This window comes from Macadamia integrifolia, chromosome 2 (assembly GCF_013358625.1).
Source record: "Macadamia integrifolia cultivar HAES 741 chromosome 2, SCU_Mint_v3, whole genome shotgun sequence".
NCBI lineage: Eukaryota > Viridiplantae > Streptophyta > Magnoliopsida > Proteales > Proteaceae > Macadamia > Macadamia integrifolia.
Genome location: NC_056558.1, coordinates 41,448,299 through 41,500,510, shown reverse-complemented (window position 1 = coordinate 41,500,510; position 52,212 = coordinate 41,448,299). Strand labels below are relative to the sequence as shown.

The 52,212-nt window shown below is 39.8% G+C and overlaps 3 protein-coding genes and 1 non-coding gene across 5 annotated transcripts; 2 read left to right on the top strand and 2 right to left on the bottom strand.

Annotated features, from left to right (window-relative positions):
* The first annotated feature begins 10,894 nt into the window (after positions 1–10,894).
* Positions 10,895–11,001, top strand: LOC122072449. The gene has a single exon (XR_006138464.1). It is a non-coding gene; the product is annotated as a small nucleolar RNA R71 (small nucleolar RNA).
* A 3,647-nt stretch (positions 11,002–14,648) lies between these two features.
* On the bottom strand, positions 14,649–46,117 carry LOC122065853 (probable E3 ubiquitin ligase SUD1). Its single transcript, XM_042629693.1, has 9 exons — positions 45,522–46,117; positions 43,583–44,275; positions 40,725–41,504; positions 40,416–40,627; positions 39,908–40,282; positions 32,994–33,151; positions 16,883–17,046; positions 16,647–16,793; positions 14,649–15,840 (listed from the first exon to the last, which is right to left on the bottom strand). The coding sequence occupies exons 1-9, from the start codon at positions 45,843–45,845 to the stop codon at positions 15,325–15,327; spliced, it is 3,369 nt and encodes a 1,122-aa protein (XP_042485627.1). The 5' UTR covers positions 45,846–46,117; the 3' UTR covers positions 14,649–15,324.
* Positions 37,284–38,314, top strand: LOC122065869 (uncharacterized mitochondrial protein AtMg00810-like). The gene has a single exon (XM_042629694.1). The coding sequence runs from the start codon at positions 37,637–37,639 to the stop codon at positions 38,030–38,032; it is 396 nt and encodes a 131-aa protein (XP_042485628.1). The 5' UTR covers positions 37,284–37,636; the 3' UTR covers positions 38,033–38,314.
* Positions 46,118–49,058: 2,941 nt separating the features above from the next.
* Positions 49,059–50,896, bottom strand: LOC122058613 (3-ketoacyl-CoA synthase 12-like). 2 transcript variants are annotated; one of them, XM_042621256.1, is made up of 2 exons: positions 50,674–50,896; positions 49,059–50,512 (listed from the first exon to the last, which is right to left on the bottom strand). In XM_042621256.1, the coding sequence occupies exon 2, from the start codon at positions 50,496–50,498 to the stop codon at positions 49,122–49,124; it is 1,377 nt and encodes a 458-aa protein (XP_042477190.1). In that variant the 5' UTR covers positions 50,499–50,512; positions 50,674–50,896; the 3' UTR covers positions 49,059–49,121. The 2 variants fall into 2 exon arrangements, with proteins under 2 accessions (XP_042477190.1, XP_042477182.1); XM_042621248.1 differs by lacking the exon at positions 50,674–50,896 and having other exon boundaries at positions 49,059–50,611.
* Positions 50,897–52,212: the final 1,316 nt, after the last annotated feature.

The window sequence follows — 52,212 nt, the reverse complement described above, 5'->3', positions numbered from 1 at the left end:
CGGAAAATTTGCCACACTGGCCTCAACACCTTCACAGCTTCACCACCATCAAAACCCTCGAGGAGCTGCTGCCTGAACCGTTGATTTTCGATATATAGAAAGATAACATACTAACTGTTACAAACCTACCATGGATCTAAATCCTATATATTTTTTAAACTTTAACTTAGATCATAATGTTAGGACTTAGGGGTGAAAGTTTAGCCCTCACAACCCGAACCCGCCCTGGAGCGTCTTGAGCCCGAACAGGGCTAGGGCCAAGTTTTCTGACCCTGAAGTTTTGAACCCTCACCCTTGGGTCAGGGTTGGGTTGGGTTAGGTTAGTTCTTAGTGTGTTGCGCAAAAAACCAGGAAATTCAGTATCAAAGGCAATCCGATTGCAACTGTGTACTATGCTTTCTATGGAAAGCATCTCTTCCTCAAAATTTGAACGCCAGACATTGTGTATTAGTGGCTCCATTGATGTGTTCAAACATAATACCCAAACAATAAAAGATGAACTAGAATAATTTTGAAGAACCAGAATAACAACTTGCTTTGGGTTGAACAATACTGAAGAACCAGAACATGAACTCAATTTAGAAGATGATCAAACTAAGAACACTTTTGAAAAACCATGAGATTTTTGCCTAATCTTTGCTTTTCTCCCTTTTCTTTTTTATTTATTTTTATTTATTTATTTTTTCAAAATCTCAGTTTTTTTTAGCCCGTCTAGTTTCCAAAACTCTAGAGAGAGAGGGATATCTAAAATTGAATTAGTTTCTAAAATTCGAAAGGAGAGAGAATGATGTTCACAGATGGTATAATTTTATCCAAATTGAAAATATATAAGTACCAGAAATTCCTAAACTAAGAAAGAAAAGATTGGGTAACCTGTTATGGAAATTTGGTAGGGTTATTATTGTCCTTCAAGAAACAAGGCAGTTGTTCGGAAGTATGGTAATTTGGTAGCCCTTCGGAAAATTTACCCCGCTAGCTTCAACACCTTCACAACTTCAACGCCCTCTAAACCCTTGAGCCGCTGCCTGAACCATTGATTATTGATCTAGAGAAAGATAACAAACTAATTGTTACAAACCTACTGTCCTCTGTTGGATCTAATTCCTACATATTTTTTTTAAACTTTAACTAGACCATGATGCTAGGACTTTGGGGTGAAACTTTGGCCCTGAAAACCCAAACCCGCCTTGGCCTGTCCTGAGCCCAAACAGGGATTGGGCCAAGTTTTTTGACCCTGAGGGTGGGTTACCCCAACCTTGGGTGAAGGTTGGGTTAGTTCTCTGTGTGTTGCATAGAAAATCAGGAAATTCAATATCAAAGGCAATCCCACTGTAATTGTCTACTATGCTTTCTATGGAAAGCATCTCTTCCTCAAAATTTGAACGTCATATATTGCGTATCAGTGGCTCCATTGATTTGTTCAAATAGAATACCTAAACAAGAAAAGGTGAACTTGAACAATTTTGAAGAACAAGAATAACAACTCGCTTCGGGCTGAGCAATATTGAAGAACCAGAACATGAACTCAGTTTGGGAGAAGTGGATCAAACTAAGAACATTTTTGAAAAACTAGAAGATTTTGCCTGATCTCTGCTTTTCTCCCTTTTTTTTTTTCTTTTTTTAGAATCTCAGTTTGTTTCAGCTAGTCTAGTTTCCAAAAATCTAGAGAGAGAGAGGGATATCTGAAATTGAATTAGTTTCCAAAATTTGAAAGGAGAGAGAATGATGTTCACAGATGATTTGATTTTATCCAAGTTGAAAATATATAAGTACCAAAAAGTCCGATAATAAGAAGGAATAGATTGGGTAACCCATTATGGAAATTTGGTAGGGTTATTATTGTCCTTTCAAGAAACGAGACAGTTGTTGGGGACTATGGTAATTTGGTAGCCCTTCAGTGAATTTTCCACATTGGCCTCAACTCCTTCACTGCTTCACCACCCTCTAAACCCTCAAGCCGCCGCCTGAACCATTGATTTTCGATCTAGAGAAAGATAACATACTAATTGTTACAAACCTACCATCCTTCATTGGATCTAATTCCTATATATTTTTTAAACTTTAACCTAGACCCAGATGCTAGGACCTAGGAGTGAAATTTGGCCCTAACAACCCCAACCTGCCTTGACCCGTCCTAAGCCCGAACAGGGCTTGGGCCAAGTTTTTTGACCCTGAGGGTAGGTTGGGATTCAAAAACCCCAACCTTAGGTCAGGGTTGGGCCGGGTTGGGTTAGTTCTCTATGTGTTGCGCATAAAACTAGGAAATTTGGTATCAAAGGCAATCTGATTATAACTGTGTACTATACTTTCTATCAAAAACATTTCTTCCTCAAAATTTGAAAACCAGACATTGCGTATCAGTGGCTCTATTAATGTGTTCAAACTGATTACATATAAGAAATGATGAACTCGAATAATTTTAAGGAACCAGAATAACAACTTGCTTTGGGCTGAAGAACCAAAACATGAACTCAGTTTGGGAGAAGATGATCAAACTAAGAATGCTTTTGAAAAACCAGAAGATTTTTGCCTGATCTCTGCTTTGCTCCCTTTTTTTTTTTTTTTTCAGAATTTCTGTTTGTTTCAGCGAGTCTAGTTTCCAAAAATCTAGAGAGAGGGATAACTGAAATTGATTTAGTTTCTAAAATTTGAAAGGAGAGAGAATGATGTTCACAGACCATTGACAATTTGATTTTATCCAAGTTGAAAATATATAAGTACCAGAAAGTCTGAAACTAAGAAGGAATAGACTGGGTAACCCGTTATGGAAATTTGGTAGGGTTATTATTGTCCTATAAGAAACGAGACAGTTGTTGGGGACTATGGTAATTTGGTAGCCCTTACGCGAATTTTCCATGTTGGCCTCAATGCCTTCACGGCTTCGCTACCCTCCAAACGCACGAGCCGTCGCCTGAACCGTTGATTTTCGATCTAGAAAAAGATAACATACTAACTATTACAAACCTACAGTCCTCCATTGGATCAAATTCCTATATATTTTTTAAACTTTAGCCTAAACCACAATGCTAGGACTTAGGGGTGAAATTTGGCCCTGACAACCTGAACCCGCCCTGGCCTGTCCTAAGCCCAAATAGGGCTTGGGCTGAGTTTTTTGACCCTGAGGATGTGTTAGGGTTCAAAAACCCCGACCCCAAGTCAGGGTTGGGTTAGTTCTCAATGTGTTGTGTAGGAAACCAGGAAATTTAGTATCAAAGCAATCCGATTGTAACTGTGTACTATGCTTAAGCATCTCTTCCTCAAAATTTGAACGTCAAATGTTTGAGATTTTAAATGTAACCGCAAGTGTACGGATCAGTGTAGCTACGGGTCAAACTCAGAGAGATAAACCACTTTATTTTTTTTCCTTTTAATAATGCGTAAGTGAACCTATTAATGGTTGTGAACTAATTCTAACTAACGTCCTAAACATATGTATCTAAAATAACGTCCTAACCATTCGTCATCTAAGAATTTAAAGATGCAAGCCACGCAATTAAAATTAAATAATTAAATAAGTGAAAATAAACAACCCATGTAATTAAAAAAAAATAAAGAAAAAAATGCTGAAATAAAAATAAAGTAAAAGAAAGGGGGGAAAGCTATAGAGAGACTCAAAAGTAGGTTTCTCTACTTAGCGCGAGGGATGCATCATAATATGAGCTTCTTTACTTGACCAGAGAGTCACTCTTACAAGGGTTACTCTACTTGGCTTTAGGGAAAGGGAGACAATTAAAATAAAAGCAATGAATTGATGGTTCTATGGTTAGGAGGGGCAAAGCCAACACATACACTAGCCATAAACCTTGGGGGAAAGGGATAGCAATAATGTAACGACTGAAATTAAAATCCTAAATTAAGAAAGAAAAGGTAGTCAGAAGAGAGAATAAGAGGGGGGAGAGAAGACTATTGAAGGAGCCTACTTACTTGAACTTCAACCCTTGAACTTGAAAGCTTGGGTGATTTGAGATACTACCAGTACTAAAAACCAGATCTGCAGTAAACCAAATCTGAAATTTCTAGTACTAGAGAAAACAAAACTTGAAACAAAAAAAACTGGAACTTGAAAAAAAAGATATTCCACGGCTTGTGATCTTGTCACCTAGATCTAAGCCTAGAACTATAACTTTAAAAATTACAACTCAATTGCATAAATCATAAACATAAAAGGCTGAATAAGAATAAAAGAGTGATTGCATTAATTGACATAAAAAAAAAACTATTACAAAAGTGATTAAAGTAAAAATAGAGAAGAACTAAAACTAAAGAGTGAGAGAGGGAGAGAGAGAAGAAAACTAAGCATAAACTAAGGGGAATAATAATTAGGAGGGGGGAGGAAGGGGCTTTTATAGGGCTTTTGTCTTGCCTCCTTCATTCTACAAGTCTTCTTTAAGAAAAGAAAGAAAATAAAATAAAATAAAATCTTAGTAAAAATCCTCATTATCTGAGATATTATGTGAGGAAAGAGAGAATTCGTTTCCAAAATTAACAAATTCTATTCCTTCCTTGCAATATTAACCAATATCTTACAATCTTGATTAAATCAGAAAAGAATCTCTGCATAGCATCTTCAAGATCTTGTGAGGTGGCAAGGAGAGAGAATAATCTTCTGGATTTTATAGGAGAGAGGATGTGGTACCGATGAGTGGGTCCCACCTTTGGACTAATTCTTGATTCACTTTAAGCACTTTCTCTTGTAAACTTGAAAACTAAAAAAAAAAGAAAAGAAAAATAAAAGTAGTACTATCCAAAGTGGGGCAAAATATACACTTATATCCCTAAGATTTCACACATTATTGTGCTCATCAAATTTCCCCATACTTGACTTTTGCTCGTCCTCGAGCAAGATAAATAACTAAAGAAATGAAAGAAAAAGCCTAACTCACTTTCATAGGAATCACGGTTGCACTTAGCATGTGCAACAAACCTTTAAACCCCTAAGTTACCCTAGTGGACGAGTTGTGTCTCGTGGGTGTTTACAGTGAATATACATCCAAAATTCAGAATAAATAAATCCCAACCTTGGCTAAAGGTAAGACTCATACTGATCTAGAGCAAAGATAATTTTTCTTACAAGGGCCCCCCACACTTGAACTTTTATTACCCTTGATCAATTCCAGGCACTAGCATATTTCTTAATTTGGAACTCACCTCGTCTCTTCCAAAACATCTTTATCTTAAGGCAAAACCACTTGTGAAGAAATAGGGAACCAATGACTAAGGCGTTGGAGTGTTTTTTACCAAAACATATTACTAAGCATTAATGACATTTGCACATTTTTTCTCTTTTTTTTTTGCTTAAACACTATTCTACTCCACTACTTTTGACCTGAATGACATGGTGGAGCAAACACCAAACACCTAAGTTACTATGTAGCTTCGCTTTTTACATATGCCCACAAAGACAGTGATGCTAGAGTTCCTTCAGAAGTTTCCTCCCAAGGAATTTCGATCAAGACACCACGCTTCCTGAGGCGTAATGCCCTATCTAGTTCTAAGGGAATCAACTCTTATTCTTCTTTATACCACATTTCACATTTTATTTATAATTGTGCATTTGTCAACCCATGCCAAATTAAAAAGAAGGTCTCAACTCCAAATCAAAAGTATAGGGAACCCATAGACTTACATATGGTCCAACACCATAAAACAGGGGTCTCTTATTTTTCAAAAGAAAGTCTCATCTCAAGACACAGACTTGTTTCTTTCTTCTCAACAGGGTTTTTATACGTTCAAAATGGGTACCTTAGTCAAAAATTTTATTTTCATACATCAAGCAACCGAATGGTATGATCATTAGCCAAAAGCCAAATTAGGACTTCATCCTTTAACAAGCTAAAAAAAAAACCAAAAGAAAAACAAATAAAACAAAGTGGAAAAAGCAGAAACTGGTTTCCCTCCCCCACACTTAAGTCATGCAATGTCCTCAATGCATGAAAAGAATTAGAAACGAAGACAATGCAAGGGGGTCATACTTGATTAAAAGTTAGTCATCAGTGTAAAGAGGTTCATGGAGATCCATGACCTCTTCACTACAAGTATTAGGAAACTCGAGGAATGGCTTCAAATGCTGACCATTTACCTTCGAAATTACCCCTGTTCTTGGATTCAAAATCTCCACAGCCCCATGGGGATATACATTTTGGACAATAAATGGGCCATCCCATCGGGATCTAAGCTTACAAGGAAAAAAGATGCAATCAAGAGTTGTACAATAAGACCTTATCACCAATTGTAAAATATTTACGTAGAATGTGTTTATCATGGAAAGCTTTAGTCTTTTCCTTGTAAATCCTAGAACTTTCATAGGCTTCATTCTTAAGTTCCTCCAACTCAGATAGTTGGAGCCTACGATGAATTCCTGCATCAGACAAATCAAAGTTGAGCTTCTTGATGGCTTAAAAGGCCTTATGCTCGAACTCAACTAGTAAGTGACAAGCTTTTCCATACACCAAACGATAGGGAGGCTGACCAAGATCGGTCTTGAATGCAGTCCGATGGGCCCACAAGGCATCAATGAGCCTAAGGGACAAATCCTTACGGTTGGAATTAACAGTTTTCTCCAAGATTTGTTTGATCTACCTATTAGACACCTCCACTTGGCCACTAGTTTGAGGGTGATAAAGGGTAGATAACTTATGGGTGATCCCATACTTTTTCATTAGGGCCTCAAAAGGCCGATTATAAAAATGAGTACCCCTATCACTAATTATTGCACGTGGTGCACCAAAGCGAAAAAAACTGTTCTCTTTGAGAAACTGGACCACCACTTTGTGGTCATTAGATTTACAAGGTATGACCTCTATCCATTTAGAAACATAATCAACAGCCAAAAGTATATATAGATTCCCAAAGGAATTAGGGAATGGTCCCATAAAATTGATACCCCAAACATCAAAGATCTCAACCACCAAAATAGGGTTGAGGGGCATCATGTTCCTCTTATTGATACGACCAAAAGACTGGCAGGCAGGATAAGCCTTGCAAAAATCAAAAACATCTCTAAAAAGAGTGGGCCAATAAAATCCGCATTGGAGAACCTTTGCAGTAGTTTTCTTAGGTCCAAAGTGTCCACCACATGCATGATCATGACAAAAAGCGATAATAGAATGTTGCTCATGATCAGGAACACATCGTCGGATAATCTGATCCGGACATATCTTAAACAAATGAGGATCATCCCAGAAAAAATGCTTTACTTGGGAATGAAATCTATACTTATCTTGGGTGGACCAGTGATCCAGAGTCACACCTGAAACTAAGAAATTGACAATGCCAGCAAACCATGATTCACTGGACACTGCAAATAACTATTCATCTAGAAAGTTCTCATTGACTGGAGAATAGACAATCAAGGAATTGGGAAGACGGGATAAATGGTCTGCAACTAGGTTTTCAACTCCTTTTTTATCCCTAATTTCTAAATCAAACTCTTGCAAAAGTAAAACGCACCTAATGAGACAGGCTTTGGCATCCTTCTTCTGAACTAAGTATCTGAGAGCAGAATGATCAGTATACACCACCACATGTGAACCAACTAAGTAAGATTGAAACTTTTCTAATGCAAACACAACCGCTAAAAATTCTTTTTCAGTGGTTGTATAATTGAGTTGTGCATCATTTAAGGTCCTATTAACATAATAAATGACAATGGGCAACTTATTAATCCTTTGACCCAAAACCGCTCCTATGGCAAAATCTGAAGCATCACACATCAGTTTAAAAGGTTCAGTCCAAACAGGTGGTTGCACAATGGGTGCATTGGTCAACTCCTTCTTAAGTTGTTTGAAGGATTCTAGGCACTCTTTAGAAAACTCAAAAGTTTGATCTTTGGCAAGTAATGAAGTGAGAGGTCGAGCTAACTGACTAAAGTTCTTAATAAACCTTCTGTAGAAGCCTGCATGCCCTAAAAAAGATCGGATATCCTTAACATATTGAGGAGGTGATAAATTATCAGTTAAATCTACTTTGGCTCTATTTACCTTAATTCCCTCCTTAGATATTACATGGCCTAAAACAATACCAGATTTAACCATGAAATGACATTTCTCCCAATTCAAAATCAAATTCTTAGATATGCACCTTTTCAAAACTAGAGAAAGATGATGAAGACATTCAGAATAGGAATTTCCATGAATTGAAAAGTCATCCATAAATACTTCTAAGAATTTTTTGACCATGTCAGAAAAGATGCTCATCATGCATCATTGGAACGTAGCAGGGGCATTGCAAAGCCCAAAGGGCATACGCCTGTAAGCAAATGTTCCATATGGGCATGTAAAAGTGGTCTTATGTTGGTCCTCTAAAGCAATTGGGATCTGGTTATAGCCGGAATATCCATCAAGAAAATAATAGTATTCATGTCCAGCTAACCTCTCTAACATCTGGTCAATGAATGGCAATGGGAAGTGGTCCTTCCAGGTTGCCACATTAAGTTTCTTGTAGTCTATGCACACTCTCCACCCAGATTGGACACGGGTTGGAATTAGTTCATTATTGGCATTGGGAACTACAGTCACACTAGACTTCTTAGGCACTATGTGAACTGGGCTTACCCATTGGCTATCAGAAATAGGATAAATTATTCCATGATCCAAGCACTTTAGGATCTCTTTCTTAATAGCTTCCATCATCACTGGGTTAGCTCTTCTTTGGGGTTCCATGGATGGTTTGGAATCCTCCATAAGATGTATAAAATGTTGCACAATAGAAGGGCTTATACCCTTGATATCAGTCATGGTCTAATCTAGGGCTTCCTTATTATCTTTTAATACTTTAAGTAACTTCTCTTCTTGGCTAGAAGTCAAATTTAAAGAAATTATTATAGGAAGAGTCTGGTTAGGCCCTAGGAAAGCATACCTCAAATTAGATGGTAACTCCTTAAGATCTATCTTAGGGGGCTCAACTATGGAAGGTTTGGGAATGGAATTGGAAAGGGGTCCTAAGGGTTCCATAGGTGTGTAAAGACTCAAGACTTCAGAAAAAAAAATTTCACTATCATCAGCCAACTCATCCATACACTCTTGGAATTCTGAATCAAAATTAATATCAAAGTTGGTAACTAAATCATAAGAAAAATCTAGAAAATCCTCAAGCATATTGATCTTTTCTTCCATATGTGGCTGCTTGCCTATCCTAAACATGTTAAACTCAACAGTTTGGTTTTCAAAAGATAATCTTAGGAAACCATTCTGGCAGTTGATTAATGCATTACTGGTAGCCAAGAATGGTCTTTCTAAAATTATTGGGATCTCATCCTTGGTTGAGAAGGGCTTGGTATCTAACACAATGAAATCAATAGGGAAAATAAATTCCCCAACCTTTAGTAAGACATCCTCAACCATCCCTTTAGGAATTTTAACAGACCTATCTGCCAACTGAAGAGTAGTTCTAGTGGCTTTCAATTCTCCCAATCCAAGTTGCTTGTCCACATGGTAAGGTAAAAGATTCACACTTGCGCCAATGTCAATTAAGGAATGCTCAATGTAGGTGTTACCTATGACACAAGATATGGTAGGGCTCCCTGGATCCTTATACTTGGCTGCTATAGGTTGAGTAGTTATGAAATAAATGTTACCTGCCAAGAATACCTTTTTGGGCACACTAGTGATACGTTTATGAGTACACAAATCTTTTAGTACCTTTACATTGGCGGGGATCTGGGATATGGCATCCAAAAGGGGGATGTTCACTTCTACCTTTTTGAAGATTTCTAAAATTTGTCCATGGAAGCAGTCTTCCTTTTGTTTACCAAACGATTAGGAAATGGGACAGGATGAACATAAGGACTGTTAGGGATTTGCCCCTGTTTAGAAGAATCATTTTTTATTTCCTCAACCAAATCATCTTTAGTTTCAGAAAAATCGTTAGGGTCATCAGACGAACCTGAAACAAGAGGCACACTTGTGTCCTCAACTGAAGGAGAGTTAACATGAGTAATAGATGAGGAAGATTTAGGAACGCTCTGTTGGTACTCTCTACCACTCCTCAGGGCATAAACAACATTATATTGGTTAGAGGGCCCTTGTTGGGTCTGACCTTTTACTATATTCAGTGGTGCCTTAGTTGATGTTTGTGAACTAACAGGCTGATAATGCCTAGGGTTAGGCTCTAGTTGACTGGGTAAAGTTTCTTTTTCCCTCTCACGCATAATTGAGACAACTTGAGTGAGCTCTCTCGTAAGATTTTGATGGCTTGTCATGAGGAGGGCCATATTTTTTTTCAAGTCACTATTCTACTTGCCTCTCCAGTGTTGGTAAACCAAAGGGGTTGCTGATAAAATGATAAGAGAGGGGCCCTAGGAAAACTAGCCTGAGGTCCTACATTTAACCTAGGAAAAGTATTTTGAGAAAAATATTATTGTGCAAAGGGAGACCTTTGGAGTCCAGGTTGACATTAATTATGGAAATTTGAAGGCCCTGCTTGGTTGCCCTGATTCTAAGAAAAATTTGGGTGATTTCTCCATCCTGGATTGTAGGTATTACTATATGGATTATTTTGGTATAAGGCATTAACACTATCATTAGAAGTGCCCCTAGAGGTGTTGGGGCATTCTTCTAAGAGATGTCCAGGGGACTGGCACCAAGCACAAATCTTAACCAAATTGACTGATGATGGCTCTCTAGAAATAATAGCCTCAATTCTCTTGATTAGACTATCCAAATAGGCTTCCTTGGCTACTATCCCATCCATAAAATATCCTTTTCCTCTTATGGTTCTTTCACTCTCTTGGGTTGATTCTCACTCACGGGTTTTGTCAGCTAAGTCAAGTAAGAATTCCCATAGATTTCCTTCATCTGTAAAGGATGTGAATCCCTCAAGGCACATAAACTATATCATTTGTTTAGTTGGGTAATCAATACCCTCATAAATTATTTGACATAAATGCCATAAGTCTAGGCCATGGTGAGGGCATTCTTGGAGTAGATCCTTGAGTCTCTCCATAAGTTTGGAAAATGACTCACTAGACTTTTGCCTATAGTGAAGGATATCACTTCTAAGCTTATTGGTCTTGTGAGTTGGGAAAAACTTCTTAAGGAAGACAACATTGAACTGTTCCCATGAGGTTATGAAATTTGTGGATAACCCATACAACCACTTCTTAGCTTTGTCTTTTAATGTAAAAGTGATAAACCTAAGCTTAACAACATTATCAGAAAGCTGTTGAATCTTAATTAGAACACATACCTCTTCAAATTTCCTTAGAAATAGGTATGCATCCTCAGAGGTTAACCCATGGAAGTGGGGCAACATAGTGATGTATTGAGATTTGAGTTCAAAATTATTGCCTTGGGCTTGTGGTAGAACTATGCAGGAAGGTTGGACTGTTCTAGCAGGGTAGAACCTATCTTTCAGAGATTTAGGTGAAGGGTTTTGTTGTTGATCTCTCATATTGAAGGATTTTAAAGAGAGCAAACGTATAGGGTCACTACTTGTTGGATCTCTTCTTTCTAACCGATTCTTAGTATTATGTACCCACCTAACATTTATGCAACAGAAAATTACCCACAACTAGAGTAAGACAAGCACAAAAGAATGGATAGATTTTTTTTTTTATGATTTTTTAATGATTTTTTTGATTTTTTTTGGCTTTTTGAGAGCTTACCGACAGGGATCCAGGGTTGCTCAGGTCAATTCCTGGGGTACTGTTACAGGGCAAAACCTGTCTTTATCATACTCATGGTTTTAAGTATCGGTGCGTATCGTGCCGTATCGGCCGATACGTATCCGTTTCGATAGGCATCGGCACGATACATTCCGATACGCTACGGGGAATTTTGGGCCCCCTTTTACGTATCGTTGTATCGTGCGTATCGTACCGTACCATACCGTATCGGTACCGATACGTACGATACTCTACGATACGAACTTTTGAAAATCTGAAAATTCCCGAGAGTATCGGTACGTATCGGTACCGTATCGGTATGTATCGACCGTATCGTGTAGTATCGAGCCGTATCGTACTGTATCGATACGTATCGACTGAAAATATGAAAATTCCCGTGAATGTACCTTTTATTGTTTGAAACAAACACTTCAAACTCTCACCAATAGTTTTCTATATTTCTCTTCTTTCTTTCCCTTTGATTCACACACCTTTTTGGAGACTCAAATGGTAGATTGAAAGAAACATTGTCGAAGTGAATGGTTCAAAGAAGGAGAAAAACATAGTCCAAGAAGAACCTTGAACTTGAAAGTTGAAAAATTTGAATAGTAAGTTCTTGAATCTTTACTCACTTTTTTCAATTTTAACCTTAGATTTTCAAGTTTTTTTACAAATCTAAGGTTCATCATAGGGGTGTCAACCGGTCGGGTCGGTTCGGTTTCGATCGGGCTTAGTCGGGCTTAAAGACTTTCAAAGGCTACACCGTGTCCGCCCATTTAACTAATCGGGCTTAGTTATTGAGGGCATGGTACACTTTATATTCGGTCGGTCGGCCTCGGGCTATAATCGGGCCACCTTAATCGGGCTTTAGTCGGGCCTTAATTGGGCTACAGACATGTTTAATGTTGAACGGGCTTTAATTGGTTTTTAAACGGACCCTCTTTAAAATGTGCTCTTATATTCCGGCCCACTCATGCAAACCCAAAAAAATGACAATAAATTAATAAATGATACTAAATATAACCATTATTTAAAATATGAACATGTTTTTACTTTTTAGTTTTTACTTTCTAATTTGGGGGGTAAAATAGGTATTCTACAATCATTAAAGGGTCGGGCTAGGCCAGTGCACAATAGGCCGGTCTCGATCGGGTGTTAAACGGTAGGTCTCGGTCGGGCGCCCGACGGTCCAAGTAGCAAAACCAAGACCGACCATTTATAAACTGGCCGGGCTCAAGCCCGACACGTTTAATAAACGGTCCGGGCTCAAGCCCGACACGTTTAATAAACGGTCCTGGCTGGACCGGTCTATAAACGGTCGGTCCCGATCGGTTTAGTCGGTTCGGGCCACGAATTGACACCCCTAGTTCATCATACTTAGAATCACATTTTGTGCATCATTATTACATGAAATCATTGGATTTATAAGGATTTACAAACTTTTTTCAAGAGAAAATGAGGGTTTCAATTTATTTCAAATTTATTAGATCTACTCATGCTCAATGATTAAAAATGTTTAGATTTTTTATATGTTATGTAAAAACAAGTGTTCTACAACTTCCATGGAAAATTTTGATTTTTCTCAAAAAAATATATTTGTCTATCAATACCATACCCCCATCATTTTGAACATTTTCAACTCAATATATTTGTCTATCAATACGATACCCTCTACTTAAGTATTTATGCATTCTACATGTTATATATAACTTTTTTTAACTGTTTTTTTTATGCAAAAGTGTATAAAAATGTGTTCCCTATCCATTTATGTGCGTATCTTTAGCGTATCTTAGTGTATCTCCGATACGATACGATACCCTCCGATACGTATCTTAATTTTGACCGACCGATACAACGACCGATACCGATACTTTAATCCTTGTGTAAAAACAAGTGTTCTACAACTTCCATGGAAAATTTTGATTTTTCTCAAAAAAATATATTTGTCTATCAATACCATACCCTCATCATTTTGAACATTTTCAACTCAATATATTTGTCTATCAATACGATACCCTCCACTTAAGTATTTATGCATTCTACATGTTATATATAACTTTTTTTAACTGTTTTTTTATGCAAAAGTGTATAAAAATGTGTTCCCTATCCATTTATGTGCGTATCTTTAGCGTATCTTAGCGTATCTCCGATACGATACGATACCCTCCGATACGTATCTTAATTTTGACCGACCGATACAACGACCGATACCGATACTTTAATCCTTGGCCCAATATAATTACCATTATACCCCTAAGGTGAAGTTCTCGTTTAACACTACAGTTATGACTAAGGGTTTTTGAAATCTGGGGTTTTACATTGGTAATTAGATTGGATTATATTTTGCAACCAAGTTCCTTGGGTTTAAGAAGAAAAATAAAGATTCCATTTGAACAAATTACCACATTGGGGTTGCTACACAATCATTATTACTAAAGTGCAAAACATTCAATTTGGTTATTGAATTTAGGGAAATTTACATCCACCTCCCCTTGCGTTTGCCTTTATTACGTACCTCCCCCCCTCGAGTTCTGTTTCTATTGGTTTGGGAGATTTTTCAGAGGAAGGGAAAGTGAGATGAAGAGGGGAAATGATCCCTCAATGGTCCCTTGAATTATTACCTAGCAGAAAAGGCACCAAGGCGCATAGATCAAGTAGTTCAAACAATTGGAAATGCCACCGTTGCCATCTTCAATTCCAGTAACGTGGTCGGCCTAATCAGGGCCAGGATTGAGAATCTCACCAGATTGGAGGATAGAAGAGAGCCTTGGTTGCTAAGTTGGGTGGTTTTAAATGAAATAAACAAAACTCTAATGGGGAGAACGTAACAAAGGCAAATGCGAGAAGAGGTGGATGTAAATTTTCCTAGAATTTATCATACCAAAATTAAAAAGTTATTTAAGTTTTATATTTTGCAACTTATTCCTTGGATTTAAGAAGAAAAATAAATATTCCACTTGAAAAGTTTGATTACGCTATTAAGTTATATTTCTCTTTTAACTCGTAAATTCCATTCCCTTCCCTTCCCTTCCCTTGCAACCAGAAAGAGCCATTAAAGATCTCCGATTTTGAACCCAGAAAAGATAAATGAACATGTCAGCATCCTTCACTCCATGGGAGATAGTATGCATAAGGAGTGGAAGTAAATGGTCCAAACTTTCCTCAGAAAAACTTTCCAACTATTGAATCATATTAATCAACAAACATGCTCTATTCATTGTTTCTACCAGTCATCTGAGAAGATCTGCCATTCCACTGGAACTGATTACAACCCATCAGTACCCATAGGCCTGCTTTTGTATAGACAACCTTCTCCAGCAGTCTCCCCCTAATAATCATAGAAAATAATCCTCTGTTTTTCTCATCCCTGTTTTTCCTTGTTTTGCTACCTACAGAACGCGACAAATGGATAATTTTAAGATCAACGCACCGGATGTAATAATCCCCACCCAATCTTGACCGTTGGTCTCCTTATTGTCCACGTGTCGCGTTCTGCAGGTAGCAAAACAAGGAAAAACATGAATGGGAAAAACAGAGGATTTTGACCCAATAATCATGGGGAGTTGTCCAGAAAAACTGAAGCTAGTCAACGAGACCCCTCTCTCTATGCACAACAGAAACTGTGAACCTCTATGACTGAATAAACAGGGCAGCAGCAGACTTCCAAATATTGTCGAAATGCATGTATTTGGCCCTACCTTCCGAATCACCCATTTAAACCACTATGCAACCTGCCTTTGGCCTTGGCGATTGTGCCTTGGTCTCATTCCTACAACAGCATCTTGCTCAGGTCCAATTATTCCAGCATCATATAAAGCTGTATCTTGAGTCCTAGGGACAAAATCAGTCCCATTGACATTCACTGTTCTATCTTCCCCAAAGTCATGAAGTCTACGGCCAATTAAATAGCGGTCATCACGAATGGAATTGTGGAGATTGGTGAACCAGAAATGGAATCTCTTAGCACAGAAGCACAGCAAACTAAAGCTCAGGCAACCTACCCATGCAAACCTGTAGACAGCTGAGTCAACTATCAATGGATACCCAAGGACAGGGAACACCCCTCTTGCTAACACGTAAGGTACACAGAGAGCTGTTAGCAACTTCATCATGATTGGGATAACTATCTCACGCAAAACCCAGATGCCCCGCAGCTGGGAGAAACCATCCTCTCTTACCCTCTCGAACTTTATTCGCCAGCTTTCATCAACCAAGGGTGTCATGTGATCCAGCATAACCTGATCCACCAAAAATAATAAATAAAATGTCAACTTTGTTCTCAATACCATATGATTGAGAATGAGAATGGGAAAATCTCCGTAAGAAAATGCCCCAACCCCCTTTTTTTCTCCTTCCTCGTAACATAGATGGACCCAATTTTAATAGCCTGAAAACATAATGATGAAAGGTGTGAAATCCAAATTTCAGACCAGGTACGTGTTGACCCAGACCAAAATGCAACCCATTTTAACTGGTTAAAGATATCCAAATGGTTTGTTTATCATGTGTTCCACCTTGAGGTCCAAGGTTAAGGTATGATTGGAGCAGAAGATATCCAAATTACTTTAATTGCTAGTTAACCAGGATACCAACGAGAAGAGTCCAAAGTCTGTGTCCAAAAATATATAACAGACATGTACTACAGTTTATAGATACATTAGGAGATCCATTTCTAATAGAATGTCCTAACACTAAACTGATTGACATGAATATTATATAATTATCTCATGGTGGCATGCGTCTGAATGTAATAGCTTTAAAAGTATTAAACTTTTCGGAAATGCAAAGGGTGTCCAACACAGCCAAGTTCCAGAAACAAAATCCAGCATCACCGTTTAGTTTGATAGGGATCTTGATATAAGCCGTAAACAAGTATAATCCCAAGCATGTGCACAATTCAATGTTTAGTTTAAGCTGCTATCTGTACCAGACTTTCTAATTTTTTTATTTTTTTTTTAGTTGGGAGGTGGGGGGAGACAATATATATCCCTACCAGACAATATTAAATGCATATATGGAGACTCTTTTTAAGTAAAACACCTACCAATCTAGTCCAGATCTTGAGAAAAATAAGTCCTAGTGCCCAATCTTGGTAGAGAAGGAAAACCGGGCTTTCATCTACAGGCACACGCATTGGCACGATTACCAAAAGCTCAAAGAGAAGACCAATCAACACTGGGATGACAAGGATCTGAAGAACAATCGCAAACATTAAAAAAGGAATAAGAGAGAAGAACAAATATGATGAATAACATGAAATTACTCAGCTAAATTTCTGACCCATAGTGACAGAAGTGCAGAACTCTTCAGTGCAATTCCACACCACTTGCAGATGTGGTTCAACAGAACCCATGCTCTCTGCGCTTTAACATGCTCAATTGTATACCTGGCTCCAGCTATAATGGTCCAGATGACATAACTTCCAATAATGAACGCGTAAAGATCTACAAAGAAAATTACACATGAGTTTCTTTCCAGCAGAGGCAAACTGCAGTTAAAAGCATCAACTACATGTTTTCATATATATATATATATATATATATTTACACGCTAATTGGATGACTTTGACTAGGGGATCATCTAGTAAATTACTTGGCCCATTTCTCGGCATATACTCCTTTCATGAAGTAGTAAGTTGGAATGATGGCTGTATGGGCCATCAATGTTGGATATGCAGGTAGTAGCTTCATATTATACTCCCCATTTTACATACGCTATTGATCTTTGTTACACACGTCAAACACGTTTCATTTGCCTTGAACTTAACAAAGTAAATAAATTTGATGCAAGACTAAATCACATAGGACCTAATCTCAGGATCTGAAATTCTGGCTGGATAGGGAGAAATTCAAGAACTCACAAACCAGGGGCTCGGATGAGCCTGAAATTTTTTACTTGTAGATGGCCAATGATATCCCCAAATCATCTTCCAAATTTGGTTGGATTCTTCCAAGTGGTTAGGAAACCATTCATTTTCTAGAGAAGAACTCAGATGAGGGTTTCACAGGTTTAGGGGAGAAATCCTGCGGCTGCAGGAGGAAGGCCCAGATGGAGCTGCAAGGCTGGTCGAAGATTCCTCTTGGGGGGCTAGAACAAAACCCTAATGGGGGTAGGAGCATGGCTATCTCAGCCTAGGCCTCTCACCCACAGCTATGGAGACTGGTGTTCAACTCCCTCTCCAAGAAACCTAATTTCTTCTGTATTGAATAGAAGAATCTGGCATGTCTTCGAATTAAGCTGCTGGTGGTCCTTGAGTGCTTCAAAAGACTCGGTCTAATCACTCACTCAAATAGGATAAAACAGATTTTAAGAAAAAAGGAAAGGAGAAGAATGGAGTACGGGAATGGCTATCTCAGCCTAGGCCTCTCACCCACAGCTATCTCAGCTGTTGAACATCCTATCTTAGGAATAAGGAGCAACAATGGCTGCAAAATTCATTCATTCAATAATTCTCAATGTGTTACATCAGCTCCTCTAACATGGGAGAAGGTAAAGCCTTACAATTTAAAAAGAAACCAAAATAGAAACTAACATGTAAATAGAAACCAACACCAAAATAAGAAACTCTCAAATTTTGGACTAACTCTACCACTAAAACTAATACCTCGTAAACTAAGAAACAATATACAAGGAAAGGAAACTAAGTAAAAAAGGGAACTTATTCCCAAAGACTCCCCTAAATGCAACAAAAAAAAAAAAAAAAAAAAAAAAAAAAAAAAAACCAAGTTTAAAAAGAAGCAATATTGGGCCAAATCACTGGTCACATGAGTAGTTCACGTGAACAGTATTTTCTGCTATTTACTTTTGTCTTCTTCTTCATGTTTTGATCTACATCAAAACTCCCCTATTTTCTAGATGCTTTTGTAATGCAAGCCTAGTCCAAAAATTAATCCTATTTCAATATCAACGTGATATGGGCTTTTAATTCTTTGGTTTCATTTGTAATGGGCTGCATTATAAGGCCCAACAGTGGGGGTCTAAAGGGGAGCACAAAAATAAATATTTTTATTAATGGTGGACCATTAGAGATTATGATGCAGTTCAGAAGAACAAGGAAAAGCAAACCATGGTTCGAGGACTCGCCAAGACCTCGGTATTTTCTCGGTTTCGTGAATTATCAAGACAAGATGATAGGAGATGTAGAGAACATACCAGAACACGACCAAGATCTTGATTTTGAACCCAGATCTCAGTTTCATATTCAGTCTCGGTTTGACTCGGTCGAATCAGTCACTTGACTATGGGTATAAAGCATTATTTCGACAAGATTCTTGGTGATTTCGTGAAGTTTCAACTATGTTGTGAAGAACACCCCCTCCCAACTTTCATATATGGTGCTTCTTTTTTGCCAAATCACACCTTAACATCAACACTTGGCGCAAGTGGATTGACACTTCAATATCAACACTTGGAGAGTTGGAGTTGCATTTCTTCTCAAGAACACTTGTAGATAAAAAAAAAAATCTCGTGAACTATTTTTCCAAATAAACATGATGAATACTTAGTTGTTGACTATGTGTAATTTTTATATGTGAAGAAGCAATGGTCCCCGAACTATGAATTGATGGAGGCCAAATTCTTTTTTTTCTCTGTTCTTAAATTATTTTACTTTTACTTGAATTATATGCATTCCAATAATACTAGATATTGTGTGGAATAGCCTAGGATAGACCTCACCTATGCCATAGACTACCAACCTAGGGTCCGAAGTCAAAGTATCATTTTGGGTTTGATTTTCAAAAACCTAATGTTTCAATTGTGTTTAGAAGATATAAAATAGGTTGGATGACAAATTTCAAAGGCCAACTGGCTATATGGCCACTGAAATCCATCCCCGGATCTTCCTGTCAAAAAATATCAGGTTTTGCTGAGATCTCAGTATAACTCGGTTTCAAACCTGACCTGTGTGTCCATTGGGTTATATAGCTATGGGCTAATATTTGAATCCTATACGGGATTAGTGTTAATTCTATTTTAGCAAGTTAAATTTTTTATTTTAGTAGTTTTTCTAGGAAGCTGGACAGGTGTCCTATATTCCAGACCCTAGTTTCTATTTTCCTAAAGTTCCAGAATAGTTCCTATTTTGCAGAAGACTTAAATTGTAAAGGATTCTCCCTACCATAAATAGGGGTTTCCTACTTTGCGTATTTCATCGAAGTTACATATAAAGAGTATGGGATCACACTACTCCAACGATTTTAACAATTTATCAAGCTTATGCATACTGACTTCTGTGAAATTCAGAACTCCTTTGTTGTGAGATGCAATGAAGCACTTGGTGAGATGCCAAGTTGTACCAGTGAGATTCTAGTCAAGTTCTAGGTGGAAGCCTGATGTAGAGGTTAGTTTAGACAAGAACCAACTCTACAGGAGGATCACTACACTGATGTCCAGCAATTAAATCACTTCTTTGAACGATCTTCAACAGAAAATTAAAACTGAAAAATAGAGAAGAAGGGAGCAGGGGATAGGGAAGGGGGATAGAGGACTATCTCAGTCTTGGGCCTCTCACTCATGGCATCTCACCGGTTCACGGCCTCTCACCGTCACTCCATATCGCAGCTCTCAAAGCTACAGCATAAGCCATTCTTTTTTTTTTTTTTTTTTTTTTTTTTTCAATCATTGGGGCTGGTCTTCCTAAGTAACCGATTACATAATTCTAGAACTTTCCCTAATTAAAACAATGACAAAGCAAAGGAATCCTAATCTAATTAACTAACACAAAGAATCATAGAAAAGGAATCTACTAAGCCTATAAAAGAGAAACTAATCTCTAGTCAATAAATAGAAAACGACAGTTCATCATCCTTTGAAGAAGCCTCCCACGCAATGGTCTGAACGTGTCCTTCAATTCAACCTCCACCAGCTGGCCATGGGGCCCACATGATTTGGACATTAGCAAGGGAATCTGGGAAGTATATCTCTATTAAACTGCAGGCCGATACTCTATCCAAATCTGGAAACTAAAATCCTTCCTTAAATCAGAAATATCTACCTTAAAATCAGCAAGTCAAAGACTATATAAATCTGGGAATCGATTCCCTCTGTATGCTAGTCAATATCCTCTTTATTCGGAAATAAGTCATATTTTATGCTTCAGTAAAATATAAATCTGTCCCAAGAACCTGACCACATCTGACCAGGCTATCTCTCACAGCAGTTGAATCCCACAACTGGTCTGGACTGGTTTTGGCCTTGCTTCTGCAATCTACATCAAAGCCTAGTTCATATCTTTCTTCTTATTCCATTAACAGTCAGATTACTCCAATAGTTACATCCTGCATAAATCAGTTTATCTCCCTTTTCTGTTTAGATTTTGACTTGCTATTCTGTTCATTGATTCCTAGTTGCCTTGTTCTCAGTTTCAGAATTCATTCTAGTACAGGAACAACCACCACATCAGTCCATTAAATCCTTAGCAGCAACAGCATTTTGTTTTCTCTTATGGTGACCTGCAGCACTACTTACATGCTCAATTTATATTTTCCTTGTGCTTTCTATTTCTATTCCTTCTTATTTTGTCTCCTGAGTTACTAATTTCATTACCTACTTTCGATTTTTGTTTTTACTTGCTATTCTTCACTTTAGTTGCTGTTTTCTATTGTTTATAATCCTAAGTTTCTAGTTTTTAGCAACTTTCTGATGGGGTAGCCTTAGGTAGAAGAGGGAAAATCGCACAAGAGGGAGAAGGGGAATCACACAACACATGAATTCACTAATTCTAAATAAAATTAACTCTAATCTCAAACATTCCGTTTATGCAAGTATTTAAAAGAAATTAAAATAACTCTCCTACTTAGGCTCTAACACTGAAATTGACTCCTACTTAAGACTCCCAAAAAGATTCCTACTCTCTATCTCCTACGTATCCTACCCAAAGACAAACATGAGAAAATAAAAACATAATATAAAACTAACTACTTCCAACCCTTGTAGGACCAAAAACCCTGGTTGGACCGGTTCTTCTTGGCTCTTAGCTTCCAAAGCCGGTCATACTGGTCCAACCAAGTAAGTGCAGCTATATCTGCATCAACTCTCCTCTTCTGAAAAGAACTCGACTCCTTCTAGTTTGGATGAGATCCAAGAATGTCGTCAGAGTCAATGTGCTTGATGAGAAAAGTTCCAACTATCCTCTTGAGCTTGAGCGGGGGAAGATTTTATGTTTTAAGGAACTTCATCTCAAGGCCACCATGCTGAAAAGAGTATGCATTCTCATATCCACAGTACTTGGCTTTCTTGTCAAACAACCATGGGTGCCCCAAAAGAATGTGACAGACTTTCAGAGGGAAAACATCATACTAAACCTGATCAATCAGTCCACTAATGGAATACGTGAGCAAACACCTTTCATGAATTTTCAGATTATTGTTGTTCACCCACCCAACCGTGTGTGGGTTCGGATGAGGCTCAGTTTTCAGACCCAACTTGCGAACAGCATCTTCAGCAACAACATTGGTACAAATATCAGATCAATCACCATATTACACAAGCTATCATTGCATCGCACCCTAGTCTAAAAGATACTGTTACGACGCCAATCGTCTTCCTCGGGAATCTTCTGTGTAGTCAAAAGATGACAGATCACATAGAACTGTTGAGGCTCACCATCATTGTCACCATCATTGTCACCATCATTGATCTCATTAGGGTCATGATCACATTCAGCCTCCAGATTTACTGTACCTATTTTCGGTTGCTCTTTTGGTGCATAGCGTATAAAATTGTCCTTGTCAATGTATGCTAACAACCGGTTAGGACATTGGTTAGCTAGATGCCTGTACCCCTTGCATGAGAAACATTGAATAGCCTATTTTTGAAATACTGAGTTCTTGTCATAACCACTGACGTGAGGAGTATGGATGATTAGGCCGTGAAGATGACATGTATGAATCACGTCGAGGTGGAGAATACGGCCGGCTAGGTCGTGAAGATGACATAGATGTAGCACTAGCCTGTGGTCTGCTGATCGACTTTTCCTACGGGGATGATTATGGCTAAATAGAACTAGAACCCCTAGGAAAAGCATCTGTAAATGGCCTCTAGTTGTATGGACGTTTCAGACTTTCCTCAACCTGATATGCTACTTGTACGGCATCTTCCATTGTAGGCAATCGGCTAGATGCAATGGCAACACTAAGTTGAGGGTGCAAACCACTGCAGAATTGTACTACCAATACTTCTTCATCCCACTCAAAATCAGAACAAGTGGCCAAATAATAAAATCTAGCAACATACTCTTCAACAGTCAAATTCTCCTGTTTCAACTGTGCAAACCTGAGATGCATGCGTTGCTTGTAATCAGAAGGCAAGAATCTCCGGTTCATGACTTCATGCATTTCAGCCCAAGTAGTGACTAAACTAATACCTCGGGTTCGGTTCTATTGTTATTGCTTGATCCACCAGACTCAAGCCATGCCTTTCAGTTTTGCCTCTGCAAATAGGATCTTTCGGGCCTCAGTCAACCTGTACCATTTGAAGTATGTCTTTAAGCTATGAATCCAGTCAAGGTACAGTTCTGGATTGTTGTCTCCATAAAAATCAATGACATCCAATCATGTTGCTCTTTCTGCTCCATCATCATATCTACCAGTTCCATATGGTGGTGGTGGCAGTGTATGATGTGGTGGCGATGGTGGTAGTGGTGGTGACAGATCCTGTGGAGTGGAGTTGGAAGAATCCCCATATTGAATGGGACTCTCTCCTTTATCTGCTGCCGCCAAACGATCAATAGAAGCTTGCATGGATCACATCATTGTCTTAAGGGAAGTGACATCAGTAGTCAGAGCTTCAAATTTTGCATCAATTTCTCCCTTATAGGAGTTCAGCTGTTGAACAACTTCATTATTGGCTACCATGGTGGAGATGGGAAAAATTGCACACAAGTATGATGGCAAAAGTAGTAAATAAATGAGGTCTAAAGAGCAATGGCAGAATGGGCAAATAACTCTTTTTTTTTTTACAAGGATGGCAGAACTGTAAATACTGAAATTCAACTTAAGTCACAAGGGGTGTATCACGTGTGGGCAAGGGTATAATTGGAAGTGAATTATAAAAAGAGGGATAACTAGAGATAATGGAGGAATAAAAGGGCAATGTTGGGAAATCAGAAAAAGGAAAGAAAATAACAAGGGAATTCGTAGGGAGGAAGAGTACCGAGAGAAAAGAGGGCTTCTGCTTCTTTCGTGGAGTCAACAACTAGTGATAGAATCGAGGGGAACCAGGTATGTCACCACCGCTCTCTCTCTCTTCTCCGTCTTCTTCTGTGCTTTCTTCTGTCTTTTTCTTCTATTCTTTCTTCCCTGTTCTATGCTTCTTTTTTTTTTTTTTTCTCTCGCAGCTGCTTCTCTTTGACTTTTTTTTTTTTTTTTTTATGTGTTCTCAGTCTCAGTAGAGTCGAAACAGTGAATGGGAAAGGGAAGAATAGAGATGGAAGGAAGAAAGGGAATGGGGATCGAAGGGCTCTGACACCAAGTTGATGGGGTAGCCTTAGGGAGAAGAGGGAAAATCGCACAAGAGGGGGAAGGGGAATCACAAAACACACGAATTCACTAATTCTAAATAAAATTAAATCTAATCTCAAACATTACGTTTATGCAAGTATTTAAAAGAAATTAAAATAACTCTCCTACTTAGACGCTTAATACTAAAATTGACTCCAACTTAGACTCCCAAAACAGATTCCTACTCTTTATCTCCTACGTATCCTATCCAAAGACAAACATGAGAAAATAAAAACATAATATAAAACTAACTACTTCCAACCCTTGTTGGACCAAAAACCCGAGCTGGACCGGTTCTTCTTGGCTCTTAGCTTCCAAAGCCGGTCATACTGGTCCAACCAAGTAAGTGCAGCTATATCTGCATCATTTTCTCTTACCGCAACTCTTTGATTTCTCCCAATCTAACCATTGGATTTATTTTGGAAACCCATTTTCTCAAACCTAATGGGCCTCATGCTTAGATTTGCAACCAAATAAATCATCCTTTGACCAGTTTGTTGATATTGCTATTTTAGAGGGAAACATGTTCTAGATCTTCGTAGGCTATTGGTTTCCCAGTGCTAATACAGATTTTCATGAATTGTGCAAGCCACGTTTTCATTCATTGAAGAGAATTCATACAATGGCTATAACCCTAATTGATAACACAATCTTAAGAGTCTTTGGATTACAATCAAACACTACCAAATATAGCTACATGTGATATGGATTCCTTGTGTAAACATGCAATGTGATCTTGAGGATATTGCATGCAATGAGTATTGGTAAGATAGGAAACCTCAACAGAGGAAATCCGATTGATGCAGTTGGGCGATGGGTCTAGAGAAAGTTTACCTTCCATTTGATTTCCTTTTGGTTTTAGAAACAATTTCTTTTGGTATTATTTAGTTTCTAATTTTAGGTTAGTTTCCATTTTTAATTAGTTACCATTTTTATGCTTGAGTTTTCTTTTATAAGCCATGTAATACTCTAGTAACGAACAGTTTTTTTTGAAGAATTGAATTTTTTGAATGAATGGTATGGCTGCTGAGAACCTTTTTCCCCCTCTGAATTTTTTTAACCTTTTCTCTCCCATTCTCCTGTTTCTTTATTTCTTCTTCCTTATTTCTCCATCTCCATTATCTCCTTTTTTTCCCTTACCCTGTTTTGGGCGACAGTTACAGCCCCACTTTAGAGCATCGATCTCTTTCTCCTTTAAGCTTTTTGGGCTGAGACTATGGTAGAAAGTTCCCTACCAATAGGCGATCAGAATGCTGGAGATTGTTCCTCAAACCATCCTCTATTGAGAGCTGGTGATGCGGATCTGGGTTTCAAAGACTGAAATTGGATCGCTTAGGGCCCTCAAGAATGATAAAATATCTTAATTTAAGGGTTGAGGGCAATCTTGTAATTTCAGAAACCAAACACTTAAAAAAGTGGGAAATAACTAATAGGGGATATTCTGTAATTGCTAAAGTAAGGAAGGAAATAATAGAACACAATTTTCAGAACAAGGGGATTTCTTGTAATTCATAAATAGCTGTCCTTGTAAATTTAGAAAATCACCTCTTTCAACCTTAGGTCACGACAGAGAACAGAAACCAGCAGTAAAATAAGAAACCTCAAGTCGATAGAACTCAGCTGATAGGCCTCGGTTTGGCCTGAAGTTACAAACGAAGGCTCGCAATGATAGGACGACAAGGACTCCAACACCAGAAAACCTCGACAGTTCAGATCTAAACGAGTTTTGAACCTGCAACTGTGCTTGGCGATGGCAGAACTCAGATCCAGGTCTGACTTGGATATCTTCACAGCAACATCAAGCTTTGGAGGAGCTGCTTTGTGGGTTGGTGTCGCCTAGGGGAGGGTTACCTTTGATCAAAGTCTTGGCCAAAACAAGTCTCACAAGAAAGAGATCGATCCACACTTGTGGTGCTGCTAACGTTGCCCAGAAACAGAGTATCCCAGAACAAAATATAACAATAGGAAATAAGAAAGGACTAAACAGCAGAAGAAGGGAAAGGGGCAGAAGAGAAGAAGAGAGAAAATAAGAAAAGAAATAAAAGAAGAATTTCAGAGAGGGATAGGGAAGAGGGAAGCATCCAAGATAGCCATAAGCATCCTTCAATTGATCAATGTTCAAAATAACTTCAAATCTGTCTCTTACTAGTGAATTACACGGCTTATAAAAGAAAACTCAAAGCATCAATATGGTAACTAATTTAAAATGAAAACTAATCTAAAATTATAAGCTAACTAATACCAAAAGAAATTGTTTCTAAAACCAAAAGGAAACCAAATCAAAGTTAAACTTTCCCTAAACCCATCACCCAACAGCATCAGCTAGTCAACCAGTTGCAGGTTCTGGTTCTTCCATCACTGCAAGATCTGGTTGCAAAAGGTGTTGCTCCTCTTTGGTTGCTGTTTCGACGTGTCTTCTTGTTGGAATCACTAGGCCATAGGGTATCCAAGCCTCGCCCAAGTTTTGGGGCTGAACCGATGTGCAGAGAGGGAGTTCTCATCACCGCCATCTCTCTTTGTTTTGCTGCTGGTTCTTGTCTCTGTCGTGAGGTTGAAGACAACCTCATAAAGTGAGTGTTTTAATTTTTTTTTTCTCCTTATTTCCTAAAGTGCCCTTACCTTTTATATTTATTCTGGTTTGGCCTTATTTTAAATTCCTTTTCCTCGTTTGTCCTTGACCATACATTTGGTTTCCACTCAAGTCACTTTTGGTTTTTCCTTTGGTTAAGTCCCACTTAATTACAAAACAGCCATTCTGTTATAAGGTTCTACTTATTACAGATTTGCCATCTTTGGAGATTGGATTCCATTTTACAGTTCTACCACCTTGCTGAGACTCTATTTTAATTAAAAAATACATTGATCATTGCAAGTGAATTATTGAGTGTCCAAGTGGGCCCCTAAGCGATCCGATTTCAGTCCTTGGAATCCGGATCCGCATCACCGATCTTAGGCCGCAGAGCTGAGTGGATACGCTCAATACACCCCCTATGTTGGAGAGCTGGGGATGATCTTCAACTTCTCGCACATAAATGGAAAACGAGCCGTATTGAGCGGCTTGGTAAGGACATTTGCAATCTGATCAGCCGTTGAAATGAACTGGACGGAAGTTGCTTCTTAGCAACCCGATCTCGAACTAAGTGAAAGTTAATTTCAACATGTTTTGTCCTGGCATAGAACATTAGATTCGCAAAGAGGTAAGTAGCCCATATATTGTCACACCAGAGTATGGGAGGGCCCTTAAGAGGAACGCCAAGCTCCGTAAAGAGAGATTCAATCCAAATGAGTTTAGCGGCAGCATCTGCTTAATCCTTGTACTAAGACTCGATGGATGAGCGGGCCACGGTCTTTTGTTTGCTAGAGCTCCATGCGATGAGATTAGACCCAAGGAAGAAAGTGTACCCCCTAGTTGATTTCCTATCATCACCATTACCAACCCAATCAGCATCAGAGAAAGCATGCAATGTGTAAGTGGTAGAACAATCAAGTAAGAGCCCATAGGACTGAGTATGCTTCAAGCATCTCAGAATCTTCTTGACCAAGCCCCAAATGCTCACCTGTGGGGGCATGCATGAACTGGCAAACCCAATTAACTGGAAAGGAGACATCAGGAAGGGTTAAGGTGACATATTGAAGGGCACCCACGATGGAACAGTATAGGGTGGGATCAAAGAACGCCTCACCCCCTGAAACAGATGGCTTTGCAGTCGTAGCCATGGGTGTTAGGAACCCTTTACAATTAAACATTCCTACACACTGTAGTAAATCACCAATATAACAGGCTTGGAAGATTAACAAGCCTTTGGAATGAGGGATGGCCTCAATCCCAAGAAAGAAATGTAATGGACCTAGATCCTTGATGGAGAACTCCTTTGTCAAATGAGTCAGTAAGGTGCTGACTCAATGTTACTTGTGACAAGGATATCATCAACATACATTAACACATATATCAAGTGTTGGCCATTGCGATAAACAAAGAGAGCGCGATCTGCATGGGAGGCAGTGAAACCATAAGTAGAAACTAAGAGAGCCGATTAAACCATGCCTTGGGCACCTCCTTCAACCCATAAAGTGATCGATGCAATTGACAAACATGGTTGGGATGCGTGGAATCAACAACCCCTAAAGGTTGTGTCATGTAAACCTCCTTTGTGAGCAAGCCATGAAGAAAGGCGTTACGAGCGTCCAATCGACGAATGGGCCAGCCATTAGTGACTACAAGAGAAAGGATAGTTCATATTGTCGTTGGTTTAACGACGTGGTTGAAAGTCTATGTAGTCCACAGTCCACACCATATTGCTAATGGAAGCCCTTGGCGACCAAACCAGCTTTGTAACACACCAGTGTACAATCTGCATTTTGCTTGATGCGGTACACCCACTAACACCCAACCAAATTTTGACGAGGATGTGGCGGAACTAAAGACCAAGTGCCATTGCGAATAAGGGCATTAATTTCTTCAGACATGGTAATGCGCCACTCTGGCACCTTGTTTTGCTTGCGAAAAACAAATGGGTTCAGGGGTAGGGTTGGATGGAGTGAAGGTAAGGTGGGCATGGGTCTATTTGGTTCTTGGCCGAAGTTGCATGGCGTGGAGTCGGTGAGAAGTTGGAGAGGGAGGGGGAGGATCATGTATCAGTTGAAGGCCAGTAGGGGCCAATGGTGTACAGCGAGTGGGAGGGCTATACAACTCAGAGAGGGGCCGTGTGTGAAATGGGGGGGAGGGATGGGAATTGGGAGTGGGAGAGGGAACCGTGGTGGGAGAAAAAAGGGATGGGGTAGCGGGACTTGGAGTTGTGCCAGTGGCGGAGATGGAAGAGGTAGCAATGGTGAAGGAGAAATCCTAATAGGAGCAGTAGCACAAGGGCTGGGGGGAGAAGATGGGGATAACGGTGGTCCAAGGATGGATGGAAAGATGAATTCACCGAACAGAATGTGTCGTGCGATGTAAATCTCGTTGGTGACACAATCAAGACAACGGTAATCATGATGAGAAGGGTTATAGCCCAAAAATGCACAGGGAGTGAATCTGTAATGCATTCTATGTCTATTGTAAGGGTGTAAGTAGGGAAACACAAGCACCCAAAACACGAAGAAATGTGTAATCAGGGACTTTGTGATAAACAAGCTAGAAAGGGGAAATATTTTGAGACGCCTTGGAAGGCATACGGTTGATTAGGTAGACAGTCGTATCAAATGTGAAATGCCAATATCGTTGTGGGTCTGAGCCATGAGCCAATAGAGAGTGACTGATCTCAACTATATGGCGGTGGCGGCGTTCAACCAACCCATGTTGCCCATGGGTGTGAGGACAAAAGACTCGATGGGAAATCCCAAGTTTGGAGACAACAGTGGGCATGGATCGATATTCCCCACCCCAATCAGTTTGTATAGCTTTTAATTGACGAGAAAAGTGTCTTTCTACTAAAGATTTAAACTGATGAAAAATAGAGAAATCAGATTTATTAGCTAAAGGATAAAACCATATGAACTCCGAATTATCGTCAGCAAAGATTATAAAGTAGTGATGCCTAGAAATGGAGGGTAGCGGGGAGGGTCCCCAAACATCACTAAACACTAAATCAAGATGAGAACTGCCATGTGAACCAGATAAAGGTAAATGTAGACGGTTGGCCTTGCCAAGTTGACAAGCAGTGGAGACAATATGAAGACGAGAGGGGTGACACGGTAACTTCTGAAGACGCAACGTGTGACAAAGAAGGCATTTGTGCGGGTCACCTAGTCAAGAGTGCCAACTATGCATGGTGGTCCTTTCAGTAATACTGGCAGTGGGAGGGTTGGAATCTAGAGTGTATAGACCACCCCTACTCGATCTGGAGAGAAGGGTCGTTTGGTGCCCTGATCCTTCACAAGAAAATCGGAGGGGTGAAACTCAAAGAATACATTATTGTCCTTTGCAAATTTATGGACAGAAAGTAAAGGCTTAGTGATGGATGGAACATGCAAAACATTGTGTAAGGAAAATGAATGATATGGAGAAGAGAGAGAAGTAGAACCAACATGGAAGATAGGAAGACCCTTATGATTGCCAACGTGAAGGTTATCAGTACCTGAATAGCCATCATAAGACGATAGGGAATTGAGATCCGGTGTCACGTGGTGGGTAGCACCGGTATCAGGGTACCAAGTGAGCGCAATGGAGGGGAATGAGCATGTGTAAGGTGGGTACGGTAGAAGAGGGGTTCTAGTATAATGGCTGGCTGGTTGATGGTTTTGGTAAGAGGGAGGGTAAATAATGGGGTGGGTGGGCAGGCGACAGTAGCAGGTGTCAGCGTCGGGTTTGTTCTCTAGAAAATGGTGCAGTAGAATCGACCCTATTGTGGAGAAGATTGCCCGCCACAACCATGACCATGGCCATGCCCCCCACGACCTTTACTAGACCCACGACTAGAAGAGGTATTGCCAGAGTCTGTAGAGGACGGGGGGGACCACTAAGCGGTATTGGCAGCTAGGGGAGGTACAAGATCAGAAGCATCGGAAACAGACAATTTGTGAAAAGCAAGCATGCTCTCATGGCTGAGGAGGAGATCATGAAGTTCTATGTAGGTAGGCGGGGGAGAGATAGTTAGAACAAAAGGGACGATGTCCTATAGATCGGCCTTTAGAGCACTTAGAACATGATGTTGAAGCTAGCAATTGAAGGGGATCACCGGCAGCAACCAGTTCATCGGCAATGGACTTGGCCATTGGAGGAATAAAGTCACGGATTCGTCACCCTTTTGGCAAGGTTATGCATGCTGAGATGAAGTGACATCAAGCACGTAACGGACGAGAGCCAAAGGTCTTATGGAGATAGGACCAGATTTTAAAGCTGGTTTCTTTGCCAAGGATGAGAGGGACTACATCTTCAGAGAGTGAGGCGAAAAGAAGAGTGACGAGCTGCGCATCCTGTCGCTTCCAAATAAGGGACCCCTACGGATCAGATGGGCAAGGGATCGTGCCTCAAGATGGCCGAACAGATCTTGACCCCTGAGGAAGGGGACAACTTGCTTTTTCCAGATCAGGAAATTGGATGGGGTTAACTTGATCGAGAGAAAGTGATTGATAGAGGGAAAAGAGCGGGTTGAACCACCCGTGAAGGAGCCAACAGGAACAAGAGACGAAGCATCCAAGGCCATGGCAGCAATGGGGAGGAGGAGAACAACCGAACAAGAGGATAAAAGATGCTCAGTGAAGCAAGAAGTAGAGGGAAAAAAAAGGGTTATGGGCATGTGATCTTGATACCATGCTAATACAGATTTTCTTAAATTGTCCAAGCCATGTTTTCATTCATTGAAGAGAATATTTATACAATGGTTATAACCCTAACCAATCACACAATCTTAAAGAGTATTTGGATTACAATCAAACCCCACCAAATATAGCTATATGTGATATGGATTCCCTATGTAGACAAGCAGCATGATCTTGACGATATTGCATGCAATGAGGAGTAATGTAAGATAGGAAACCTCAAGAGAGGATCTCAGTAAGATAGGAAACCTCAAGAGAGGAAATCCGATATTAAGAGGCACGGCTGAGTGGATGCACTCAATACCCAGCATTGGATAATTAGGTAGCCGTTAAATTAGTTTAGTTTTTTATCTAATGGGCAAAAGAACGCTCCCTGGTCACGTGGCCCTTGCGCCCAGACACAGATGGATACAATAAATCCACTCCTGGTGATCCCCATGTGCACCCCCCATTGGCACCCGCAATGGGCTCTGGTGTTGCATGACCAGGGAGTGTTCTTTTCCCCTTGTCTAATAATTGTAGTTATATGGATCTTGTGGGGCCCATCCTTAGCTGTCACAGATAAAACTAGAATAATCCTATAAAATTTAGCCTTTTTTTTTTTTGGGTAGTTTAGCAAGATAAAGAGTCTAATTATATTTTTTTAAGTTAGTTTCCTCATTTAGGGAACTAGATATTTGGTGGATCATTTTTTCTACTAATTTTTTTGGTTCTTCAAAAGAATGGTAACAACCACCCACTCCCCCAAAATCAATAGTTAATGAAAGATGTGTTTTAATGAAAATTGATAGTTAATGAAAGATGTGTTTTAGTGAAAATTGAGAGTTGTGAAAAATTCCTCTCCTATCCCTCTCTTCTCCTCTCTTCTCCTCCCTTCTCTCCTCTTTTTTTCTCAAGTACGTTTCACATTACTATTCACAAGTACTGGTCACAGTACCAAAACAACCCCCTCTTCTCCTCCCTTCTCTCCTCTTTTTTCTCAAGTACTTTTCACATTACTATTCACAAGTACTGTTCACAGTCCCAAAACAACCCCATATCTCTTCTCTTTCTTCTTTTGTTATTCTCTTTCTTTCTTTCTCCATCATAGACTGCTGAAATCAACAAACCAGCAGATTCAATTTCTGATTTATTAAGTAAATATTTCAGATCTGGGCCTATGAAGCAGCCAATCTGATCTTTGATTCCTAATCTGGAATCTAGGTTGGCTGGTTGCATAATTTTTTTTATCAAATGGCCTTTTCTGTCATATTTCCTTAAACGCACAAGAGTGCGGAAATAATATAGAAAGCCCTGCAGGTCAAAACAACTAGTCATGCAACAGCCACAGCCCAAATGCATGGGTATGCGTGTTACAACTGCTTACCTCAAAAGCACAAGCTGTTAAGGGAAACAAAAATGTATATCAACACACCCCCGCACATGAAGACCTGTATACACACAGCCCTGCACGTAGCAAACACTCACAAGGCGAGAAAGTGTTGGGGAACCTCGTTGCACTATCCAGGGATCGGACACTCAACCTCCCTGCTCTGATACATGTTAACCACTTAACCTAAAAGCTTGACCTGTTAAGTAAGATCCAAAGAAGCATAGGAAAGTGTAAGCTAAAAACAATAACTTTGCAAGCAGCTTACCATTACACTTGATTCCATGTGTTATGGGAAGAAGAGGAACAATATTGAATAGTGCACGTCCAAGTGTAATGGGTACAACTATCAAGGCTGAATTGAAAAGAAGCAGCGTCATCCATGCTAACACCAGCAACAGAACAATGCGAAGGACAAAACCATACCTGCGAAGAGTTGAATATGATGATTTCCAGATAGATAGTATAAAATGGGTCTAGAACAAATTAATGTCAATAAGCATAAAAATCCATAGAAGAATTAATTTCAGCAAAGAAATTAACAAAGGCCCAATCAGAAAAGACACCATATAAACTATGGAACCTAGAAAATAAATGTACACTGTTGAACTTAGTGCTATTCCCAAACAGGGAATAGCGCTAAGTAGCGCCTACGACAGGGACAGGATTGTCTTTGTCTCAATTCTCTGGGTCTTTTTGGGTTTTTCCTTCATGTAAGTGGGGGTTCTTTTGTCTTTCTTCTTGACCTAAAGTTATATATACAATAAGAGAACCTGAGATTACATTCACATTGAATTAATCTCAGGTTGCTCTCCATTCTTGAGACTTCCTCTAGTTACTTCATCTTCTTCCTCCTCTCTTCTCTTTTCTTTTTCTTCTTGCTTCTGGTTTTCTGGTTTAGCTACAACTTCTGAAACTGTAACATGGTATCAGAGCTGCTGTAGTTAAATTGATTTGGTTCCGAAGACAAGAAATCTGCTGGTTACGATCTAGAAGCTCTCCTTCTTGGTGTGCAGCCACTCATTGCTGCAACTGCTATTATCTATTCCCTAATGGAGTGATTTACTGTTTGTGAAGATCGACCTTACTATTACTGTTGAAGTGTGTGGCTGGTTGCTTGATGATTTGAAGCCGCCGCCTCTCTTACTCCTATTTTACCCAATCTATATGATGGCGGTCAGGTTTGAGGCTGTTGTTCCTAACTTTTGATCTTAGTTAGTAATGCTTTTGATGTCCGATAGAGTTGATTGATGCCTATATGTGCTTTCTGCTCTATCCAAATATATGTTCAGATCTGATTTGTGGTATGGGATTGTTGGATTGAATGCTAAGATTCAGATCTGAATTGTATTACTACCTGTTTGGATACGTTTATACTCTTGCTTGCTAGTCATTCTACTTGATTGTCATGGCCAGTACTACACCAGCTAGCACTTCTACTGTTTCTTCTACTATTGCTTCTTCTGCATCGGATAATATGAATGTCCAGATCACCTCTATCAAGCTCAAAGGGAACTCGAACTATCTTCTTTGGGCTCAGTCTGTTAAGGTGTATTTGTTGGCAAAAGGCAAACTGAGCTATAGCACCTCTGAGGCTCCTTTGTCTTCTAATGCTAATTATGATAACTGGATGAAGGAGAATGCCTTGATTCTGATCTAGCTGTGGAACAGTATGGAACCAGATGTAGCTGCCAATGTCATGTTCCATTCTACAGCTAAGGGATTGTGGGATGATCTAAAGGAAACATACTCCCAGGAGAAGAACATGACATGGATTTATAACATATATGAGAAGCTATTTCAGTTTCGTCAATTTGACAGATCCCTCTTTGAGTATTACAGTGCCTTTAAGGGAATGGTGGAAGAGCTTAATGTATTCCAGCCTCTAACTACTGATATTGAAAAGCTGAAGGCTCAGCGGAATGAGTTCTTTGTTTCCAAATTTTTTGCCGGTCTAAACAGTGATCTGAAGGCAATGAAGGGCCATCTACTTGCTGGTGATATGGTCCCCACTCTAAATGATGCATTTTCGCGACTACAGCGTATCACCTCCCATTCAAATCTGATCAGACGTCCAGAGATAATTTTGCATTCTTTGCTAACCGTGGTAGCGGTCGCGGTGGCAGTCGCCGTCGCCTTCGCGGTCGTGGAGGACGTGGTCCTACGGGTCGAGGTTCTAGTGGACAATCCTCAGATCGCACAGGTCGCCAGTGTACTTACTGTGGAAAACCTAACCATACTATAGAGATGTGTTGGGCCAAGTATGGCAAGCCAGAGTGGACAACTCAGTTAACCAATCATGCAATGTTCGATGATGGTACTGACACCGTGTCTCCGGCGACTACTACACCTATGCCTTCTTCAGGAGATTCTTCTATTAGTATGCGCGATGACATCAACCAGTTACTCATGTACTTGCACTCTCTTGAGGCCTCTTCTAGTACATCCAATGGTGCCTCCACATCCGCTGCTACCCTTGCTCATGCAGGTACATCAGCCCTTCTTTCCACTACATCTACCTCTTGGATCATTGATTCAGGTGCTTCCGCTCATATGACTGGTAAGTCATCACTTTTTCAGACCTTCTCATCTAGTACTAGTTCTACATCTGTCATTCTTGATAATGGTATATCCACCCCTGTTCTTGGACATGGTACTATTTCACCTACTTCTTCATTGCATTTATCTTTTGTATTACATGTACCTCAATTTCCGTTAAGTCTTCTTTCTGTGAGTCAATTGACTAGATCTCTCAATTACTCAGTAACCTTCGTTCCCTCTCACTGTATTTTTTAGGATCTTCACTCGAGAAAGACGATTAGTGGAGGCGTGAAAAAGGATGGATTGTATTACCTTAACAGTGGCTGTCCTCCCACTTCTGCAGTCGCTACTGTTGTTGGGGATGTCTCTCCATTCCAATGGCACTGCTGTCTAAGACACTTAGCCTTACCTCGATTACAGCTTTTATTTCCTAGCTTTAGATATGTCTCTAGATTAGAGTGTGAGGCCTATGAGTTGGATAAACATCGTCGGGTGTCTTTTCCATCTCGATCAGTGTCTCGTAGTCCGTCGTTTTCATTAGTTCATTCTGATGTATGGGGCCCTTGTAGAGTTAGTAATAGGTTTGGCTTTCGCTATTTTGTTACATTTGTGGATGATCATTCTCGCCTCACGTGGCTTTACATGTTAAAGGACAGATCTGATTTTCTATCTGTGTTTCAAAAATTCTATAATGAAATAAAAACTCAATTTGGCATTTCCATTAAGATTTTTCGTTCTATAATGCTTTAGAATATGCTCAATTCTGACTTTTGTGATACCTATGGCATGATTCATCAGACTAGTTGTGCCTATTCCCCACAGCAAAATGGGGTTGTTGAGCGCAAGAACTGGCACCTCCTTGAGGTAGCTCGAGCTATTATGATTCATATGCATGTTCCTAAGCATTTTTGGAATGATGGGGTTTTAACTGCATGTCATTTGATTAACCGCATGCCTTCTTCTATTCTGTCAAATAGGTCTCCCTTCGCTGTCTTATTTCCTAATCTACCTAGTTTTCCTCTTCCTCCCCGGATTTTTGGGTGTGTGTGCTTTGTTCACAATCTTCACATGCATGTTGATAAGTTGTCTCCACGGGCTACTAAATGTATCTTTCTAGTCTACTCTCGTACCCAAAAAGGGTGTTATGATCCTGTTACTCACAGGAACTTTGTTAGTGCCGATGTGACCTTTTTTGAAGGCACATCATTCTTTTCTCCACAGGTATCTCAACCTACTAAGGAGTGGTCATCTCCCTCTCCTCCACCCATTCCATCTCTAATACCGATTCCTGATACTCTTACTACCAGTGCACCTGTTCCACCTCCTCTACAGGTTTATCAGTGCAGGACGAGAGTTGGACAGTCCAGTGGCGAGGTTATTGATCCGGTTGCAACACATTCACTTCCTCCACCGCTACCTTCCTCTAGTGAAGCTCCTCTTTCTGTTCCATCTGATGACTTACCAATTGCTCGCAGGAAAGGTATACGTTTTTGCACTCAAAAATCCTTGGTTGTATACCTTATTGATAATTTTATGCCTATCCCTCACCTTCCACCTTCTATTCATGGCCTTGCTCTATCTCTCTCTATTATCCTTGTTCCCTGTACTCATACTGAGGCTCTCCGAATTCCTAGATGGAAGGGTGCTATGGATGTAGAAATGGATGCTCTCTTAAGTCGTGGTACCTGAAGTCTGGTAGATTTACCTCCTGGTAAGGACCTGGTGAAATGTCGTTAGGTATACACTGTTAAGTATCATTCTGATGGATCTGTTGAGCGGTTGAAGGCTCATCTAGTTGCCAAGGGGTTTACTCAGACTTATGGTGTTGATTACTTTTAGACCTCCCCGATTGCTAGACTTAATTCTGTTCGTGTTCTTATTTCTCTTGCTATCAACTTTGATTGGCCTTTATTTCAGTTGGACATCAAGAATGCCTTCTTGTATGATAATCTACAGGAGGAAGTTTATATGGAGCAACCTCCCGGGTACGTTGCTCAGGGGAAGAGTACAGGTCGAGTGTGTCGCTTGCACAAAGCGATCTATGGTCTCAAACAATCTCCTCGAGCATGGTTTGATAAGTTCAGTGCTACCATAGTCACTTGTGGGTTTTCTCAGTGTTACTCTGATCACTCTGTGTTTGTTCGCTGCAGGGGTGACAAGCTAGTTGTGTTGGTAGTGTGTGTTGATATCATCCTGACTGGTAATGATGAGGTAAGAATTTCTGAAGTGAAAAGTCATCTCTAGCATCATTTTTAGACAAAGGATTTGGGCCAACTTCATTATTTCCTTAGGATTGAGGTAATCCGGAGCAAGAAAGGGATCAGTCTATCCCAAAAGAAGTATATAGTGGACCTCTTATCTGATACTGGGATGCTTGCATCCAAACCTGTTGATATCCCTATGGATCCTCACCAAAAGTTTGGTGTTGATGATGGTGAACCTCTTCAGGATATACATCAGTACAGAAGTCTGATTGGCAAGCTAATTTACCTTACTGTGACTCGTCCTGACATCTCCTATGCCGTTGGAGTTCCCAGTCAGTTCATGCAGTCTCCTCAGAAGGCTCATTGGGAAGCTATTGTTCGTGTTCTTCGCTATCTAAAGAGGGCCGCTGGCAAAGGGTTAGTTTATCGTCCTAATCGACACATGGATCTAGTTGGCTACTCTGATGCTGATTGGGCTGGCTCCGCTAGTGACCGGAGATCTACCACTGGATATTGTACATTTGTTGGAGGTAATTTGATCACGTGGCGAAGCAAGAAATAGACCACTATTGCCCTGGTCTAGTGCAGAGGCAGAATACAGAGCTATGGCTCATATTACTGCTGAGCTGATGTGGTTGCGTTCGTTACTCTTGGAGTTGGGATTTTCAATAACCAAACCTATGCAGATGCATTGTGACAACCAAGCTGCTGTGTATATTGCTAGCAATCCGGTCTTCCATGACAAGACCAAACATATAGAGGTGGACTGCCACTTTTTTATGTTGTTCCAAAGAAGCTGATTGAGACCCCATTTGTTTCATCAAAGAATCAGTTGGCTGATATGTTCACTAAGTCCTTATTTGCTCCTAGCTTTCGCAGCGGTAGTACCAAGCTGAGCATGGGAGATTTATATGCTCCAGCTTGAGGGAGAGTGTTGAACTTAGTGCTGGGAATAGCGCTAAGTAGCGCCTACGACAGGGACAGGATTGTCCTTGTCTCAATTCTCTGGGTCATATTGGGTTTTTCCTTCATGTAAGTGGGGGTTCTTTTGTCTTTCTTCTTGACCTAAAGTTATATATACAATAAGAGAACCTGAGATTACATTCACATTGAATTAATCTCAGGTTGCTCTCCATTCTTGAGACTTCCTCTGGTTACTTCATCTTCTTCCTCCTCTCTTCTCTTTTCTTTTTCTTCTTGTTTCTGGTTTTCTGGTTTAGCTACAGCTTCTGAAACTGTAACAGACACCATGTACTAAGAGTGTCAAACAAGGCAACAACTCAACTTAATTCATCCCATCAAAGCCTTATCCCAACTACATGAGAGCAACTACGAACCCAGCTTGACTATTCCACCATATTAATTGTTCTATCTTCTGTTAAATCATAAGCATTACTTATGGTGCAACATAAGGCTCAGTTTGGTTTGAGTAAAAGAGAGAGAAGCCATAGACTAAGGGATTTCATAACCTTAATTCAACGTAATCATCAATTCCAAATATCCGGAATAGCAAAGCATTCCATTCAGACCTCCTCAAACTGTGACCTACTATAGCTCTGTCACTCTTACTGAGTTCTTGATTAAAACTCACCATATTACTAATTACAGTTTTTAGCAACTCCCATGAGTTCTTAAACCCTTTGCCAAAGAAATAGATATATCAATTCAAGAACTAGACACTTGCAAAAAATCATATCAAATTAAACAATCCAAACTAGAAGTCTTGTCACAGTCTGACACCTTATCAGTAAATTGTTCATAACTTTCCTAATACTACTCAGAATGCAAAACCTTGTATTAAAAAGATAATTAAATAGGTTTTCAAGCAGCACCAAAATCTCACTAAATGGACAAGCTTTGACCTTCAAATAATCCAAGAGAAAAAAAAAAAAAAAAAATCATCCATATAACAACTCAGGATGCATCAATTAGTTATTACATCCATGCATGATCTCTCAGTGAATATGGACTTCCTAAAGAAGCAAACTCATTGCTCAGATTAGAAATTGATGATCTGGCGTCATTATAGCACCGTGACTCGAGGACTCTCGCCCATGAAGAGTCCACTAATAGTAGTCGCCCCAGCCCCCTTTTGGACAATGAACTCAGCCACAAGATTTTTTATCTAGGCAATGAGCACCACAATGGACACTTTTCATGTAGCTCCCCAACCTAAGACAACTGAAGAATGTACCGATTCATTCATCCACCAATTCTACATTCCAAAACGAGTTGTCAGGATGTAGAATGAACTTTCACACAGGCAGCATTCGAGGGGAAATAAAAATAAATATATGCTGCAGCCATAGTTATGGTGCAATATGACCCAAAACAGAAAATTCAACCACTTCTTCAGCCACATTATCAAATTTCAAGACATTTTCAAATATAAGATTAGAAACAACTATATATATATATATATTATCACAGTACTTACTCAGAATCAGTTTGTTCATCACCATCATACTCTTCAGGAGCATAAGAGTTCCCAGGCGCATGGATGCCTCTGTTCAGATCGTCAGCAGCAACAAGTGCCACTAGTGCTCGATCTTGCTGCAGAACTCCACCCATTTGTACATCACGCAATCTGTGATGCCTACCTGGCTCCAAATTCCCATTTTCCTGCCCACCATTATCCTCTGGCCTGGGCAACAAGAAACCAGTTAATCCAAGTGCCCATCCAACAGCTGCAAACCATTGATGGAGGAGTTCCTTAATAGTAGCCCGCAGTTTAAAATGCTCAATAGCAAATGGTATGCAGATTTGGAACAGCAGCATGTCTGCAGGAATTTCAGTGAATGGATCTGATACCCTACAGTACACATAGGCCTTCTCAATGTTAGAATAAATGGAGTAGCATGATAAAGACTTTTTTTTTCTTTTATCATGACAAGAACTTTCAGAAAAAAATGGACTGTGCATCTAAAACATTCACAGCAACTTACGAAATATCAAGTGGAAAAATTGAAGGTGCCAACCGCATAGCAAGTTTGACAGGTAAAAATACTAGCATCACAATCAAGCTCCCGTAAACAGCAACAGACAACAGAACTCGACGAGCATGCTTGTGGACAGGGTCATCAATGAGATCACGAAATGGATTGTAATTAGGATCAGCTGGATCCCGAAGGAAATAAAGAACTCCATTGCGTAAAACCTATCAGAAGAACAAGAAAAGGAGTTCCATTGTAAAGGATAGGACAATATGACGATATATTAACATGCGTGCTAACTAAAATGGGAGAGAAGCATACCCCTCGAAGAAGGCTGATAAAAACGCTAATTTGCAGCATGTATACAATTCCAATAATCCAATGTAATAATGAGCTTGCTAAAGGAGAAACTGAAAAGAACTCAACCCTTTGAGCAATTGTCTTCCCCAGCATCCTTATGGTGCAAACGTCCAACCACCAACCACACATTAGAGGGAAAACCCCAAGTTCAATCACCAGAAGGAACGCAACCTTAACCATAGTCATTAAATGTCTCATTGCCCCCAAGAATTGCCTGACAAGGGAAGGAATTGCTTCAGCCATTGATGCAATACCATAAAACCTCCCCATAGTCAAAGGTTCCCCCCTGGTGTAACGAATTAAAGCAACCACTCCAAGGTAGAACAGTACTAGAGAGAATATGAACATGTATCCAATGGCAAGTGTAGTAACATCAGAAAGGCGGGAGGTTCCAACAGCTGTTCCTTCGAATATATCTGATGAAAGTGGTCTGCGAATACGGCTTGAGACTTCATCTATTCCAGTCATGTTGGCTTTTAAAGAGGACACTACTGCTTCCATAGCATGACTAACCAGACCATCGTTATGACTTTCAGCTGAAAAATTAGTAGCAGCAGCTAATGCGTTCTTCAATGTAACATTTGTTAAGGAGAGAGCCCACTCGGTAAGAGGCATGACTGTCGACAAAACTGGACTTGCAACTGAGGAGAAAAACCAAGATACATAGTGGAGGACAATCCGACCCAATGAAAATGGCACAAAGACTACAACACCAAGGAATATCATATTGCTTGCCAGAACCTGCAGGCAACCATTACCTTTTAGAATATCTCATGTGCATCGAGATTCACAACAAATGGGACAACCCAATTTTTAGCACACCCACATTATTTTGCCACAAAGCTATGTCCAAAAGATGAATATATCTTAAGAACTAACAGCGACATCTGAAGCAGCAACTACATTAGAAGTGTTGAAGATGTGTTGAAGAAGGGTAAGATATCAAATGATAAGCATTAAGAAACTCTGTATGAATAACAATCATAAATAGCAAATAAAAAGTATAAGGGCAACTATTATAACTCCCCTGAACTTCACCTATGTTTACTGATACTCCCCTGCCTTAAACTTTGTTTCTGATTCCCCCAAAAAAGTGAACTTTTACCTCTCCTTCCCACTGATATTTTTAATTGGCCAAATTACCCCTCTTTCTCACATGTTAACCGGCTCCTACCCTTCCTTAACTATTTCTTACTGTTTTTCTTTAACCAAACTCCTTCTTCTTCTTCCACGAAAAAGTCAATTAGGCAACCCCACCCTCACCCTGCCCCTGCCTACAATCCCACCCAGCTGCCTACAATCCCACCCAGCCCCACCCTTGCAGAAATACCGATATGGGAGACGAAGTGGTATTGTTTGTCTCCTCTTCTTCAATTGCAGAGTGTAGAATCTGCCATGATGAAGATGTTGGTAAGGCACTAAATGATTGGAAGCTCCTTGTGCTTGTTCTGGAACAGTAAAGGCGGAGGATGTGTTCTTAACTTTTTTCTCAAGGATGCTTTTTTCGGGCTATTTCTTTTTTCTTCTTTCTTCCTTCATAACTTTTTCTGGATTCAAATTCATAATTGTTTGTTTGGGTTGTTTCCATTCAGTTAAAACATGTAAAATGTGTACAGAGATCGTGGAACAAGAAGGATGACACCACTAGGAATTCTCTCCCCAGGTTTGTATCAACAACAATTCATTGGTAAACGGAGCAAAAAAGGAAAATCCATGACCTTCTCCCATTTGATTCCCCCCCCCCCAAAAAAAATTCTGTTATCAAAGTCGAGTTACTTACCGGAATCTTCTTTTTTCTGATATTTTCAATTTCCTATCTCTCTTTTCTTTGTCCCCCCTGGTTTTGAACTTTATGTGAGGCAATCAAAGTTTGCAGAGATGGATATCTGGTTTAAAAATTTTTCTTAGTGTTTTCTGTGATAAAATTTGAGTTTTTTGAGCAGTTTCCATCTGTGTTTGTGCCAACGGAATTTCTCCTTAGCAATTGCTGTAACCAGCTACCAAATATACTATTCCAAAACCCATAAAAAGCACATATGGTCATTGACTTCACCAGTGCTACTGTAATTCGACAAAATTAGTTGAATTTCAAGTGAAAACCATTTAAGAAACACTACTACTACTCCGAAAGAACAGATATCATACTATCATAGTCTAACCGTCTATCAGTACATGGTTATTTTCTGTCTGCATTCATGACCAAGATCAAGAGGTCAAGCTACGTGTTAGAAGATGTCGATGTTAGGGGAAGGGAAAATATTTATTAGCACTAGGTGCTAATCTCGATTCTTCCCTTTGCTGTCTTTTTTTTATTTTTATGGTGTATTTCCTTTTATGCCTTTAGTAGGGTTATGCCACTATTATATATATATATATATATTCAATGCAGTGGGAGTCTCAACACAATGGTGTGACTCCCAAGAGTTACAGCAATATCTCTCCCCTCCTCTTCTTCCTCTTCTTCTCTTTTCTCTTCTTTCATTATTATTATTTACACCAAGGAACATGATCTATTTATCCCCTTGGAAATAGCATCAGTGCATCTGAGCATGGCATTATCACTGGCATCACAAGAACATATGAACAGATATAGGACTTGCAAACGTAATGGAGTGCCAGTAAGTCAGGATACTAAGGGAGAAATGAAGAACAAAAATAACAAGATAAATATCAATTGGGAAACACAAACAATGACCTTCGAGCTTCACGTTAAAAGGATAAGAATAACCACTTATTGGAAACTTATAAAAAATATTCACTTACCAAGACTGGGGGAGAAAGAATGTGCCAAATATAAGCAGAGAGGAAACAATACTCACTGTAAATGCATTCTCAACCAAATGAAAAACAGGCCCTTGCATGCCAACGAGCTCATCAAAAGGTACATCTTCTGCACCATCAGCATCATCCAAACCATCAAACATTTGTTCAACATGTGCCTCAAGACGTGCTGCCTGGATTTCCAACCGAGCAGCAACATTTTCTGCATTTCTTCGAATTAATTGGCCAGCCCCACCAATTCCTTGTGCACCACCAGCATCTTCACCATTCCGATCACCTGCATGAACCCTATTAGCTGGACCAGGAGGCCTCCTTGCCCCACGAGCTCCGTTTCTTTCACCTTCATCTTCTCTGTCAGCATCCTGCCCTCCAAGCTCTCGTATATGTCTAAAGTAATCCCTCAATGACGTGGCTCCAAGAAAAATAAAAATAATGCTAGCAGAAGGTAGAAACCCATGTAGACAATCAGTGAGGATCACTGTGATGGATGAATGACTCAAGAATAGTCTGTGAGCTTCACCAAAATTCCTCACAAGTGCCAAACGCCATATCCAAAATGTAATAAAAGGTATTATGAGGAGCCACACAGAGAGCACAAAAGCAAGACGCAAGAAAAGTTGTAGAACATGGAATGCTTTCATTGCCATCCCAACCACAAACTCTTGGAAAGGAAGCCTTGATGGTGCATTATCAGCATAAACAGGGGAGAATGAAAATGGATGCTTGCAGACCTGCAGTATATCAGTGGGCATTAATGAAGGCACTTTATGCTTCACGAATTGGAATAAGAATCATGTAAAGCCATAAAACAAGAGAAGCTAACAATACAAATTGCTTAACAAAGGTGAAAGTGAGGAAGTAGAAACTAAAGTATTCTTCTTAGGAGAAACAATGGTGTGTGTGCTCAGTAGCATAAAGAAAGGCACACAAGAAAGTGCAATCAAGAACAAGTTGACACATTAATGAGTCAACCAGGCATCAAAATTGAAATCCCCAATATAGTTAGTAGGTGTGGCATATATAATTGCTTAGCATCAGATATCAGTTTTTATATGTGTCAACAGGCGAACATCAATTGCTGAGGATCCTATTTTGATTATGTGGAGGCGACACCACACAGTGCAAACCACTTTTAGCAACAGTGAACAACAACCACAAATCATGAATTGTTTGTCACAAGAGGTCATCCAACTTATGGCCCAAATCCAGGCAGGTACACCAGTTACTAACTTTATTCAGGAGGACTTCAATTCCCCCCCCACCCCCCAAAAAAAAAAAATCTCTTTTAGGGATTTCTCTCAACTAGTTTTACCAGCTTGTTTTCAACTGGAAAACCAAAGCATGTTCCATACATCGGTCATGCTCTTACCTGAACTTAATGGTCCCTTTGAACAGGTCCCAAATAATGAAGTCTGTAAAAATTTCCATGATCCATGCGTAATTTGAAATTGTAGAGACTATAATTGGCACTCCAAATGAAGGATTGCACTTTTCGATGATGCCAGTTTCATGAAAGGGCCATGACAAACGGTTGGCAAGATGGTAGCTCTTTAGCTTTCCAACCCAGGATTGTATATATCCACCCTCCGGAAAGAAGCCTTTAGAATGGGTTATATTACAAAGATAGGAAGAGATAGATAGAGGCCTTAATGTCATTGCTAGGCAGATCATTTCCACAAGGGTGCTCAAATTGCGTAAAGAAGAACAAACCCAAAGATCACAAGAAAAGATGACTAAAACCCTATTCAAATGTCCACCCTCAAATATTCTGTGACAGACCAATCCCTAGACAAATCCTTATAACCAACTGAACGAGAATTCCGAAATGAAAGAGAAAACTAACACCAAAAAACCCTGCCCCAATAAATAAATACCCGCAAACACGATAGAGAACGAGAAATGATTAGCATGATCGAACAGCGAGTGGCACGCAACTGAAAAGGGGGAAAAAGGAATATAAGTAGAGAGAGAATACACCTCACACTGGCGAGCATTGCTATGGTTGAGCCACTGGAGAAGACAATCCTGGTGTACGAATTTGATACTGCCGCTACAAGCGCAGGGATATCGAAGAGGGTTCTCGGCATCGCCAGGGTTCCGGCAAATCCTGCAAACATCCTCTTCATCCTCATCTTCGTCATACTTGCTATCCATGTTGCTATTGTTATTGCGGCTGTTACCGTTGTTGTCGGCTGGACTAAGAGGGGAAGAAGATCGACCTTCGGAGCTCTGGACAGATACGCTGCCGTAATCAGCCCTCTGGCCATCGTGAGGGGTCGCAGGCACCGCTGCAATCTCCATTTCTCCCAGCGACTGACCAACAATTAGGTTTTTCTCTGTTCTGGGGGGGTGAGGGGTGATGTAGTTTGGTGGAGGAAGGGGCGTTCTTTCCCTGCGCGTTGGGTGTCTCTGAGACCGATGGAAGAAGGGAGAGGCAGATGGCGCGACTGGAGTACTTATATTTATAGTGATTGGTGAACTCTGCAATTAATTTCAGGGTAATTTACAATGCCACCCCCCTAGAGAATGCCAATATTAGAGGGACACCCCCTCTCTTTCACCAAATTAGACTTGGACCCCCTACCGTTAGTCAACGTTACATAATATACCAAGAATGCTGACATCAGCAGTTAATATTTTTTCTAAATTCCATTTTGCCCTTCAAAATAATGGAGTACCAAAATTGCCCTTAATGGTTCTATTCCCAAGTCAGCCTCAATGAGTTGAGAAGAAGAACGGGTAGGCTTGCAGATCGGCGGCTGCGAACACTCTTTCGACGACGGCGACGACGGAAACTACGGCAGCGAACCCCCTCCAGCGACTACGGCAGCGAACCCCCTCCAACGACTACGGCGGCGAACCCCCTCCAGCGACTACGGCGGTGAACCCCCTCCAGCGACTACGGCGGTGAACCCCCTCCAGCGACTACGGCGGCTGCGAACACTCTTTCGACGACGGCGACGACGGTGACTACGGCAGCGAACCCCCTCCACGACGGCATATGCAGGTTCGTGGGTCTATCTTCGGCGTCTCGTTGAGCACACAAAATCCCAATAGAGAACTAGAGATCAAAATGGGGAAAATAGAGAAGAGAAAAAAAAACAAAAACAAAAACAAACAAACAATATCTTCTCGCCTGCGACAGAAACTGGATGGGAAGCACTACTCGCCGGGGACAAAAGGAGAAGTATTTTCCGGCGACTGCCCTCTCTATCTCTGCTGGAACTCGTCTGAACCCTTGGTCGCAGGTAGGGAGAAGAGGAGAGAAGGAGAGAAAGAGAGAAGGAGAGAAGGAGAGAAGGAGAGATAAAAGGGTAAGGAGGGGTATTTTTGGGATAATGAAAAATGTCTAATTTATTAGTTTTTACTCATAAGGGCAAAAACGTCATTTCAAAGCATCATATAACGTTGACTGACGGTAAGGGGTCCGAGTCTAATTTGGTGAAAGAGAGGGGGTGTCCCTCTAATATTGGCATTCTCCAAGGGGTGGCGTTGTAAATTACCCTTTTTTTTTTCCCTTCTTTAGATAAGGATTGTGTCAAATGACAATTTTGTAGGTATTTTAAAACATGTAGCTTTCTTTCATTGCTTTTTTTTTTTTTTAACCATTTCCTTTTGTCTTTCTCTTAAAAATTCTTTAACCGGATGACAAAGAGAGATTTCTAAAATTATGTGAAAATAAACTTACTATTATTTCATTTCAATAGTTATAAAAGGGCAAAGCAATAAAGTTATAAATAATTTGACACCTCCAAGTATGTCATTAAGAAAATTCTTAATTTTTGTGGGCATTACCTTCTAACACATGAAACTTGAAATAGAAATATTTTTGTATTTTTATAAATAAATTAATTAATTAAATAAAAAAAATAGAAGCCTAAAAAGCAACATTGCCCCTACACCCAAACCCAATGGGAAGCGAAATAATTATCTTATCCCTCATGAAAGAAAAAAATTTCACCCATATTGAGGCTTCTACCCGTGTTCCTATTAGCCCGTGTACTAATGTAGTGACAATGCTTCCTTTTAGAACCCTCTCTCAAAAATAATATCTATCATTATCCTAAAGGATGCCAATTGGTTTGTTCGATCTAGTTTTACTTCGGTTCAACTATTGTGAGTTGTTGTGACTTTTTACTTGTTACTTGTGACTTGTGACTGTGACAGTAATTATTGCTGTAAGGTCTATAAGCTGGGCTTGGGTCAGGCAAATGTGATTACTTTTGTGTTGAGTACAACGTACAAAACCAAGCTCGGCCCATATCGTAAGGTACGTGGACCCTTTGGGCCACCCCTTTTAGGTCGTGAATTATGAATCTACCTAATTATGATCATATATATGAGACCATTCACATGCACAATGTATGGTTGGCAACTTGGCAACAACTGTTTGAGGAAATATCTAAATGAAATGTAAGTCGGAATCCACGGTACCCAAGAAAAAGAATAAAGAGCCTTCTACCCATCCCGGCTCATCTAATCAAGGAGCTCCCAAACCTAGCTAATAATTAGTAAACAAATAATAATTAAAGGGAAAAACTTTCTCACGAGATGCCATAATATTTTTACTTTTTGGAGAAAAGATTATTATCCGGTCGTGCACCCTTATGCCGAAAAATAGAAGGTGACAAAAAGACCACCATGCCCCCTGATTAGATGCATATGTGTCTCCTCCCCTGGTTGTTCCCCACAGAGGCGTGGTAGTCACATTACCAGGTAGCGACCCCCAAAACTTATTTCTTGTATGGAGTTCTTATTATTATCTCTTTCTTGATCTTATTATATGGATCCCATCCAAATGGTTCCATCATTTGCACTGCTATTGGTGTGACATATAGATTTTCACATATTAGTATCGAGATGGAACCCTCTTTTGTAACCAAATAAGCCAAATGACCTTGTCCACCTCTCAATCCTCTCGCCCCCCCCTTCTCTTCTGAGGCAGGAAGAAGGAAAAACAAGTTAAAGGACATATATATGGATAATGGGAAATTTTGTTGTCACCAAAATGGTAAAGTGATAAATTATACATTTCTTTTGATTGCCCCATGTTATATTCTTAGAAGTTATTTAATATAAGGATAAAAAATAACTTTAAAATAATGTGAAAATAAAATATTTTTATTTCATTATTAAAAATTACGTATTTTTTCAAATAGGCATGTGAAATGATAGGATTTCAAAAATGTAAACTTGTGACTTCTTTTACTCACCAACTATAACTACAATTAGATTTTCTGATAGATAATAAGAGGACGTAATGTCTATTCATATGCATGCACTATATTCATATGTGGACAACAATCTAATTGCAATTGGATGGAACTCTAAAGGTTATATGGTAAACAATAAAGGGGAGAGTTTCATGTTCGGTGTGATGTTGCCACTTTTTTTTATGATAAATATTATTCTCACGATATGGGTTATTATTAGTTATTATATATATATATGTTTTATTCAAAGAATAAAATAAAAAATACAAATTTTTTTTTTTTAATATCTTAATGGGTATCATTGAGAAAATAATAGGAGGCAATATTATTCAAGGAATTGCAAGAAGAACGAATATTAATTTGTTCAAACCCTGGGGAGTGTTTCATGAGCGTCCTCCTCCATCAGCCAACCATACTTTTCCATGTAAGGGTTTACTAGGTTTTTTGGAGGATAGCTAGAAATACTCTCTCTCCACACATTCTCATCTTCCAAATCTCTCATTACCTCCCACACACAGCTATTACACTTGAAACCTGCACCAAAGCTTATCATTAACACCTTATCACCTTTCCTAAGTCTTTTCTTAGCCTCCATGTACCCCAGCACATACCAAAGGCTACTCGCCGACGTGTTCCCGAATCGATGAAGCGTCATCCTCGCCGGCTCTAAATCATACTCCGTCAGCCCTAAGCTCTTCCCGACGCCATTAATAACCGCTTTCCCACCTGTGTGCAAACAAAAATGGTCAATGCCATTCTTCAATTTCACGGTCGGACCGGTTCTATTTTTTTCTCCTCTACCCTTGCCAGACCCAGAAACTATATACTGGACCAGATCCTTCAGGGGTAGAATCTTGGGGGCTAACACACTGAGATTCTCAAAGAAGGCTTTTGTGGCAGCCCTAGGCAAGTCCTTGCTGAGGTGAAACCCGGGTCGGCCTAACCCGTCTTCCTTCTGAACCGCACACTCATAGGCTTCATCATTGGCTCCTAAGTGGGTTCGCACAAGACACTTGAGCCGGAAAATGGCCCGGTTCCGGAGAGTTGGGTTATTTGTTAACAGTATAGAACACCCACCGGACCGGAAAAGACAGTTGACCAGAATCATTGACTTTTCGTTGCCGGAATACCAGTTTGGACCAATCGACTCCGACGTCACCACTACAGCAAACGCTTTCTTGTAAGACTTGAAGATGTTCTGGACGATATCAATGGAGATAAGGCTTGCACTACAACCCATCCCGGAGATATTAAAGACTTTAATGTCTTCTCTCATCTTGTATCGATTGATTATCCTTGCAGCTAACGAGGGTTCCGGCGAAAACATCGATACATTCACGACGAGTATATCGATCTCCGACGGAGAAACTCCGGTCCGGTGGAAGAGTTTATCGAGGGTGTCATAGAAGAATTCTTCCATTTCGTAGATTCCATCGAGAAGAGTAGGAGATTCTTCTTTACCCAAGATGACGTTTCTTGGTGCGTAAGTCTCTTCGCCGATACCGGAGCTGACCATGGCTCGTAATAAGAATCTGTATTCCTCGATGCCCAGGTTCTTGTTTTTCTTTATAATGTTGCCGGAAAATTCTGTGTTCACCTTCCTGTCGTCGGAGGGCTTGAAGCACTCATAGTGGAGTATGTAGCAGTTTCCATGGTTTCTCCATTGATCTATGAGCTTGATGAGGAAGGATATTATTGATGGAATTGCAAGAAAAAACGCGGTTATCATCAAGAACTCCATGAAGGGATGAGGGACTGTGAAAGAGAGATTGTAAGTAGACATTTATATAGTTGAAACGTGAAAAGTTCATCAAAATTTGAAAGCAAAGAAAAGAGTTGAACATGTGAAGTTCATCAAAATTTGAAAGCAAAAAAAAAAGAGTTGAACATGTGAAGATTATTATCAGAAACCCTACTTTGATCTATGACTTCTTAACGGCCAACAACCTGTGTTAGTTCATGGCTTTATGAATCTTTAACTTTACAGAGTACACTACAGATTCGTGGCCCAACTTCCAAAATAAAAAGAAGCCGAGTGAAAAGATAAGGGCCCCTGATATGAATTCTTCTTAAAAGAAATAATAAATCTCCAGGCTGCTCTTGATCGTTCTTGATTGAGTAATCAGAGAATCTGGTTTAAACTGGTTTAAAGCATCACGGAAGGACATTTATGGAAGCAAAAGGATGCCTATCTCGGAGTACTGATAATTATTTCCTATAACAAAGAGCAGTACTATTGATTCTTTCTCAATAAACGCTAGTTTATCCTAGTGGTGGCAGCTTAAACTTACATATGGTACACGTATTTTTGTTGTATCTTGATGTTTCAATCAGTAATTTGACATATCAATCAAAAATTTTGTATTATACATGTATTCTATAGATACTCATATTATATGCGAATAAATATGTTTTATACTTATTGATATGCACAAACTAATTGTCCAGCAAGATATTGACATGTGGCGTCCAGCTACAAGATAAATTTGAAACACTATAGGAAGCCTAGGACTTCAGATACCAAAATAACGAGGAGTAAGGGTGTCAATCGGTTTGGTTTAGGTTTAAACGGTTCGGTTCGGTTCATATATGTTTTGGTTGAAACCAAAATCGCACCATTTATTAAAGGGTAATTTACAACGCCACCCCCTGAAGAATGCCAATATTAGAAGGACACCCCCTCTCTTTCACCAAATTGGACTCGGACCCCTTATCGTCAGTCACTGTTAAGTGTCGACTTAAAATGACCATTATACCCTTGCTATTGAAAAACTCATATTTTTACATTACAGTGAAGCTTTCAAATACAGAGAACCACAAATCTCAGCCATAATTTGCCGGATTTCCAACCAAGACCACCACAGACTGCAGATTCCGAACAGATTGAAGGAAAAAAAGGAGAAAAAACGCAACCTTCGATTATCTTCTCCGTCGGATCTCCATCGCCGGTATTTGGATCGATGAGGCCGGATCTGTCGGTGGCGGATATGGAGCAGAGGCGGCGGCAGGACTCCTCTCTTCCCTACCCTATTGTGATTCTTCTGAAGCCTCGGGCTCCAAAATCTTCAAGCTTCCTAAAAAAAGAACACGGCTCACAGCTGCTACCGTCCTGCTGACCTGAAGAAGAAGAAGAGCTAGAGAAGAAGAAGAGAGGATTTAAAAAACAAAAAATAAAACCTTATTGCCGGACCTGAACCGCTGACCAAAAAGAGGATTTAAAAAAAGAGAAAAAGAAATCTTCGAATTCTTCTCTACTTGTAGAAGTAAGCTTTGCGATTCACGTCAATGTCTGAAATCCTACATCTTCAGAACAATCCCCAAGTCCAAGCTCTAAGCTTTCTACTGTAATTCTGGTGATAAAATTGAAGAAATACGCTCGATCGAATCCCCCTCAAAACCCAATAAGGAAATATGGAAAAAAGAAAGGAAAATAAAAGGTTAATGGAATGGTTTAA

Coding starts and splice junctions, on each gene's coding strand:
- LOC122065853 (XM_042629693.1), bottom strand. CDS start 45,845: ATGGAGATTGCAGCGGTGCCTGCGACCCCTCACGATGGCCAGAGGGCT. Junction 41,505..43,582: donor TGGTTGAGAATGCATTTACA/GTGAGTATTGTT, acceptor GGTTGCCTGCAG/GTTCTGGCAAGCAATATGAT. Junction 17,047..32,993: donor ACATGGAATCAAGTGTAATG/GTAAGCTGCTTG, acceptor TTTTCTTTGTAG/ATCTTTACGCGTTCATTATT.
- LOC122058613 (XM_042621248.1), bottom strand. CDS start 50,540: ATGTCTACTTACAATCTCTCTTTCACAGTCCCTCATCCCTTCATGGAG.
- LOC122065869 (XM_042629694.1), top strand. CDS start 37,637: ATGCTTGCATCCAAACCTGTTGATATCCCTATGGATCCTCACCAAAAG.